This window comes from Buteo buteo, chromosome 3 (genome assembly GCF_964188355.1).
Source record: "Buteo buteo chromosome 3, bButBut1.hap1.1, whole genome shotgun sequence".
Classification (NCBI taxonomy): Eukaryota; Metazoa; Chordata; class Aves; order Accipitriformes; family Accipitridae; genus Buteo; species Buteo buteo.
The window spans coordinates 37,321,678-37,382,947 of record NC_134173.1 but is presented as its reverse complement, the minus strand read 5'-3'; the positions used below and the strand labels follow the sequence as shown (position 1 = coordinate 37,382,947).

General features: G+C 42.8%; 2 protein-coding genes across 3 annotated transcripts; one reads left to right on the top strand and one right to left on the bottom strand.

Moving 5' to 3' along the window:
- Positions 1-3,031: 3,031 nt before the first annotated feature.
- Positions 3,032-22,343, bottom strand: SDCBP (syndecan binding protein). 2 transcript variants are annotated; one of them, XM_075023336.1, is made up of 9 exons: positions 22,326-22,343; positions 17,425-17,490; positions 14,223-14,301; positions 11,615-11,724; positions 11,136-11,294; positions 6,676-6,851; positions 5,283-5,454; positions 4,627-4,718; positions 3,032-3,751 (listed from the first exon to the last, which is right to left on the bottom strand). In XM_075023336.1, exons 2-9 carry the CDS (start codon positions 17,473-17,475, stop codon positions 3,697-3,699), a joined length of 894 nt encoding a protein of 297 aa, XP_074879437.1. In that variant the 5' UTR covers positions 17,476-17,490; positions 22,326-22,343; the 3' UTR covers positions 3,032-3,696. The 2 variants fall into 2 exon arrangements, with proteins under 2 accessions (XP_074879437.1, XP_074879436.1); XM_075023335.1 differs by lacking the exon at positions 22,326-22,343 and adding an exon at positions 21,569-21,712.
- Positions 22,344-35,781: 13,438 nt separating this feature from the next.
- Positions 35,782-42,980, top strand: CYP7A1 (cytochrome P450 family 7 subfamily A member 1). The gene is given in 7 exon segments (XM_075024333.1): positions 35,782-35,812; positions 35,815-35,992; positions 37,302-37,542; positions 38,219-38,832; positions 40,149-40,279; positions 41,235-41,410; positions 42,037-42,980. Coding segments are annotated over 7 exon segments (1,671 nt in total). The 3' UTR covers positions 42,337-42,980.
- Positions 42,981-61,270: the final 18,290 nt, after the last annotated feature.

The following is a 61,270-nucleotide window of genomic DNA, read 5'->3' as shown; positions in this document are numbered from 1 at the left end:
CATGCCTGCTGTTACTAGTCTTAATCTTGCAGCACAATGTTTGGTGTCTGCCCTGTTTCTTCATCTTTCATTATATTTATTTCCCAAATATAGAAAATCACATTCTACACTTGCCTAGAAATGTCTTAGGTGATTTCTGGATTGTGTTAAAAACTTTTTCTGTGTTGTTCAAGTATGCCTATCACTGCTTGTTTACCTTCACTGTGTGATATTTTGTCCCTGGCCCACAAAGCTTAGGTTTTCTGTATTACAGTACCAGCCTGAGTTTAAAAGTTGCACTGTAACTTGTTTTACCTCTTAGCACATACTATTTTTGTATTCTGTTCCTGCTAATGTGCAATTCTGCAACTCAAGTTATACTCTAATGTGCTTGAAAATCACAAAGGAACTACATGAGCAATAGTAAACTACACACCTTCACACCTGTTTTCTTGATGCCGTCTTAGCCAAATTTTGGGCACAGCTGTGTTCCTTTGTCACTAGGCAGCCTCCTGCTGATGTAAACCAGAGGACAAGGACCCTGAAGTCTGTGACCCCCTGAATTTTGACTTGAACTACCTCAGAGAGAAAATACCCTTAACTTTCTTTTGGTTAAATATGGATGCATACAATGCATAGCTCTTAAGTGCATCTGAGGTTTGCTTTCTGCTATAAAGCATGCTCATAAAACAGAGCCCCGAGCCAGCTGGTTCAGTACCTAAAGCAGCCTTAGCTTTTTAAGGGGGGTGGGAAATCAAGTTAATCCTGTTACTAAGTTATATCATCAGTATGTTTTTTTTGTTTTAAATCAGATGTGTGCAAGGAACTACATATAGGCCAATTTTTTTTGCAGCTTCACTCAAAGTTTATCTGCGTACATACATTTAACCATAGCCTACTCTTCAATGCAAGCTAGTTTCTGCATGAAAAGAAGAGGTTTTTTGATTAGTTCTTTCACTTCTGGTTGCTACAGCTGGAAGGAAAACACTAAGTACTTGTACTGAAGTTCTACATCTCTATTATTTCTAATAGATCTCCCCTGTAGTTACAGCTGTTTAATATAAAAAAAAGTGTATTCTTCCTCTGTGGGTATATTCCTCCAACCTGTTTTTGTCAGTTTACTTTTTTTAAAGTTTTAGCCAGATGGTTTAGGTGGCCAAAACCCATTGGTCAAGCTGTAATATGGTAATAGATTTACTTAAATAGGAGTTTTAAAGCTTGAATAGGTATAGAACTGGTCCCTGCTGAATCATCTGCTGCTAAGTAACAACCAGTTAGATGCAGAGATCAGCATTTCAATAACACTTTGTTTTGGGCTCCAGGAATTTCATAGCTAAGCAGACTAGCTTGCCAAGGAACTCAAGAGATGACTGCTCCAGGCCACAGGTCCTGTGCCCATAAGACTCTAAATCATACCAACTCTACATGAAGTCACCAATTACTGCCAGTAAGCGCTTGCCACAGTGGTTTCAGGGACATATCATTTAGTAACCAAATAATCCAATTAAAATGGCTCAGGATGAATTTGATCACCACTACAGCCTGAAGTAGTGTAATGGTTTTTTCTTGGTTACTGTATTTGAGAAACAAGAAGCTACAAGACAGACTCTTCTGGACAGGCACAGCTGAGCTTATGCTGCTAAACTTAAGAGTACTCCCAGGAAGAAAAGCAGGGCTGCAGCTCAGATCCACAACTAAAGTTCCCAACCCTACCCCCATTGCTACTTTTCCTACAACTTGGAAAAGCTGCAACTAGCTACACATGCCAATAAGGGACTGGCATGTGAGACTATTGCAGAGTGCTAAGCTAAGAACTGTGTTTGCTTTTCTTTTTTCTGTGAGCTCTTATAATCATCTTTTGAAGTATTATTTACTTAAACGGACAAACAACAAAATTAAGATACCACCATCCCCAGACCAATTCTAGATCCAAGTTAGTTCTGAAAGAATAGCTGAACTGATTCTCCACAGCCATCTTAGAACAAATAATACCTATACTAAACTTAAGTTAACTTGCTTTGACTTTGGCCTACCACCCAGTATGATGACAACTGAAGTTTAGTAATCCTAGATTTCACAGCAGAAATCTGGAACAGAGCTTTAAAAAAAAAAAAAAAAAAATCACTCACCAAAACCAGTATTTAACTTCAGGTTACTTTACTTTACTTACGAAGTCTCAGCTGAACATGCCCATGACCTACCGCGGTGGGTTAATCCCAACCATCAGCTGAGCCCCCACTGAGTTTCTTAGTTACCTACCCCACAGCAGGATAGGTACAAGAAACAGAAGGACAAAAGCTAGAAAAATTTGTCGGTTGCAATAAAGGTAGTTTACTAAGTGAAAGGAAGGAGAGAGGAAGAAAAAAAAAAAAAAAACCAAAAAACCCCTGTGATGCAAAGGCAATCACTCACCACATCCCATCAGCACACTGATGCCCAGCCAGTCTCCAAGCAACAACTACTTTGGAAAGACACCCCCCAAATTATTGCTGAGCATGATGTCAAACGACGTGGATTTTTTCTTTGGTCAAGTTGGGTCAGCAGACCCAGTTGTGTTCCCTCTTGGCCACCCCCAGCCTACTCACTGGGGACAGGGGACAGAGTGAGAAGCAGAAAAGGCCTTGACACTGGGCAAGCACCACTCAGCAATAGCAAAAATGTTGGTGTGTTATCAACACTGTTTAGTCACAAGTCTCAAACACAGCACCATACCAGCTGCTGTAAAGAAAGTTAACTCCAGCCAGCCAGACCCAGTGCACCCTGCATATTGCAAACAGTTTTAAAATGAAATTGCAGCTATACAATTAATATGTCTTACTGAACAGCTAGGCTGCTATTCCACATGTTAAGCTGAAGGTATGAAAAGAGTCAAATATATCTTGTCTGAAGTATCCCAGATCTACCCTTTTAAAACATTTCAACATTGTAGGCAGTGAACTTATTTAGAAAGCTATTTTAAACTGTATTTCCTATCTTGTCTTTGTTTTCGCTTGAAACCAACCTCAACAACACAAGAGTGTCTTAACTTATAAGTATGCATGCACACAGTATCTAAAGTTTCAGTCATTTATTTGGTTATTTCTGAATCCTTAAGAACATGGTTAAGGCGAGAGATAAGCATATTAGTTACAATTTGTATAACAAGTAATAAAAAGATTTGAGTATCTGTACACTACTTTTATTTAATACGCTTACTTACTGAATGATGCCTTTAGCTATATTCAGCTTAGCTGGCGTTTTTGTGTAAACAGTATTTACTAGAACAAAAACTTAACTAGTACTAGCCATACTTTTAATATGCTACTTCAAATCTACTCTTGCAAACAGAAAGCAGTAAAAATACTCATTTGTGTTAGACATACAAAGCACAGCATTGTCCTAGGTAACAACACGTAACTTTGCAAGTGATATCTGGTTCCTTTAGTTGCAATGGCTTATAGTAGTAGTAAACTAAATAAAAGACCTACGAAAAGAAGTCATAACACAATTGGAATTTCACATTTTTCAAGCATATAAGGCTACAAGTTTTACAGTTTGTGAATTAACGAGATATGTTGAACTGTAACATTCCCAGCCATTATAGATGCAAGTGCTTGATGCAGCATATCTTCTCTTAGCCTCCAGAAAGGCTCATGTGCAGAAGAAAGAAATCACTGAGTATAATAGCCCAAGTTTAGTGGAATCATCATTATGTACACACACATACATGATGCAAGTTTAGACTTCAGGAACAGAGTGATCCATCAGGCTTTTCATAATGCTGGTTGCCATCCTAAAGGAAAGGAAAAGGCATTCAGTTTTGTAAAGTAATTGTGGAAGACCACTAAAGCTTCTGACCACTGTATCTTTGTCATTGCTAGTCTTTTAATACAATTTAAAAGTTGGCCTTTTACTTCACTATTTTTGACAACTATGTCGCCACAGAAAGCTGCATCAAACTGCACACACAGAAGAGAAGCCCATGATACTCAATGGTTTTATTAGTAACTGAGCTGTGTTATCAACATCTTTCAGGCTGCAGGCATGAGTGCAAGCCAAGTATTATCACAAGTGTGAGGGAAGGAGGGCAGGGGGAAAGGTGGCTGTTAACCAAACACCTGTTTTGTAGAAAGAGCATACCACGTGGAGAAAAAAACCACTCAGTTATACCTGAAACATGATTAATTTCTAGCAACTTCAAAAACATATTTTTGCAGGAGAGATTTAGCTGTAGAAAGCCACTGCTGCCAAAGGATTAGCAAAAAACAACTGTATCCTGCCAAAAATCATATTTACATCACCAGAATTAGTTGCACTAGAAACAACATTTTAGTTACAAGGTAACAAATACTTGTGTTATCCACCTACTCGAAAGTTCTTGGAAAATCAAGTTTAGACAATTCGCATTTAGAAAAGGGTTTTTCAAGAGAAGGAAAGGCAAAGGAACATCACTAACATATGAATAGTTTAAAAACAGAACCAAAACACACCGGTTTGACTAAAACATCAGATTAAACAAATTTTCAGACTCCCCACACACCCTTTCCAGCCTTCACGTTAAGATTGTAATTAGGTCTTATCATTGAGTACATTTTATTTAACCTATTAAAAACAGTCACTGTCAACTTGATTATAATTAACACCATGGCTGCTTTGCTTATTACCTACCTCTTTATTATATACTCATAAATACTGGAAGGCATGACGGTAATGGTCACTACATTTCCAGCTGTTGCCAAGATGTCTGCAATCTGGGGGTCCTGTTATTAAACAAGAAGTTACACAAGCAACATTACTCAAGCTGACTAATAAAGCAGCAGTTCAAGAGTTTTTTCTAGACACATTTCATGCAGCTTAAGAGACCCACAACTCCTTGCTTGGAGCATTTTATCTTCAGGGCAAATCACTGAACCTGCAATACCACTTCATAGATGTTTGGTTATCAGTATCTTGCACGAACTGACTAGAGAAGGGATACAGACATTATATACAGAATTCCTGCTAGAATTTGACACAAGCTGGCAGGAGGAAGCTTATTCTTTGTTTTGCCAGCAAAGTTAAACTCCAGATTAAAAACTGAGGGTCAGCCTAGCCAGGTAGAGGCAGAGAGGAAGAGAATGAGTTGCCTTACCTATAGATACAAAACTGCCAAGAAGCCTTAAAACATTCATGTCTCTCCAGTCAAGTTAAGTTACCTCTCATGACTTACTTTCTTATTTTATGAACATTAAACAATATATTAAAATCCTTTTCCCTCTCCAAAACACTATACACACACAAAAAGCTCATAGCTATCCACACCCACCCCATACTACTTATTTTACCTTCAATCCAATTACATTCTGGCCATTAATTTCACAGATGTTGTGCTCTGTAAGAAGTCCATTTCTCGCAGCAGAACTGTCTTTCACTATTGAGGTTATTTTTCCATTCTTGAATATGAAACCAACATGCCCTGTGCTGTCCTTGTGCATAGTAATAATTCGTTCAAAAGGCCTATAAGATATTTAAAATGCAAAACCGTGTTTTCAGGCTACTAAACCACAGAAAGAGCCACACACTATTTCAGCATCTTTGACTTACAAAAAGTAGTTCTACTCTAAAAGACTCATACATCAACTACAATGAAAAGTAGTTGGGTTTAACTTCATTTTGTTAATATTTTTATAATAATATATAATTGTTTATAAACCTTACACATTTTCCCTGTTCTACAGACATTTCACCATCTGGATTAATAATAATACAAAAATCCCATACAACATCCACCCACCCACCCCAACCACCAACAAAACACAAATATCCATTAAAAATTATTTTTTCTCTACAAACGTTACAAGATAGATAAAATAGCACAGGCAGTTTTAACAACTGTAGGTAGACCACAGGACTCTGGAGTACAAGGCTTCCCCAACATTTCTACTGCTTTACAGAAAATAAACCTTCAATTGTGTCTTAAAAAGCTAGTAAATCCAGGAACGGGGTGGGGAGTTGGGCACTGAAGTAGTAGACAGAGCTGGGAATCTACTACCCCATGATAGAAGTAGCATGTCCTCCACTGGGTCAAACTTGGTTCTTAAACAAGAATGAACATTGAAAAAAGCTTTGAGACATGTACCTAGTCATATCATGTATCATCCATCTCCTTGTAGCCTACAGACCTTATGTTGAACCTGAGCTATTATTACTCCATTCAACTACCTACAAGCTCATTATTTAATACAATTAAAAATCTGTATTGGTTCATGAAGAATATTTTTAGCGAAACTGGCATTAATTCGTATGTAAGCAACAGAGTTCACAAGAAAACTTACCATGCTCAATAAAAATGCAAATGTATTCATTAATACAGCAAATATTTTGGTACCATCTTTTATTGCTTTTTCAAGCAGTACAAGCAAAAGTTATGTCCAAAAAAAAGCACAGAACTCTTGAATTCAGAGTTTAAATTTGACTTGTGCTATCACTCACTAGTTTACCTTGAAAAATGTTATGGCTTATCATGCCCAGGCAAGTGTGCACTGGAAGTTCACAAGTCAACAACTGTGTTGACTGTTCCCCACAAAAAGGAACATTTCTGAGGATCTTTACTATTGAAGTACACATACACAGACAGATTTTGTTGTGCCTGCAGTCCTGTTCAAGCAAGGGGAGACCCAACCCCACAGAATTAACCCAAGATGGATAATGACAATCTGTATCTGCAGTTGGCTTTACCTGTCCCGAATGATCATTGAAATCCTTTCTCCAGAAGCCTGTTTCAGAACTTTATGTGCTTTATCAGAGCTCCATCCTGCACAGTTTTCACCATTGATCTGCAGAACTTGGTCCCCAAACCGCAGACCAGCAAGGGATGCTGGAGAGTTTGCCTGAACTAACTGGACAAATATACCCTACAAAAGAGAAAATAGGGGAAAGAAAAAAAAAAAAGAGAAAAAAAAAAGATAAAACTCTTCCTTAAAGATGAAGACCAGTGACAGAACACATAACCCTTTGAAGTTTCCCACTCTCTATGTAACACCAACCACACGGCCAGGACTTGCTAATTATCTCTCCTTAAGAGGCATTTTTGAAATTTCAGTCTGTTTCTAGATGTCTTTACCAGACTGACAGATAATTAATGCTAGAATAAAGTTAGGAAATGGGCAAATCTGTTTTGTCTACATCTTTAGACATTAAAAAAACCGACATGAGCATAACATTAAAGCCTTACTCAAAGGGGTAAATACTATTCTGTTTTAACAAGGAATATGAACAACTGGATCAGGACAGACTAATGGTAAATTTGCATATCTCCTTGTGCATTTAACTAATAATTCCATTGCCTGACATCAGAGTCTATATATAGCTGGAGAAATAGATCAGCAATGCTAGGAACTCTATGGCAGATTTTTCCTTCTTTCACAACCCCATTAGTGTCCAACTTTCTATTAATTATGACTTGCTAGCACCTCAGGTAAAAAACCAAGGTGTTAAAAAACTATTTCTAGTCAAAGTACCTCCAAAAACCAAGTAAAGCATATCAAGGTAAACTGTAGATAATACCTTGGGGGGGGGGTGGGGGGGGTGGTGGTGGTAAACAAAAGAAAAAAAAAAAACAACAAAAAAAAACCAAAAATAACCAAAAAAACCCCCCAAAAAACCAACAAAACAAACCACCAAAACAAAAAAAACATGCTACTCTAGGAAAACCCCAGCATTTCCTGGGTTAGGAGAACTTCAAAAAGCACTTTAACCCTATATAAAACCTTGAGTACAAATTTTTTTTAAACATTCAGATTAAATGGCCCTGGGGGGGAGGGGCAAAGAAAGGGGGGGGGGCCAAAGAAAGGGGGGGGGGGCCAAAGAAAGGGGGGGGGGGCCAAAGAAAGGGGGGGGGGGCCAAAGAAAGGGGGGGGGGGCCAAAGAAAGGGGGGGGGGGCCAAAGAAAGGGGGGGGGGGCCAAAGAAAGGGGGGGGGGGCCAAAGAAAGGGGGGGGGGGCCAAAGAAAGGGGGGGGGGGCCAAAGAAAGGGGGGGGGGGCCAAAGAAAGGGGGGGGGGCCAAAGAAAGGGGGGGGGGCCAAAGAAAGGGGGGGGGGGCCAAAGAAAGGGGGGGGGGGCCAAAGAAGGGGGGGGGGGGCCAAAGAAGGGGGGGGGGGGCCAAAGAAGGGGGGGGGGGGCCAAAGAAGGGGGGGGGGGGCCAAAGAAGGGGGGGGGGGCCAAAGAAGGGGGGGGGGGGCCAAAGAAGGGGGGGGGGGCCAAAGAAGGGGGGGGGGGGCCAAAGAAGGGGGGGGGGGGGCCAAAGAAGAGGGGGGGGGGCCAAAGAAGGGGGGGGGGGGCCAAAGAAGGGGGGGGGGGGCCAAAGAAAGGGGGGGGGGGCCAAAGAAAGGGGGGGGGGGCCAAAGAAAGGGGGGGGGGGCCAAAGAAAGGGGGGGGGGGCCAAAGAAAGGGGGGGGGGGCCAAAGAAAGGGGGGGGGGGCCAAAGAAAGGGGGGGGGGGCCAAAGAAAGGGGGGGGGGGCCAAAGAAAGGGGGGGGGGGCCAAAGAAAGGGGGGGGGGGCCAAAGAAAGGGGGGGGGGGCCAAAGAAAGGGGGGGGGGGCCAAAGAAAGGGGGGGGGGGCCAAAGAAAGGGGGGGGGGGCCAAAGAAAGGGGGGGGGGGCCAAAGAAAGGGGGGGGGGCCAAAGAAAGGGGGGGGGGGCCAAAGAAAGGGGGGGGGGGCCAAAGAAAGGGGGGGGGGCCAAAGAAAGGGGGGGGGGCCAAAGAAAGGGGGGGGGGGCCAAAGAAAGGGGGGGGGGGCCAAAGAAAGGGGGGGGGGGGCCAAAGAAAGGGGGGGGGGGCCAAAGAAAGGGGGGGGGGGGCCAAAGAAAGGGGGGGGGGGCCAAAGAAAGGGGGGGGGGGCAAAGAAAGGGGGGGGGGGCCAAAGAAAGGGGGGGGGGCCAAAGAAGGGGGGGGGGGCCAAAGAAAGGGGGGGGGGCCAAAGAAAGGGGGGGGGGGGCCAAAGAAAGGGGGGGGGGGGCCAAAGAAAGGGGGGGGGGGGCCAAAGAAAGGGGGGGGGCCAAAGAAAGGGGGGGGGGCCAAAGAAAGGGGGGGGAGCCAAAGAAAGGGGGGGGGGCCAAAGAAAGGGGGGGGGGCCAAAGAAAGGGGGGGGGGCCAAAGAAAGGGGGGGGGGCCAAAGAAAGGGGGGGGGGGCCAAAGAAAGGGGGGGGGGCCAAAGAAAGGGGGGGGGGCCAAAGAAAGGGGGGGGGGGCCAAAGAAAGGGGGGGGGCCAAAGAAAGGGGGGGGGCCAAAGAAAGGGGGGGGGGCCAAAGAAAGGGGGGGGGGGCCAAAGAAAGGGGGGGGGGGCCAAAGAAAGGGGGGGGGGGCCAAAGAAAGGGGGGGGGGGCCAAAGAAAGGGGGGGGGGGCCAAAGAAAGGGGGGGGGCCAAAGAAGGGGGGGGGGCCAAAGAAGGGGGGGGGGCCAAAGAAAGGGGGGGGGGCCAAAGAAAGGGGGGGGGGCCAAAGAAGGGGGGGGGGCCAAAGAAGGGGGGGGGGGCAAAGAAGGGGGGGGGGCAAAGAAGGGGGGGGGGCCAAAGAAAGGGGGGGGGGGCCAAAGAAAGGGGGGGGGGGCCAAAGAAAGGGGGGGGGGGGCCAAAGAAAGGGGGGGGGGCCAAAGAAAGGGGGGGGGGCCAAAGAAGGGGGGGGGGGCCAAAGAAGGGGGGGGGGGCCAAAGAAAGGGGGGGGGGGCCAAGAAGAGGGGGGGGGGCCAAGAAGAGGGGGGGGGGCCAAGAAGAGGGGGGGGGCCAAGAAGGGGGGGGGGGCCAAGAAGGGGGGGGGGGCCAAGAAGAGGGGGGGGGGCCAAGAAGAGGGGGGGGGGGCCAAGAAGGGGGGGGGGGCCAAGAAGGGGGGGGGGGGGCCAAGAAGGGGGGGGGGGGCCAAGAAGGGGGGGGGGGGGCAAAGAAGGGGGGGGGGGGCAAAGAAGGGGGGGGGGGCAAAGAAGGGGGGGGGGGCAAAGAAGGGGGGGGGGCAAAGAAGGGGGGGGGGGCAAAGAAGGGGGGGGGGCAAAGAAGGGGGGGGGGCAAAGAAGGGGGGGGGGCAAAGAAGGGGGGGGGCAAAGAAGGGGGGGCAAAGAAGGGGGGGGCAAAGAAGGGGGGGGCAAAGAAGGGGGGGGCAAAGAAGGGGGGGCAAAGAAGGGGGGGCAAAGAAGGGGGGGCAAAGAAGGGGGGGGCAAAGAAGGGGGGGGCAAAGAAGGGGGGGGCAAAGAAGGGGGGGCAAAGAAGGGGGGGCAAAGAAGGGGGGGCAAAGAAGGGGGGGCAAAGAAGGGGGGGGCAAAGAAGGGGGGGGCAAAGAAGGGGGGGGCAAAGAAGGGGGGGGCAAAGAAGGGGGGGCAAAGAAGGGGGGGGCAAAGAAGGGGGGGGGCAAAGAAGGGGGGGGCAAAGAAGGGGGGGGCAAAGAAGGGGGGGGGCAAAGAAGGGGGGGGGGCAAAGAAGGGGGGGGGGCAAAGAAGGGGGGGGGGCAAAGAAGGGGGGGGCAAAGAAGGGGGGGGGGCAAAGAAGGGGGGGGGGGCAAAGAAGGGGGGGGGGCAAAGAAGGGGGGGGGGGCAAAGAAGGGGGGGGGGGCAAAGAAGTGTTTTCCATACTGAGAATGAAAAGATACTGAAACAGAGAAGCTCCAGAGCAGGTTTAAGGATCTTCTTGCAGCTATGTTCATGTTAAGGGAAACTCGAAAAAGCCCATTCCAAAATTACTCTTTACATATCGGTAAGATGACACTATCCTTACTTTTCTCACTGGCAACACCCTGCAAGAATCTGTAAAAGAGGAGCTACTTCTAAGCCATGGGCAGTTCTCTGCATACTGCTGAACTTAAGTACTGCCCAGTGTGTCCACAAAGATAGAGGCAAGAAGTCTTGAACTGCTAACAAGTATCACAGCAGCTCTGCAAGGACAATTCATGCTCTCAAGTGAAAAAAAATAAAATAAAAAAATTACAAGTATTTTTCAGGTGTTATAAAACACATGGAAGTAAATTGCTGCTGTAAATTTAGATCCTAGTCCAGACAGCTGGAAATCTACTTACTGATCTAATGAAGGATTTTAAAATTCTGATAATGGATAAGCAAGCATTATACAGAAGACAATTTTGTGACCATACACTAACTTCATTACTAATTTAATCCGTCAGTTAATATCTCTATAGGCAAAAGCAAGCTTCTCTACTTACATTGTCAACAGACTTAAGGCGAAGTCCAATTTTGCCATCTTGATCTTTACATAAAATTGCTTCGCGGATGCCTTGCTTAATTTCTGCTCTGCGAATTCCAATATCATTTCCAGTCACTGGAGCTACCATGTAATTACCAGACGGTCGTGTGACCAGTTGCTGATTAAAACAAAATAGCCAGACAACTTAGTTTCAACTTTTTAAAATAGATATATGTCAATTTATATGAAGTGATATTTTAAAAAAAAACAACATACAAATTAAGTTACAACACCAGCTCTTCCCCGCCCCACCCCCAACACTGGAAATACACTGCTCAGTTTAAGACCAGATTAAAATAGGCACTGTTACTTAAAACAATTCATTTATCAGTCAGGGATGGTACTTAGACAAATAGTAGTCTACTTTCTAGAATGCCAGATATACATTTATTTAGTCTTTACACTTTTCTTTCTAAAACATGCTTGACTGGTACCTACACCCTGTGGCTGAGCAGCTGCTGCCACTGGTAAGTTTCTCTGCACCTCTTCATCATTTAGGCTCAGGCCCATATACTGAGAAAGTTCTGGATACAATCTGGGGTATAAGCCTATAGGAGAAAAACAAAACAAACCCATCAATACAATTGTTGGTTTAATAGAACAAGCCATTACTGCTTTCACATGTACAATTACTTAAACAGATCTTGTGCTATTGTAATGTATTTAATTTGAAAATTACAACAGAAGACCCACTTCAATAAGGACTGTTATTCTAGCCCATCTTAGAAAAGTAACCAGACAAGAAGCACTTCTGAGATAAAGAGCTTAGAGAACTTTTAGTTTCCATTACTCCATTCATCCTTTACAGCACAAACAACATCAGACACATGGTGATAAGGTCCAAAACCAACATTTTGCTGCAGTCCATGAAGACATGCCCTTGCTCCAAAGCTTTTGGGCAATTATCAGGGAACTAGTCTCCCACCCCCAAACCAGGTATGCTAGAGAACACACGTGTGCCAAGGACATTCCAGATCCCAGGCATGATAAAGTTTCTGCAGAAGACAGCCTCCTGGCTGTAAGGTCCACAGTGCAGTCTGCTTTAAGTGTCTTCATAAGAAAGTAGCTGTCATTTTCTCATAGCTTCAAAATGAAGTGGTTTTAGACATGCTTCTCAAGAATACAAAGCAAACACAGCCCTTAAAATATCCAGCAGGAGATTCCTCTACACCCGAGAGGAGCGGGCTGCAAGGAGTGGGAGGAAAGGAAGTTAAACTGACAGACTTGTCAGACCTCGAGTCAAACCACTCTGGAAATAAGCTTGATATTGCTCTTGACATTCCACAGATAACTAACTGGTGCCATTTAACAAGTGGCAGTTACAAGAACTCTTAAGAGTCCACCCGCCGTTCTCACCAAATTGGTGGGGATAGAAAAAGCTGCTTGGAAAGCAGTGTGGTGCAAGGGACAGCCTTGGAAGCAAGAAGGCTCCCCTGTTCACAAAGCTTAGGTTTCTAGTGTTCTTTTATGGGTATATGTATAAAACCAGCTACTACAAGAATCCACATTTGACCAGAAATGGAAAGTAACTTTTCTGGGAAGGAAAAAAGGTCAGTGCAAGGTGAACTCCAGTATAAACGGGACTTTTTTCCTCCTTAATACTTTCAGGGGTCATGTTTGCATGCTGCTTCACAAGAGCTGTCTGATCTTATTTCCAGATTGATTTATCAGCTTGTAGTTTCACCAATATTGATTAATAACCTTTTCCTGAATGTTTCTTGTATTTTTGCTTGCATTTTCAAGCCCCTAGGATTATACAAAATTAACACTGCACAAGACTTCTGCAGCTACTCAATTTTTCTCTTGTTCTTCATCAAAGACCACAACACAGGATGCATCTTGCTGGCTGTATTAGATTCTCATTCAAAACAGAGACCTCCAAACAGCAGAACACATCCAAAAGCTCTCGATGTTGTATATTCTCCTGCCTCTGCCAGGACTGAGGGATTCGCAGCGGGTTTGGCACATCCTATAGATGGTGTAGGCCTCCCTTTTTTAGGATATATTGAGTGATCAATCACTCTTCAGCCACACACAGCTCCTGAGCAATTCACACAAAAGCTGATGTCGAAATTATGTCATTCAGCCAGCAGGCACAAAAACTGCAAAAGAATTCAAACTCTGGACAGCAAAAAGAATGCTGCCAAGAAGGGACTGCTGAAGCAAACTCAAATCTGGTCTGGTGAGGGTAGGCCAGGTACGTACCTATTCCGCAAAGGATCTATGAGAGGCAGCTCTCTGGTGAGCTATACGAACTCCTGCCTTAAAGTCATCTTAGACAGACCAGCACCAAGAGGAGAGCTAGAGACAAGTTACATCCACCAAGCTTTAATATCTAATCCACCAGCATTCCTGACAGCTGTTCCAGCACTGCTGCTGGTCATACTGGTGAGAGGCTTTAGGCCTTTTAGACCAAGCATAACTTACTAACCCAGAGCTCTGATCTCAAACATACCTTTGTGCATGTACATATGAGAAAAGGAGAAGAAATGGGTACAAGTCATTCAGCTTTAGGTCTGATGGATTTCCCACCAGACATTTGATCCCAAAATCTACTGGAAGCTTTATGTTGATAGCATGGCAAGATTAAGTTCCACCTTCCCAGACACTTCTCTGTTGACAGGGATTCGTGTTCGTCTTTTCCTAAGCAAGCTCATATGGAGAGGAAAGACACTTAAGACTCATGCTGCCCTCTAAAGCTTACAAATATACATGTGATAAATAAGGACAACTAAGTGTTTGAGGTAAGAGTTAAAAAGAGCTCAAATGGTACCAACAGCAGATCTTGTTATGTTAGGCTCACTTGAAAAGTTTCAAAAAGTTAAGAGAAGGGTTAGTGTTTGCCACAACTTCCTTTTATAAGCAAACATTGTTTTTTTGACTCTAGCACCTTATCGAGGTGGGTGTTGGCATTTCCAAAAAGGCGTGGTCTCGCCCTTTGTACATAGGGTTACATATTTATAGGTATTTTTGACTGTACTATTAACTTTAGGATTTCATAACTGCTTTCCACAACATGAGGATACTATACAGTACATGAGCTTACCTCCATCATGAGGAATAGGAGCAGAAGCTTCAGACAAGACTGCTGGATTAGCTGGATTTGAAGAAAAGGCAGTCTGAGCCTAAAAGCAAAGAAACTCACGTATGTTATCTTATACAAGGAAAAAAATAATCTATGAAATCTTTACTATCCAGGCAGAAGACTAAATGTTTTCTTTTTTTCTTGTACATGCTAGTTCCAATTCATTTTGAAGTTCTGAAGTCAATCTTTTTCTTTGAAATAAATAACTTCAATACAATATGCTGTAGTAGTATCAAACTACATTGGTAGATCAATTTGTATCTTCCTCAGAGCCAAGGCTACAGTTATAATGCAGAAAGGCTTTACTGTCAACCTGTTCTGTTTTTGTCATCAAGCAACTTAAAGAGCCTTAAAAGACACAGCAAACTTAGCTGACAAAGCTTTGTAAATTTAAGGTATGACCTTTGGCAGAGTGTTTTGTAATTACTTTTTCAGCTGGATAGCAGCAGTTTTACCTCTTCACCAATTACAGACGTTATTCATGAGTTCTACCGTAGTGCCTTACAAGTTGCAAGTTCCACATGATCCAATGCTACTAGCTTAATACCTTCTGAAAGAAATGAACCTTCTAAGATTTTTCTACAGAACTTGCCACTACAGCTAACACACTAAGCTTAATTTCTGTATTGCTTAGTGACTCACAAACATAAGAGGCTATATTAAAGTAAGCCAGTTTCGTTCCTTCTCAATACCTCAGCTACTACTTTTTTGGCCTTGTGTAATCAAGACCAGTGAAAAACACTGCCTTACAGAGGCCTGTTAAGTGTGATGGAAATAGCTATTCCAATAGCTTTCCTGAGGTTGAACATCAAAGGTGTGTGTGGGGGAATTACTAAATGCATAGTGAAACGTTATGCCAAACAGGACACATAAATCATCTAACACAACATGATGGTTAAATTACTTAATGTTTTTAAGGAAATCATGCTTAAAAATAGAAGACTTCATAGTCCTGTACTCTCCAGGAAGTTGTTTTTAGAAAAAAAGTTTCAGAGCAAGAATAACTCATTCTTTATCAATATCAGATGTATTAAGAAGAACAGCCTCCAACCCAAATGCTGGACAAAATAATAGGTTAGAATATTTAATGTAACAAGACCATTTGTTTTAACCAGCAGTTATTTTAATCTCACTCATTTGTTGTGGACACAGACTTTGTTTTCCAGTACGCTGCCCCCTTTGCTCCTAAGAGTGCTGTCAGATGTATTTAAAAAGACAGTATTTTTATAATGCAGTTTTTGGGAGAGGCAAATAATTTAGCCTTTGCTACCAAAAATATCAGTGAAAATGGAATAGCTTACTCTTGAAATAATTGTATTTAGCAACAACAGTATTTACTTCCCCTCTCTCACAACTATACTCAGTAGACAGCCCATTACCCCCCTAGTTCCTACTACAGTCAGTAGGAGTGAGATGCTGTCACGTAACTGCTGAAGGGCAATCTTCGCCATTGACAATGGCAACAAGAACACTGAAACCTCTCCACTAAGGATCTATAACTGAATGCTCTTGGCTCTATCTCTGCTCTCTCCCACCCCCACATGAATTTGCTCATAGGCTGTCCTGCTTGACATCCCACTCATCAAGTGGTAGAACTTGGTGAAATCCTAATTTAAACTTCAAGTGGACAGTCATCTTTAAGCATGACAGCAAGCATCTGTCCCACATGAACTGATTTCTGGAAAACTGACCTTTGAGATTACAGTGTTACCAAGGATTACACTATCTTAACAGAACAATTTGTTATGGTCCCTACAGAAACCTCTGTTTTACTCTTATTTGTCTGTGAAACACAACAGACTACAGGCATAGTCACACAAACAAGGCACTTCTGCCCAAGTTCATAAACCCTGCTGAGTGCATGGGCAAGATCATGTACAAGAAAAGTCCCTACTCTATAAAATGACAGAACATATATCTATGGTTCAAGGTTTAGAGGACTCGGCATATAGATACCCTACTTCCATTTCCTCACCACTTCATTATGTGGTCACAAAAGTTAAGCAGTAGAAAGACAACATTTAGTATTTTTAATTGCAATACATAAACTCTAGCAGTTGGTTGTTAAAAGGCTGAAGGAGCACATTCTTGGCTGCAGGCTAGGGTTTTGTTTTTGTTTGTTTTTTTTCCAGCATTATCTGACTGTAGATAAAGGACTTTGGTAAGATAAGACGAATGGGGCGGGGTGGGCGGACACAACAAGAAGAAATCCCAACACAGTGCCAACAACTTCAAGAGCTCCACCCCACACATACAAACGCAGGTGAGACTGAGGCATTCCACTTCGGGACAGCACAGGAGAGTTAATAAGCTGTTCTGTGCTGTTTGCTTGATTGCTTCCCAATGAGAAGGACAAGGACAGAAGCAGCAGCCACCTTAAAATGCAGTATAACTCATTGCTGTTGTTTAAACTGGGAGGGAATCCAGTTTAAGTTTAGGAAAGAAAAATGGAAGCTAGGTAAAATGCTGAAGAAAGCAAGGAAACTCCTCATAAAATACACTCATGAAATTTCTCATGGAGTTTTATCCATTAAAGTGTTTTTCATTATTTCATTTCACAGATATTTTTTTTCATCCTCGTCCTGTCTCATAATAAAGGCACAAATATTCTTACACATAAAGGGGTTTACACAAATGTGATAATCTTGTAAGCATTGAGAGAACTGGTCACTACCACGAAACAGCCAGAGGACCAGTCTGTGATTCCAGATGACGTTAAGAGAGTCAGTGCTCTTTTTTTTTGTGCCCAGCTGGCCACGAGAGCTTTCTGCCACAGGTTTGGACACCAAGAATGAGACACAAAACGTTGATTAGTTCAGTCAATACCTATTCATCATGTCAGAGCTGAAGTATGAGAACAGATTGACTATGTTTGTCTACTTAAGACCAAGTATCTATATTTCAAAAAAAACAAACATATCAACACATTAAAGACAAATGACTATAAATGAATACATGAAAAAAATAAACATACCCAACAGTGGTAAAGTAAGCATTAATCATATTATAACAAGCTACAAAGTAAACAGTTTGTCTTTCCCCTTTCAGAGTATGATGGTATAACACCAACTCACACCTGCAATAAAAGTCTCCCCGCCTCTAGATTAAAAATCATCACATCCATTATTATCATCAAAACTCATCTTATTAAAACCCACCATACCTGAATAACTTTGTCCACCTTCAGATCTTCCAGGGAAGGATAGAGAGACATTTTGATTCAGTCTCACTGGGTAGAGGGAAGACCAAGAAAAAAAAGTGGGAAAGCAAACAAACGACAGGGTTAGTTGTCAGAGGTACTTACTTAAAATTACAACTTAAAAAAGCAAAAAAGAAAAAGAAAGCAGACAAAGTGTTAAATAAGTTATCTGTGACCTGCAAGTCTTAGCACTACAGATACCTGGGACCGCAAATAAATTCCATTAAGACTACCCACTTAATCTGTTATTGATAATAGCCTTTATGTAATAGGCTTTATTTAATATACTTAGCATTGCCAAAGTTCAGGTCTCAACAATGAGAAAGCCAATACAGAGAAAACCATTCCACATGAAGTATTGCAAAGACAGACCTTAGGCCAGGATGCAATGATGATGAGGGTTAAGGAGAAAAATCTAATCACCCTCCTCCTACTCCTCCTCCCGACTGGGACAGTTTTTTATATAAAACCGCAGAAGCTTTCACTCTGTTATCCAAAGTATCTGAACACTTTTGTCAGTTCTGATATTCCAGTAAGAAGCCGCTAAAGAGAACTGGCTTCCCATGTCCATTTGCAACACATTAATTGCAGCAAGAGAGCATAAACCAGCAAGATTCAGCCAGTGGCAAGTTTCAAAACACACAGAGGCTTCAAGCTGGTTCTCACGTGATGTTGGGAGAGCCCTATGACAACTTATCAGGAAGTAATACAACAAAAGAAAACCAAGGCAAAAAAACAAGCAAAACCAAAAAACCCACTTCACACGATCCTCTAAGGCACCACACTGACATCCAGCTCTGCTAGAGCCAGGCACCTGAGGCTTCAGGAAACCCCATTTTCCCAGAGCTCCTTCACTCACATTCTCACTGAGGTCAGCTGAAATTTTCAAAACCGTAATAAAACATTTCAGATCAATGTATGGGAATGTTTTAATGAGGGGGGGAGACGGACAGAAATAGAAGACAACAAAATGCAATATAGTTTTGCAAGTTACAGAAGGCACTGAGAAGACATTGCAGCTCTGTTAAAAGCTTTGGGGATTCATTTTTTCATCCAAAGAACAGAGGTCCTTATTTGTGTGCAATTTAGCAAAAATTCCAGACTAAAAGTGACCACTGCACACATCCTTGAGCTACTGCTTCTCTAAGTGCAGATATTAAGTTGATTTAAAATAAAAGAACACCACACACACTGATGCCTAATGTGATACTGCAGCAACACAATAGACATCTCTTCATGTTACGCTAAGCTCATCGACAGCTTTTCTACTTGCTCAGCAGAGTGCCCAACAGCTCCAGTAGCATATCAAACTACAATTAAAACTTAAAAAAAACATGCCCTAAATGTGACAGAGATCTAAATTGCGAACGCGTGGCCAATTACGTTGTAATATTAATTGCCACTGACATTTTGACTAATTGTTGCAACTAAACCAAATATAGTTGAAGTCTGGAAGCTTTATAAATTAAACATACGCACTTAAAACGAGTTTAAAGTTCTGTTTTAATCCAGCATTGACCTGAAACAATTGAGTGCTTTTGCTCACCCAAAATGGGTAAGAGCAAACGCAAGCCCAAGCCCGGAAAAGCCGTCACTCAGGTAAGCAGTGCTCGGATGCTGCATTCTGCTGCTAACACCAGTCAAGTCACACAGAGCATCAGACTCGCCATCTACGTCTACGCTACAGCTGCCCTAGTACATTCAGGTGCCGGTCCAACCACTGGCACACATTCAAAGTCAGCACACCACCGGCAGCGCGCAGGCGGGAAAAGAGGACGGGCCAAGGACGGTGCATTCCCAAAGGAATGTTTCAGGGTGATAAGGGGCACAGGAGGAGCATTTTGTGGATGGCAAGCTCTGACATCCACACAGCAGCAGAGCACAGCACAGGGTCTGCTGGGTCCCTCGTCCCAGTGACTGACTTTCATGCCACAAACCCCAGCATGTTTACACCTCAGCCACCTTTAGTTCTCCTCTACAGACCAGTCTCACTCTGCACACAATTACCGGTGACATTTGTCAGACGGGCAACCTCAACTTTCCTCTAGTTTACAAAGAGGAGTATGGTGCTTTCTGTAGAAAAGTATTAGCAAATCTAAACATATATTAGTCCTCAGATCACATAAGATGACACTCCAGCAGCTTATCCTGCTACTTTACAATCCCCCCTGGCCACCTCCCCTCGCCAGCCAAGGGCTCACAAACCCAGGTGTTTGTCACCACTGCCAAGGAGCTGCCTGGCTACCTCCCTTGTCATAATCCCACCAGTTACCATTTTTGGTTTTCCAACTAAATAGCCAGAATAACTGTCACCACTGTAATTGCATTCAGTGAGCTTGTATGAGCTTTGCATACAGCATTTTCAATTTCTGCACAGGCAGTTGTAGCAAATAATCCTCATTAGGTAAAGCAAGATCTGCAAAAATACTGTATTAGTTTAAAATATGACCTTTTAATAACAATTGCCACTGTCAGGGACCACCAGTAATTGCAGGAAGAACTTGTCCGCAAGTTCCGTGCAACATTATTCACAGTATAAACAAGAGTTTCAGCAGGCACCGTAACGGCTTTAGGCACTGGGGAGTGGCTACCATAAAATGTGAGTCACTATAACCTCCTTTTCTCTCTTAAAAATCTACACTGACACCAGAATCATTTTTCTTGATCATTTCCGTATTCCCACATTCCCACATCTTGAGGGGAATGCAAGTGTTTAGGAAAACAAAAGTGAAAACCAAAGGAAGAGCGTGGGGCTGGAGGGACAGCCATAACTCAGCCAGTGACCCACAAAACTCAGCAGTGAAGACCTCTCCCCATTTCTTAGTATCCTTGGCTGGGAAGTCTGACCGCCAGCACCCGTCAGCAGATCCTGTCTGGCAAAGGGAAGTTCCGAGCCACTGGCTAGAGACCCGTGGAAAGGCAGCACTCGTGACTCCTTGGGGCTGCCAGCAGGAAGTCTTGCGGGTGGGAGCGATCCCGAACGGCTCTCGGTGGCACGGCTGGGAGGAGATGGGCTTCCCAACACACTCTCCAGGTCGGAAAGCGCGGAGCTGAAGGCAGTGCGGGAAGCAGCTGAACCCCAGCTCTGGCCAGCCTGTAGCGACTGCTGTCTCTGAAAGCACCAGCAGGCAATACTGGGGGAGGGGGGAAAAACAAACCAAAACAAAAAACACTACCCACAAGTGTTTTCTGCCTGTGGCCCGTGGAGAGATTACAGCTGGCCACAAAGCTAGCACCTATACTGAAACACTGGTTTCCACTTCCAGAAGTTAGAAGCTTATGAACACAAAAATTCATCTTTAAAGCAGATCCGGAACAAAACCTCCTGGAGGTCAGGCTGAGACATCAGGAACCGAGCAACCATTTCGCAAGACGCGTTCTCCACTAATAACTCCGTGTTTCCCTTCTGATACGTATCTAATTAGCCTCTGAGCAACTGCTCTCATTATGCATTTAGCTCTGAAATCTGCTGCCTCCATTCCAGACCCGAAGCAGGGCTCGCTTGCCCAAAAGGGCAGGTCGCATCCACTCTACCCCTGCAGCAATATTTAGCCCGTCTAAAAGGAAGTTATTACGAACGTCCGAGACTCCTTACAGGAACCGGCCGAGAGGTGCGGTCCTTAGGCAATGACCCCGGAGCCTGAACGGGAGGTCAGAGGACACCCCCAAGCCCACGACCTCGGGAGAATGTGGACACAGACAGACGCACGGGCGCTTATTTACTCGCTGTTTTCTCTGGCCGCGGACGGAGAAGCCCCTCGGGGAGGCAGCGCCCCTCGCCCGGCAGCGGCCGCCCCCCCCCAGACACACACTCCCCCGGCCGGCACCGGCGAGCGGTCGCCCCACAGGAGCACGACACGGCTCCCCGGCGGGAGCGGGGACAAACACCGCCCTCGCTAAGCCGCACAACGAAGCCGGCTCGGCACCGGCCTCCCCGCCACACCTCCTCCCCGCTCCGCCATGCCCGGCCGCCGCGATCGCAGCACCACCACCCCCCCCCCCCCACTCCCTCCCCTCACGCCGCCGAGGACGGGCCGCCGCCCCGGGCCCGCGCACAACGGGCCGCAGGGGAGGGTGCCCCGCCAGCCGGCCCCAGCCCCTCCTTCACCTCTGGCGCAGGCGGCGGTTGCCGTTCAGTCGGGGCCCTCAGCGCGGAGAGGGGAAGCGGCGGCAGCGGCTCCCGTAAGTCCCGGCAACGCCGCTGTGAGGGGAGCGGGGGCGGCGGCGGAACTGGCCCAGCCCCGCGCATGCTCCGGCGGCGGCGGCGGGAGTGGGCCGGGCCCGGCGGGCGGGGAAGGGGGCGCCGCGGGGGGGGGCCGGGGCCGGGGCCGGGGGCTGTGGGGCGGAGGTGGCCCAGCTCCGTTAGCAACGGCCCCGCTCGCCACCACGGCCGGCAACGCTCCCCTCTGGTCGGTTTTACTTATCCGATGGCTCACCCCTGGCATTCCGCGGTTTTGTACGGCCTTTGCATCGTTCCTTTGCCAGTATTGGCTCACAGCTGTCATCTTCACGGATAAAAAAAAGTGTCGTTTTATATTCATTTTCCAGCCGGTTTTCCCCCAGTAAAGCACGTTCTGCTAACTGCCTTCTGTCGGCTTTGGTTTGCGTGTTTGCCGGCCAGGCGTTGGTGAGTCGCCACACGCCAGAGCCGGGGTGACCGGGGTGGCCACCATGTCGCCTGGCCCACGGCCCAGCGCCCGCCTGGGCCTTCTCCCACCCGTGCCCGTCTGTAGCAGAGCACGTCTCCTGGAGGAGCTCCCCTGGAGAAACCGTGTATACCACCGACAGGGAAAAATGCTGCAACAAGCTCGGAAAGAGGCTTTCATACTCAATTGCGGTAGTTACTCCGCATTTGCCTTACTTACAGTGCGAACTTCTCTAGCATCGATTTTCAGTCTTTAAAATCCTTCTGTGCTAGACTGCCTGTTGTCAAATCTTGTTCATCAGATAGATTGTTAAATGTGCTGAGTGCCCTAAAGCTCCTCTTCAGGTCAGAAACCAGAGTGCTCAGTAAGAGAATTTGACAGCTTGCCAGCACGGAGGAAGGAGGTCTGCTCTCACCTCCCGCCTCTTTCTCCTGTCCTCAGCCAGTCCCAGGAGTTGTCAGGCTCTTCTGTGGGACAGCTTAACTCGCTGCTCCAGCAGAAATCAAATCCACCAAAAAACATGAATGTTTTTCTGCTGGGTTAGTGAGCCAAACCAGCAATGAAAGGATCTCGCAAGCACCAGCACCATCCGGAGCAAGGGAAGGGAGGGTGCGGCTGGAAACAGGAGGAAGGAGAAACAGGAATGAGAGGAAAGGGTGATTCCCTTCCTTCTGGCACTAACAGGCTGTTTCATTACGTGAGCTGCCTGCGCAATTATAACCTTAGTTAAGCTAAACAGAGATTTTGTTGCAATGTATATTTTCCAGTCCTAAGTTTCTTGATCCTCTCCAGTTGCCAGCATCTTTGGTGAGCACCACAGGGATGCGTAGGATTGGGGTAGCAGCCACAGCAGTGCTGAATGCAGAGAAACAGCCTCTCTCCGGCTGTTCGGAAGGCTCCTGTTTCTATATCCAATGATCAGCCAGGCCTGGCACCTTCCTGTGTGCCAGCGCCTGCACCATCGGCTACCAAGTCATGCAACTACAGATCATTAAGTACATATGAAGTGCAATTTTGGGCTTAGGGTATGAGTTCACAAAAATCCTGTGTTAGGTGCCTTCTGGGCCAGGAGAGAGGGAGAGAATCCAGCTCAGGTTTAATAATGACAGATAATTACTGCTTTTGAAGTGCTAAATCTTCTGTGTAGCCAAAAGTGATTTTTAACATAAGTACAGTGAAAGGTTTAAAACTTTATACGCTCAGACCAAGTGTGAAACTCATCATCCTGCAGTGAGCTCAGTGCAGTGAAGCCCTGGACCTGCCCTGGGGAATCAAGAGCATGGTAGTGTCCATACAGCATGGGAATTGCAGGTGTGTGATTGACAGTTGTCGAGGTGGTGCAATTCTGCTGCGTGCTGGTGCTGACAACTGAAGGGCAGCGGGTATGTTTGGTTTGACGTTGAATGCCCCTCTCATTGCAAAGACCTTTCCTTTCTCCAGAAAGCTAGGTTGTTACTTGCTATTTCCTACCTTATCTCTTGTCATGGTCTTTTGAGACAGCCTGCTATCAAGGTAGCAGCCTTTGTCAGTGGATGTCAGACCTGCACTGTCAATGCATACATCTGATTTTACCCACAAGACTGTAATGGACGTTCATTTTCTTTATGATGATGTCCTAGCCCAAACACTTGGCTCCATATAGTCTATTACTTGTTGGGCATACTGTGTGTGTGCTATTACCGATACGCAATCTAAGAACAAGCAAAGTCCAGGTTACAGGCAGTAGCTTTGGCACCATGTCCAGTTGGGGGACATACACCTTGGTAACAAAAGTGAATCTTAACATCCTCATCTCCAAATGTATCATGAAACACAATTTCAGTAAAGATTTTGAAGAACAGTATGAGGCTGCTGTTTCTTTCTTAAGAACAGGTCTTGGCCAGGGAAAGATTAACCTTGTTGTACTGAAAATCTTTCCCCAGATTACTGTTCATTTAAATAAAGGAACAAAAAATAGTAAAACAGAAAGATAAATGCTGGAAAATGGCTATCTCTAATCTGTCCAACCAGTGCAGTTTGGCATGTCTCAGGGTCCTCATCCTTCAAACACACAGACCAAAGGCAATTTCAGCTACTGTTTTAGTCTTGTTTCCTTCCTGTGAAAACCAAAGCTTGGAAGGGGATGGCACACGTCTCAGTTGCTCTGTGACGTGAACTGAGGTCCTGGGACAAGGGAGATACTTTTGTGCCCCAGAGTTTGGAGGGGGGCAGCAGAAGGGCCTGGCCCTATCTTTCTAAGAATTCCACCGAGATTGGGAAGCTCTAAGGAGTCAGAGGTGAATTGCCCAAACAAATGGCTCTTGATTAGTTCCTGAGGTATTTGTAAAAAAGATTATCTATTGTTTGAGGGAGGTGGAACAAATGGCCAAGTTATCAGATTTTGCTTGTTGAAATTAGAATACCCATGGGCAATAGTGTGGTAATTTCCCATTGTCAATATGCTGTTTGTATTAGTTTTACTAGTCTTGTGCCAACTTTTAAAGAATAATAGAAACCACCTACTGATTGGTATCAGTCTCAGCTGTTGCAAAATTCTTAATAAAATAATACATGGTTGTTACCCAAAACCTCACATTTCTCCTTTGAAGCTGGAAACAAGTTATGCTTTTATTTGTTAGGAAACTCTCCACCCATTCAACAATGAGACATTATCAATGGTCACTTAAAACGTACAAACTGTGCAAGATAGCACCCTGTCAGCACTGGAAACAGAATAATTGTATTAAAGTGGTTCTGTACCTGCGGTAGTTATGAGGGAGTTAATGGATCCTGCTCTAAGCCAGGTGCAAGGAGTGTCCTGACGTATTGTTTGTATTTCTAGAACAAACCTGCCCCAAACCAGCTTAAGTAACTGCTCTGCATTGCGCTGAGCTGTGCCGATACACCTCTAGACTTTGTAAACAAGAATTTTTGGAGTTTGCATATAAAAACAAGAATGTCAGCTTAAAAGCCTGTTATACAGAAGAAATTACATTACAGGAGCTTTACTCCAGTAAGGTACTTAACCTTAGAAACTGCTGGAATTAAAATTGCCTGGGCCACTTTGTTTCTGACTCCCTGGTCATATATTTTTGATGCTGTCTTTTAAGGGCAATGTAACATATTACTTTCATTGTCCCCTCTTCAGCCCACTGGGTGGATGGTGCTCAGTGAGTGTATAATTTTCGACTGTTCAGTTGGCAGTTTCATGCCTGATTTCCTGCCTGCTATCCAAACTCCACTCTGAAGATGGAAATACTAATGTTGTCACCGTCTTTTCTAAGTAACACTCTAGTGTCCGAGTGCTGAGCAAACAATCACTCATTTATTTTCTGTCATGATTCTCAGGATACAGACAGGGAATTCAGGCACTTAAGTTGAATGTGCTCTTAATGCATTATTCTGAGCTCTTATGTCTCATGTTTGTGAGAATACAGAAGATTTTTTGTTAAATCACCACCTTCCTGACTTCACTTACGGTTGCGTGCGCCCAACACTTCTGCAAATTAGACTCTAGGGCCTCTGTGGGGCAACTGGAAAATGAGGAAAACACAGGAACGGCTGGTGGAGAGCCTGGCGAGAGGACTTGTTTGTTGCCACAGGAGAGCTCTGTGGCAGAGGTGGGAACAGCATCCAACTCCACAGCCTGCCAGCCCAGGGCGTGAGCAGCAAGATGTTCCTCTCTCCTCCTCATTCATTAGACACCTTCCAACTTTTAGAACAGATGAAGCAGAGGCCCTGCAGACAACAGGCGCCTTCATGCACGACCCTGAGTCAGTGCTAGGAGAGAGGAGACAGGAAAGAGAGCTGGGGGAGGGCTGGATTTGAGCTCCACTCCGGCAGGTGGGAAGGGTGACTGTGCTCTTCCTGTGCCTAATCCACAAGTGGGACTTTGCTGGAAAAGACTTAATTAGACTGAAGAGCTCTTTCCTACCTCTGATGTACATGTTTCAATGTTTACAAATCTGTATTCTTTGTTTTCATGTTGTAAAGACTAGAAACAGAAGTTAGGCATAGTAGAAATAAGGCGTATATTTCACAGTAACAGTAATTTTTACTCTTTAACTGCTTCCCGAGGGATTCAATGTTTTTTCCTTTCTCCCAGTGTCTCTAAATCAACATTTTATACATTCATGTTAGATACAGTCTGGTTCAGGCCAAGGTTACAGGCTCCAATTTAAATGAAATTCTGTGGTCTAGACAAAGCATGAAGCCAGACTAGAGGACTACAGACAGATCCCTCTGCCCTCAAAATATGTAAATAAAATAGCCTGGTCAAGCATACCTCTGTGTTCTGCCTTTCCTGGGTCGCAGTGATACACTGGAGTCAGCTGAAAGTTAAAATGCAGCAGGAATTTAGATGGGTTTGAGTGCCACTGCCCGAGAAGCACCACAGAGATCATTAGGCCAAGAGGACGCTCGAGGAGGACACCCCACCCACCTCTCCTCCGCACTTTGCGAACACAGGGCATAAGTGCTTGTGGCAAGCGTGGCATGAGCTCTGATGCCTCAGTGGGAGTCTGGCACTTTGTCTTAAAACACTGCCGAGGATGAATTTGAGCAGACACTGGCCTCTGGGCTGGCGTGGTGGGACGGAGGTGGGTGCTACTCTTGCGCTGCTCTGGCTACTCGGTCTCTAACCTCTGGCAGAAGAGGCGAAGGAGTGCTGGGGCCAACAGCAACGTCAACCGCTTCAGCAAGGCTCACCGGTGGCATCTGTTGGAGAATATTTATGGTACCCCTCAAGACAAATGAAACACACATTTGCCCTTAAATATAAAAGAAAATTTTAATGAACAATGCATTGGGCAGAGTCCCACTGCAAAACGCAGTTCTACACGGAATCTGAAAAGATGCATCACAGGTAGATTCCTTATATACACTTGCACCAGCACCAATCCCGAGAGCAGTTGCATGGAGCACCTCGGCCCCACCATGGGTCCATCCCCCAGCCCAGCTCTGCTGCTCAGTGGTGGTCCCTGAGCTTGGGCCCCTGAGTGCTCCCATTCCAGGATGGCTACAAGACAATGCTGGGGCTGTTTCTTATCTCATCAGCAAGGGAAACTTCACTCCCTTGCATGGAGTCTGTTCTGTCTCTGGCATTCCTGCTTCCAGCCAGTTTAACCCCTTCTCGCAGCTCAGCCTCCTTGCCCTCCATGCCAGATCATTCCTCGATCACAAATTACCACAGCTTAGCAGTTATAATTAGAATTTCCCTTTCATGTCTGTCACCACTGGAAGTCTTTAGACCAACCTGAAAATTTTGGGGGAGACTGTTGTGGGAACTTGCATTGCCATGAGCGATCAGAAGGCGACTCATCCAAAGGCATGTGTTGGCATTGGCACAGCGCCCTTGCTTTTCTGGGGAGCTGTCTCTGCACTGACTCAGCAAGTCAAATGCTTTCCATAGCTCAGGAGTGGTTTTTTTTGGAAGTCTGCCACCGCATTTCTGACTACACCAAACCTGTTTAACTTATGAGATCAGTCTTCAACCATATGGCTACTGGGGCACCAATGTTTGTCAATTTGTTAAGAAAAGCAATAATTTGTTCCCATTTGTAAACTTTCCAGCTGCTCCAATGCTTCTGTCTCTTACCTTGTGTTTTGTTTTTATATTCCTCAGCTCCTGTTCTCTGCAACACCTACCTGTCATTCCTCATCCATCAGTTTTTTTCTTCCTACTTTACCATGTTCTTTTTGTGTATTTCTTTTTTTCATTTTTGTCTTTCTACTTGTCGTTTAAGTCTTTTCATCTGCCAAACTGAGACATAAGAGGTAGATCTCTGGTCTTTGCGTATTTAAGTTAAAAAATAATTTGAAAACATCGAAAGAGATGGGTAAAATGCAATATTACAGCAATACTGGTAGAGGAAAATCAGAATTACTTGTTAAACGTCATCACAGATAGTTTTTCAAATTAGCCATCTGCATTCAGTTGCAATTCAATTTTCTCAGGCCAGAAGGCTGATTCACATGTAAAGCTAGCAGGCTGTGCTTTGGACAGCTTGTTTATGTAGTCCCATATTCATCTCTTTTTAATCTAATCTGGACAGTTGAGCAGCCTCACACTTTCAAGTTGTTTATTTTTCCTTTCTTCTGCACAATGAAGACATTGTTCACTGCCACAGTTCCCTTTAGCCAAAAAAACCCCAAAGTTCTGGCTGCATAGAAATATGATCATGAATAGGAATATATCACAGAAAAGGATTGAAGCGATGACTGGCAGATTTCTGCTGCAATATAGAAAGGCACTCACTCTTCAATTCTGTACTTGTATCCTCCAATAAATACTGTAATATAAAAGGCAGCACACAGAGATGGGGAAAATATAATATTCAAATAATTCTAGTAGTAGAAGTACACATGTATTTTCCCTTGGAAGGGTAAAATGTGGCTCAGCACACAGCTGTGTGCCCCACACTTCGTCTAGTTCTTTGCATTTTGCACAGTTCAATGAAGCTCAGATCTACATTAAAAGACACATTTATGTACAATTCTTCTAGGCAAAATTTCCCATACCTAGGCAACAGGCTAGCAGCAATCCACCAAGGACGGTCTGAGAGAATGAGCCCTGTGTTCCTATGTAGATCCAAAGGAAAACTGATAGAGGGTCCTGAAACAAGAGAGCAACTGTCAGAGGAAAGCTGTGATGATAACTTCTCTCTGCCTACCAGGCAGCCCCCAGCGTTTCCAGGCTGAGGATCCTTTCCAGCTGGCATTGTTAATCCAGCTTCTCCTTTTCCGCCAAACCTCTGGAATTCTTCTCCAATCCCAAAGTGGCCACAATCACCACTGAAATCACCATCAAGGGGAACTCACTGATGGTTTCCAACTACTGGTTCCCTGTTGGCCTCTGTCTCCCCTTAGATCTGCAGTGGCCGTAGCCTGAAGGAAGAGTCCTCGCTTTGACTACAGGTCCCAAGCTGGCTCCCAGCCAAAATGGCATCCTGCCAGTAAGGTGGTGGACCTTTTGATTGCCTTCCATACTGCAGTGATGGAGGATCCCACCGCACAGGGTGGTTGTTTCAGGAGCAAAAGGAGCGCGTAGCCAACCTCTCAGCAACCTGATGCGAGGTTTGCTCAACTGGCACAAACCCAGGCTGCAGGACTGGAGGGATACCAGCACCTGCACAGAGAAGGTGGAAGTAGCTGTAAACAACAAAGTGGTTCTGAAGATGCCATCCTTCTCACAGGATAAGTACTGGTGTCACTGGTTATTTTTAATATTTTCTTACATGCCCGCCCAGTCCTTTACAAACTGGCCAGCCAGTCTCTGCCTTCTCTTATTATGTCACCAAAGCCTTGCAGCTATCTTCCAGTCTGTTAAAGCTAAAACGAGATTGATTTCATCTAGATGGCTGCCTTGGAGGGGAGAACAGCAAAACAATCCTTCCCTCTTATTGTCCTTTGGTCTCCATTTCAGGTGTCTGCTAAACCAACAGCCAAGGTATCTGTGAAAGGGTTTGGTTCTTTCTTGTTGGTGGTTGGTCTTTGCTGATTCAGAGCTTTTCTTTTGACTTGGTCAGCCATCTTTTTATCTTTTTCCTCACAATTGTGAGACTTAGATGTCCAGCAAGACACAAACAATAGTATCTTACTTGGATATGTAAGTAAAAGGGGGGAAGGTCTTAAGTATGTTTGTAGAAATAAAATTGGGCATACATATTTTAGCATTGTAGTTTGGATCAGGAGTGCAAAGCAAACCTTCCAGATGTCCCCCTCTTAACAACGCTTTGGTTTGCATTTGGTGAGGCAGGCTTGGACTTCACAAAGTCATTTTTTCATTCACTTCACTCCTTTTTTTATTTTAGGTGAAAGTGAACCTTTGCAATACAGGAGGACATCTAGTCTGTTCTGCTGGTGTGTATTCAGTCCATTGGGCCAGAGAGCTACTGTGAAGACAGAGGAAAAAAAAACCAAAAAATATGGATAGAGTGGACATCAGGTCTTCAGCACCATTTCACTCTACATATCCACTCCTATTGTCTCACACCACTTATGTCCTGCTGACATAAATTTGAATTTATAGGGACCTTCCAACATCTCAATCTCTGTGGCTTCTAAATGGAGATGTAAAGTGAGTTGTGAGTATGATGAAGTAGGGGACATGAATTAAGAGCTACACTTAATGGATGGCTAACTCAGGCAGATGAATCCATGCAATAATCTGCAAAAGAGCAACTAATAAGCTACAATGGTATGTGGGAGACAGGACGGTGCACTTTAAAAAAAAAAAAAAAAAAAAAAAAAGAAAGAAAAAGCAGCAGCATAAGGAAAGCAAAGCAAGGCAGAAGGTGCTGTTACATTCCCTGCTCCCTCTGCTGGGGCAGCCCAGAATAGCTTGTCATGTTCATCCAGACAATTGTACCGTAGTAATCTTCTACTGGCTTGTTACCTAACTTATTTTCTCCATATAATTATTTGGTAGTAGTGAGCTGCATAAGTTTTGTAATCACATCTCAGCTTTGATTTCTCCCTGTTCAGTGTTTTGAGTGCCTGCAATTAGGCTTTTAGGTGTAATAGGATAATATAGAAGCTGCTGGTTTGTTATCAAATGACATGGTTCAACTCCAGAATTAAAAAAAAAAAAAATTGCTTTAAGGAGATGCAGTTTGATGCACTGACTGAGTGGTAATAACTCCTCATGGTTTATTTTATATCCAATTCCTTTCCATCGCAGTTCTCTTTTGTCTCTGCTTTCATAATTGTTCCCTTTCTTTACAGTACCTAGAATAAAGTAACTTACTTAAATTTTAATATTCTCAATTGTTACCAGCAACCATAGGTTTAGTAGTTCCCTTTTCTACAGTTTTAAGGAAATCTGTCATGCCAGAATGCAACATATTATTAAAATAATCTCATTCCAATGAAAGAATGGTATTTGTTAATGAGATTTAGTGTATAATGCTTGATATTAAAGGGTAGATAGTGGCATTATAAGTTCCAGGTTTTGATGGAAAGGTTACTAAATTTTGAATGGGCATTCCAAAAGAACAAAGGAAATCCTGGAGAGAAAATGAACTGATATGGTGTAAGCAAGCAAAGGTCATTATTTGATATATGAGGACATTCAGAGGATATTCTGAGATTAATATGTAAATATTAACTTGGTCTTTAGAGGAAACATCTGTCCATACTATTATTTAAATGCTATGGGGCAATTGTTCTGAAGCAGGATGCAAATAAACCCAGTTCCCAAGCCTGTCCAACTTTATAACCCACCAATGTTGATTATCCAAATGCAAATACAAGGCATTGTATATGCAGAGTGCTTCATAATGAAAAAAAAATAAAAAATGACAGAGTCAAAGATAGGACAAAGTTATCAGATTACAAAAGAGTTGTATCTCTACCATACTACAATCAAGCAAGCTACAGAAAAATAAATAATAATTTAAAAAAAGCTTAAACCCCAGTTTTCTTGAGCCCCTCTTCCCTCCAAGGCTTTACCCCATGATATTCTACCAAGCAGATCCCTGAAGAGGCCAAAGTCTGGTCTCCTGAAGTCCAGGGTAGTGAGTTTGCTGTGCGCCCTCCTCACTGCCCTGAAGATCTTGAACTCCAGTATTTCATGGTCACTGCAGCCAAGGCAGCCCTTGAGCTTCACGTTCCCCACAAGCCCCTTCTTGTTGGTGAGAACAAGGACCAGCATAGCGCCTCTCCTCTTTGGCTTCTCCATCACTTGGAGAAGGAAATTGTCATCAACACTTTCCAGGAACCTGCTGGATTGCTTATGGCCTATTGTGTTGTCCCTCCAACAGTAGTAGTATGATAGCTTTCATAAAAGCCATACTTGTATGTAAATACAAAGAAAAATATGTAGGCATGTAGAATAAATACCATTTTTGTTTCATAGAAACAAGGAACAAATACTGACTAGCACAGTTCAATGACTGCTGTAGAATACACAAGTGCCACTCAAAGGGGTTTACCAGTAGGTGGTGACATATAATTATTTATTAGCAATTTTCTGGCTGCAAAAGGTTCTGAGCTACAAGCAGCTACGCTGTGCGACTTTTTGTTTTGGCTTTCCTTTAATATTGCTCCACGTTTCTGAGGTATCTTATACATGTTTCACAGCTACAGGAATGTTTCATAGCTGCAATTGTGTCTCCTGGCTGTAGCACATCAGACTGCTCCCTCTCTGTGAACTGCAGGGCTGCCTTTGCACTGCTGAGCTGGTTTTTTGTGCGGTTTCAGTGGTTTTCATCTGTTAATGAAAGATATTAACACAGTTCTTGCAACACATGCAAAAGAAAATAGTCAATCATTTCTTTATAGGGTGTACCTTTTATTTACTTCCAGAGAATAAACAGGTTTTATAGTTAGCTGTGTGCAAATTTGCTATTTACTGCCAAATGTAATCAGCAGCCTCTCGTAACTCCATCACACCCTTCTGTGCACCAGTGCTCCCGAGTTATGAAGCCATCAGTAATGCTGGAAAAAAATTATTCACCTCAGCTTGGCCTATCTGTTATTGTCTATTTAAATACCATGTGTGGGTCATGACTGATGAAAGCCATATAGCTATAACATATGAGATGGAGCTGGGGTTTGGATGGTCAGCGGGTTGTTTCCAAGCAGCTGTACGAAGCAAGCCAGAAGGCTTCTCTTAGGCTTCAGACATGGCTGCAGAAGTGAGCTGGGCCTGTTTGCTTTACGGGAACGGCTGGAGCAGAGGTGATAGATAAGAGCGCTGCTGGCAGCTGCTGCCCACAGCCAGTGGGCATATCGAGGTGACAAGTGTCTCGGTGCCCTTTTGGGTAAAGTGGTGCGATGTAACAACCATGCATCAGTCTCGACACAAGTCCTGGCCCTGAAGACACAAGCAGAGCCGCATCTCTGCTGACCCTGCAGCGGTGCGGGCAGCCAGCCTGAGGTGGAAGGGAGTGCTAAACACATCACACCGGGTAAAATGTCAGCATGCTGCTTCGTCTGCATCCACGTTCTCCTGAGTTGCTCTTTTTGGACTGGTTTTAGCTCAGTATGCACTAGGGCTTAACCAAAAGGTCAAATGACAATTGTTAAAAGGTTTTGCATTTTCTAACTACCATCCAATGCATTGCTGAGTTTCTCCAGTGTTCTTAAGGGATGAACACCCATATTCAAACCTGCAGTGACAAAGGCTTATACATTCAAAGATACATGGTGCTTTATTCCTGCTGGTGTCATTGGCCTGAGGTGAGTCTTGAGCCCAAGTCACGGCAGTTCTTTGCACTAATATTCTTACCATTTATGCCAGGAGTCTGCTTCAAAAAGCCAAGGCAAAATGAGTCAGTATGTTTTTTCTGACTGCATCCATAACTCCTATGGGTGTCTCTTTTGGGCTGGGGCAAGAGAGCCAACCACACACACAACACACAATGTGCTGCAGAAAATGTAGTATCTGTCAATCAGTGGGACAACACAGTGCCTTCAAGCCCTGCCGTACAGATTGGTGGCAACTGCCTGATCTTTGGCAGTGGGAAATGGGACCCAGTGTCCAGCCAGATGCCTTGCCTCTGTCTGAAACTGAAGAACGCTGAAATACCATATCCAGAATGTCAGGGCACTCTACTGGTGCTGCTGAAAAATCAGGAAAGCCTAATGCCCACTGATATGAATGAAAGAAGATTCACACTTCTCATCTGCTGAATTTGGGGGGGTATCTGTGTCAGACAGCGCTCCTGCTTACATTTATCACAAGGACATAAGTCAAAGGCTGCAGCCTACTATAGTACTGGCTGGCTTTGGGGCTGTAGATTGGCCTATTTAAGAAACCAGGTGGGAGATGATCCAGAACTAGGAAGCACCTCAAACTATGCAAGAGCAACTCTGTTCTATCATAATAGTTATTTGTCAAGGGTGCTGCCACTCAGGGGTCTCTTAAATGGAAAAGAGGGGGCACATTTGATTTTCCTGACAGAAAGGGCAATTATTTAAGGTAGGCTGCCAAGCAGCTCCTGTTCTCTGCCTACATCTGGTTACACTTTGACTACTATTATATATGTACAAATCAAAAAGAGAAAGAAGGTGGGCAGCTTTAGAGAAGTTACTCCTGTTGTGGCAGCAAGATGCCATTTGTAAATGATGTTATCATCACACTGCAGTACAACTACCCAAAGCATGTAAGAGAAAGACAAGTGTGGCTGACAGCTCTACCTGGTGCGACACATGATAGCATGAGGAGCCACAGGTATCCGTTGCTGGGTAAACATTATTCCTGTCTGTTAGACACAAAACTGACAGAAGCTTCCAACTTTCTTGTTCAGTGTTGTTTGGACATAAAAAGGCTGAGACCTACACATGCAGTAAGAAGTAGACACAAACATAATAAAATTATCATACTTGTTTAGGATGAGGAAGTGATAGGCTGTAGTCAAAGATGACACCCAGAACTGATATTTCCCATAATGGAAACAAGCAGGAAATGGGAAAGCATGGCTTTTATAAAGCAATTCTGTTAAAACAGGCTAAATTCAGCTCAGGAAAAGGAGATTTTCTAGGAAGATAAAAGAAATGCCTGTGCTTAAGTGGAAATGGTGTGGGGGACTGGATCTTAAGCTGACATGCAAAAGGAGTTGACTTTTAGATTAAGTGAGGTAAACCTCAATGCTGTAAAAAGAGTTTATTTCTTCAGTATAGCAACTTAAAAATTGCCTCAAATGTAATGGCATATGCACAGAGTTACCCCATGCCTCACTGCATTCCTTGGTTTAAAGCCAGGACAATATTCCCATCTGCCAGATTTGCAGCTCAGTGCCTTCAGTTTAGTGTTCGATTTGGACAGCCAAAGGTCCAGATCTTTACTGGTTTATCACACAGCTGTAGGGACACCAACAAAAACTGGTACAAAAGTGAGCCTGAAAAAGTGACTATAACCCATCAGTTTCTTAGAAATGTGTTAGGCCCTGAATGCCTATTGAGACATCACTATGTGCTACCTGAGCTACCTCCTCGATGGCTCGATGCCAGGTGTTCGGAGCAAGCCAAAGTTTGAACTCTCACTGGTCGGCAACAGAAAGAGAAAAAGGTTTAAGGGGAAAATAAAAGGTGATCCAAGGTGTCCTGGCTTCAGCTGGGATAGAGTTAATTGTCCTCCTCATAGCTGGTATAGTGTTGTGTTCTGGACACAAGGACAGTGAAGAACACTCAAACCAGTGTGGTTGTCTAATCCTGCTTTCTTCTCTCTCTTCTGCTGCATTATAGAAAGCCTATGTTTCCCTTTGTACCAGAGAAACGCTGTCAGAGGGAGTAGGTCCATCTCCGCAGCCGTCCCTTTACCCACAGCTGAACCCCTGCCGTTCCCTCTGGCAGCGGCACACCAGAGCCAGGGCAGTCCCCCAGAAGGAGAAGGGAAGGGGCGAGCAGGCTGGTTGCTGAAGGACAGCATGAACTGCAGCCACCATTTAGCCCAGTCTGAATCCTCTGGACACCTGTCAGTAGCCATTTCATGTATTGCTAAACTTGAACTATAAACTGCAATTGGTAAATCTGCAGGATAGATCAAAACACACCTGACAGACCTTCAAATTATCAACTATTACAGCTGTTTGATTACTTTGGAACCACTACTGATATGTGACATCAGCTCAAGGCCATGTCTGCAACTGTCTACATCAATCCAGCGAAGCTCTCTGCAGAAAGATGTCAGAACATAGACAAAAACCAGGCTCTCTCCAGAAATGGTTAATCAATAGCTTGCTAGGTTGACTGAATGCCATCAGATACAGTGGTGCACCTACAGTATATAATCGTGACCTGTCTTCTGTATCATTCTCAGTCACCTCTCCTGCCATACCAGTAGTTACCAGTTTTCTACTGGGAAGTTCTTGGGCATTACTAGAAATGTTCATAGCATCATGGATCTGGGTAACAGTGATAATACTCTGTTGTGGGTTATGGTTTCTTCTAGGGAGGAGGAGGAGGTAAGGAATCTATTTATAAATGCATCTCAGTGTACCTTGCCTTTACTTCTGTGAAATATACTGTGTATATAGCTAAAAGAGGCGTAATCTTAAGACTGGTAGATGGACAGATGCAGGATAGCATGGGCAATGCTGTAGTTTGGTCTTTTGAGAGATTTATGTTACAAGAGAATTTTTGTGTATAGGCTTTTCAATAATAGTGAGGTAATGCCTAGACATAACTGTAGATACAAATCTATGCATAAATGAGGTAATTAAAATATGAATATGCATGTTCTGATTTCCTAAAGTACTGGGCTATAGTTTTACCTGCATTGTAATCACAGCTAATACCTGCTTATATCTAATTATAGTTTAATACCTACTTACAAACATTTCCATATTATCAGTAATACAATTTAATACAGATAATATTTATGTACCTTACTATGTCACATACATATTTCTTAAAAGCATTTATCCCACTGGCACATTTACATAAACAGCAAGTAATTTGCTTACCTATTGTAATTTTGCATTTTTCAGCATTTTCTTGTTTTACTTTAAAAAAGTTTAGTAAAAAAGGTGAAAATAGTTAACTTCAGATAATAACCATTAGGAATTTACTAGAAAAGCTAAAGTATTATCTGAAAGTTATTTTAGCAGCTATGGTGTCCTTATGCAGGAAAGTAGTTTTCTGACTCAGAATAAAAAATATCATTTAAGCATATGCTTCACTTTAAGCATCTGCTTAATGACACTTTGCCTGAAAGACTAACTCTTATGCTTATTCAAGATCATGGCAAAATTCCTACTGTTTTCAGCAGGATCTGGTCCAAATGGGATATGCCAATAATAACAACCTTTCTACACTAAAAGGCTATTTCCCTTGGTATTCAAATAGAATTGTGGATACTGTTGCCCAAAAATGTATCAGACAATATTAGTGGGATGGATTATTCATTTATGGGACAATTACAAAACTGTGCATGTTAGCTAATGGCAACAATTCTGCATTTAAACAAGTGAAAAATATACTCCTGATCTAGGGAAAAGAAAGATGGCATAATCAAACTGTGGTTTATTATGTTCATTATAATACAGGCTGTTAAAATTATTCTTTCTTACATACCATAGACCTCACAATAGGCTTAGTCCTTAAAGGGGAGAAAATTATTTGTCAATATAGTATTTGTTTGTTTTTTTGGTTTTTTTTTTGCATTTTTTCACATTACAAAAAGCCCAGCATCAGTATTTTACTTACCTGGTAGTCCTGGAGAAAAGATCTTTATACGTACTTATAAATTCAGCTTTTGTTTGTGTTTTGTAGGCGACAAGGTGAGCCACCACTTGAAAATGGGTTCCTTCCATACCTAGGCTGTGCCTTGCAGTTTGGTGCCAACCCCCTTGAATTCCTCAGAGAAAAGCAGAAGAAGTATGGCCACATTTTCACTTGCCGAGTAGCGGGGAAATACATTCATTTCCTCACTGACCCTTTTTCATACCATGCATTGATACGCCAGGGAAAACACTTGGACTGGAAAAAGTTCCATTTTGCTACTTCTGCCAAGGTACAACTTTAAAAATAGTTTTAATATCTAACGTGCAAAGTATCTGCTGGCAGGACAGACGTACCCAGTTAATCCCTATAGCATAACTATGCCTTTGAAATAGAATTCGTTTCACATTTCTGCACTTTTATTGGTTTAAAACATTGGGGTCTTCTTTTCCCTTTCCTTAAGAGAAAGGAAATTTGCAGTGATTCGGATTGTTCAAGAATGACATTATTTAGCCATGTAGTATCCCAAACTGCTAAAGCAGAAATACAATTAACACAATCTGTAAAATGATAATACAGCTTGCTGAAGCTGAAACCTTCTTCAGGAGGTTCTCACTACTATGGAAGATTCAGTCCTAATGCCTTAAAAAATGATGCAACACAGTAGGAGCTCAGTCAAACTCTTACTGAAATAAGCAAAAAGGCTCCTGTTGATGTCAATGGGAGTTGAATGAAGGTCTAGGTAACCATGTCCATTTGTTTGTAAGGATCTATTTTAATCTTTTCATTTGCCTACTTAACTGCTGTGGTTCACTGAGAAACTATCATCAGTTCTAGTATTAATAGCCCTTATTATGCTTCCCTCTAGTAAGCTATGAAGTTATACTTTGGCTTTAATTTCTGTTAGACTTTATCATCAAGGTTATGATAAGCCTTATTTACCATGTGCACAATTTATTTTGTGACAGGCTTTTGGGCATGGTAGCATTGACCCAGCAGAGGGGAACACCACTGAAAATTTTCATCAGACTTTCATTAGAACCCTTCAAGGTAATGCCCTAGACGCCCTCATTGAAGCAATGATGGAAAACCTACAGTACGTCATGCTGCAGTCAAGAACGTCTAAACTTCAGTCTAATACCTGGGTAACAGAAGGACTTTATACGTTCTGTTGCCAGGTGATGTTCGAGTCTGGCTTTTTAACACTTTTTGGTAAAGAATTTAATTCAAATAATGACAAAAATATATCATCAAAGCAGGAAACTGAAAGAGCTCATATCCTAAATGCCCTTGAAAACTTCAAGGAGTTCGATAAGATCTTTCCAGCCCTCGTGGCGGGGCTGCCTATCCACCTCTTCAAGAGTGCCCACAGCGCACGTGAGAAGCTGGGGGAGGCACTCCTCCACAAGAACCTCCTGAAGAGGGACAACCTCTCTGAGCTTGTCACCCTCCGCATGTTCCTGAATGACACTCTGTCAACCTTCGATGACATGGAAAAAGCGAAGACCCACGTGGCGCTGCTCTGGGCCTCGCAAGCCAACACCATTCCTGCCACGTTCTGGAGCTTGTTCTATCTTCTTAAGTAAGTCCCAATTCTTCTTGTTTCCAAACAAGAAAAATGTTTGTTATCTTTCAGAAACCAGTTCCTTAATTCAGGCAAATTCCACTGCTTGATACCTCATCAGTGTCAAAAAGCTTACTGATTACAATAGAAGTGGCATGTTGTTCTGGACTTCCACAGAAACCCCCTTTATTCGTTTCCACAGAAACCCCCTTCACTCGTCTGAGACCAAGTAGTGGTACCACAGAGCGATTCTGTAGAAGTTTGTAAAAAAACCCCACCCCAGGGCAATGCTACACTTTGTCAAGAAAGCTTTGGAGTAAATCTATATGACATGACATTAAAAGTGCTGGCTGCAGTCAAAACATTAATTGTATTGAAAGCTCCCAATATAATCGGACATTTTTAGACCATCTCACTAGATCAGGCAAAATGAACTTTAACTTCATTATTGTTTTCACAGTTACTTAATAGAAAATAGTTTATGTTGATAGATCCTACTGAGGTTGCAGTGTACACTGCAGCTGCTGAGCTTGTTATTCATGAGAGGAGTGCACAGTTCAGATAATACTATTAAATGTCCATTTTAGAGTGGGCCTCTGTGGACTATAATCTACCTCAGCATGACTAAGTCCTAAGTATGTATCTAAATTTCTGGCAGTTTTATTTAGCCAGTGGCTTGCAGCCTCATATCTACCTGCCAGTATCTGAGGTTCTTTAGTACTTTTCACTCCAAGAATGCAATGGCTTTAGGTCTTCTGGCCTTGGAGTCTTAACACCCTGATTGATTGTGCCTTCATCAACACACTATTGCATCCTGTATTATCTCTACATATTTCACCATAGCTCATCTAGTCCATGTCTGTAAAAAAGTCTAGACAGTGAAGGATACTATGTGGATTTTTAGTATTGGGAAGATTCTTTTCATCTAGACAGAATATTGCCACATAATAGGACATCATCCAGGATAAGTGATGTTATAAAACTGATCTATAATTCTGTTCCTAAACTTTGTACCTGCAGTGGGGCTATTTCTTATTCTTGGCATTGCTTTTTAGTGACCTTACTGTTTATTACCTGAGTTCTGCACATCAGTCCTGTCCCACTTGTCATTGGAGATAGAATCAAATACTTGGGGTTCTTCTCCTTTTTTTCTGAAGCTATCGTACCTTTGCCAAGACATGAAAAAGTGTAATTGCAGCATTTTGCTGCAACATTTTCATTTTAGAAGGTTGTACTTGTCAGCTAACAAACTGAATTTTAGTCAGGAAGAAAGTTAATGGCAAAACCTTTTTAAAGTGTAAAAATATATTATACTTCTGCTCTTTTGGTCTTAGGAGTCCAGAAGCAATGAGAGCTGCTACCAAAGAAGTGCAAAGTATTTTGGAAAGTGCTGGAGAGAAGGTCAGCTTAGATGGCAAACATATTTCCTTGAACCGAAAACAGCTGGATAATATGCCAGTACTAGGTATGATCATTTTATGCAGGAGGACCAGAAATCACCCCACAATTTTCACAGTCTTCTATTTATTACCATATAAATGCCTGCTACGGAATTGCTAAGGAATTAGCCAACAAACACCAGAACAAAAACCTGTATGTTTCTTAGCAATAGCCAACACAATCAGTCTTCCCAATATCCCAGGTGGTACTGAGAGTATCAAAATTCACATGAGTAGCACTTTCCCGTGTGTAATGGCATGTGTCAATACTGCTACACAGCTACATAACATAATATTGGAGACCCACGGATAATTCAGGACAGTATTTTGTTTAGTAATGACTTTAGATCTAACAAAAGAGCGTTGCCAAATTTTATATCCCAATTCTTATGATGTGAAGCAATATTTTCTAATACCATTACTTTTATTTCTTCTCAATATTTTTCAAATTATAGACACATTTTTCAAAAGTGTCCAAGTTACAGAGAGTTTTGAAAATGCCACCCTTTCACTACTGTTGCTTTTTTAAAAAAAATAAATCAGCTTCTATTGAAACAAAAAAAACCCCAAGTTACTTTTTCTGAGTACTGGTTTCTATTCACTACCTCTTAAAGTTTCAGAAAATCCTGATCACTGCACCGTTTCTTTTTCTTGTTATGTTTCCAGTTTTGACTGGTTTGTTCTTTATCTCAGAGTGAAAATGTGTTTCACTTTCAAACATTCTGTTGCATCAACTCTAAGTATTTTTCTAGGGGAAAGCAGATTATGTTCTTAGAGTTACCTGCAGAAGGGATAATAATGCTAAAAAGAAATGAGAGAGATACTTTCTTAGGCATTTAGAAAGTTATTGTTAAAATATTTCTTCTAAGTAATAAAGGCAAGGTTTGATAATGGGTCTGAAATAGTTCAAAATGCATGACCTCCCCCAAGGACACACACATACTATTTCCATGCTAATAATTGCTTTTCCTCTCCTGATAGACAGCATCATCAAGGAGGCAATGAGGCTATCGAGTGCATCCATGACTTTCCGAGTTGCCAAGGAGGATTTCACTTTGCACTTAGAGAATGATTTTTACAATATTCGCAGCGATGATATTGTAGCTCTTTATCCTCAACTGTTGCATTTTGATCCAGAAATCTATGCTGATCCCTTGGTAAGTATTTATCAAAGTGCATTAAAGTCTGAGCTCTAGCAGAAACTAACATGCCTTTAAATAGAGCATTTATCAGGGGTGCTCCCACAGCTGGTTTTCTGTTGTACTCCAGACAGTCTGTTCTTACACCTGGAGATGCAATGATAGGCAAGAAAAAAGGATAAAGTCAGTGCAAGCACTATCTGCAAAACATGTTTTAGTGTAACCAAAAAGTGTGCTGCCAGCCCAAGACAGCATTCTACTTACTGCCTTCCTCAGTGAGGAAACATCACCATTATGGGGAGGGGTGAGGAGGACAAGAGTGAGGATAATATTTTCCCAAAGGCACAGAATGAGAAATCTGCCAGTTCTACTGCATGAACAAGGACGCAGGCTATAATCCTTATTTTAAGAGGTCAGAAAAGAAAAGGAGAGTTATCAGCAAAGAACCTGGGATCATGTCCCACATACCAGAACTTCTCAGGGGCTACCCTCTCCAAAACAGCACCATGGGACCTGGTGCTACTGTACAATGCTTAGTGCTAGAGGCTCTTCTTTGCCAGCCTGCACTATGTGTCTTAATGGCATTATCTAGTCTTTGGAGGTATTCAAATATCAAGTAACTCTTTTTTTGGGTTTAATTACAGACATTCAAATATGATCGCTTTCTCAATGAGAACGGAGAAGAAAAGACTGACTTCTACCGCAACGGTCGCAAGTTAAAGTATTACTATATGCCATTTGGGACAGGCATAGCAAAATGCCCTGGCAGGTTATTTGCTGTCCATGAAATTAAACAATTTTTAGCTTTGATTTTTTCATATTTTGAGATAGAGCTTGTGGACAATAATGTGCAATGTCCTTCTTTAGATCAATCCCGTGCAGGACTGGGTATTTTGCAACCAGCCAATGACATTGATTTCAGGTATAGACTGAAATGCCTATGAATATGTATTTCATATTATACATATAAACTATGTACTATATAAATACACTATATAACATATACTTTATATATATTTTATGTAAATATGCAAATTAAATGTTGCAAGTCTTGGGGGAAAATCTATATGAAGATGTTAATTCATCAGTCTAATGGAAAATGCATAATGTATACCATTATGGTACCAGCATGCAGTGGGTTTAATGTACTGTGTTGATGCAAATGTCTCCCCTTTTACCAATCATTTTGAAATGCAAGTTAAGATTTTGAATTGTGTGTGTACAGTAGTTGTTTTTTTTCTGTCAGCAAATACCTTCCCAGAGTTAGTTAGACTTTTGTCAGCTAATTCAAAATAATTGTCAAAATTCAACTGCAATTAAAACTTACTCTTTTTTTAATTGAAATGTTGCGGGTGGTGGTTCTCCCCACAGGTGAAATAAAATTTTTGTTGTATAAAGGCAGATCCGCAGTGGGGAGGGGAGAGTTTCCTGAGGAAGTACCTTTATGGTTTTATGAAAAACTAGAAAAAGGCTTGAAGAAAACCTACAAAAATGTTCACGTTCTAGTGAAACTGCAGAACTTGTATTATATTCATTGTAATATACTTCTTTTCAAAAAGTTGTAACTGTATTAAAATAAATGATAATGGCTGAAACAAATGCATCTGTAGACTGTTTGTCATTTTAATGTCTCAACATTATTAAAGATTTATGGACTCATCCAAAGCCATCTAAGCCAGCTTTAAACTAGCCAGCTCAAATGCCAATATGGACATAAATAAATAACCACCATATATTCACCAGTGCTTCCAGTTGGATTTTGCACCATTGTCTGAACTCCGTATTTCCATAAGCCTCCACTGGTCATACTCCTTAAGTCTTCTTAGTCTAATGCTGTTAAAGTTATCAGGGATAGTATGCCCGCACATTTCATTTTTAGTGGTGGCATGTCCGTAAGAACAATTGCTCCTAGGATAATATAGTTTGGTTCTCTGTAACATCCCTGTCCTTTTCCGCTGCAAATGATGGATGTCACAGAAGTCCATTTTTTAATGAAACATCTTCAGGCTGAAAGAGATACATTTTCTTATCATCTGCCAATGAAAAGAACAAATGGACTTAAAACACTGTTGTTATCCTGGTTTTGTACATTTCTAAAGACTTACGGTCTGACCTTTTGTCTTTGACTCAAAAGTAAGCCTCATCACAGAAGATGAGACACAGGACTATTAGGTGTTTTCAAATTTCACATTCTGGCAAGACATCAAATCTAGCTAGCTGATAGAGCTCTTCCTAAACATGGACTTTTGGACTGAGTCCTAGAACTGCTTTAAATTATGTATCTGTTTCTCTTCTCACTATCCACTGTGCTAAATATTCAAAGGTAAATAAAAAGATTCTGTAGTGTGTGATTATTTATTACCTGTGTGTTGTCTTTGTAATTTTATTTAATTTTTTTTTCATTTTTAAAGGAGAAAGAATACCAATTTGTTGCCATTTGCAATATGTATAATATTAAACTATTATGTATAATGCATCTGGTTTTGAATTATTACTTTGGTTCTTTGGATAGGGGAAGTATCCAGTCTTTAGGTACAGCTTGTTTTCATTCTTGTGTCAAATATATATTTGTATGATTTATATAAATTAAAGCACATTTAATGTAAGCTTGCACTGACTCAGAGAACACATGAAAGCCTGACATTATCATAATTACATATGCCCTGGCATATATTATTACTATTAGAGTATCTACTCCCCCTTTCTTAAACAAATCCTGCTTAAAACAACAGTTTTTGAGGGTAGCAAGTCTATGCAACGTTTTAAGCAAAAGGCCCTTCCTTGATGAAAAGGAATTCAACACAGAATTACAACAGCAGATAGCAAAAGATAAGATGACGCTAAACTAATTCTAGGTTCCCTGGGAAATTAACCCTTCTTTTACATCTTCTTGTCTCCTTCAAACTGACTGCTCCAGACTGCTCTGACTGTGGTTTAATGTTTTCTTGCAGCTCCCTTGGTCTATGAGAAATTGAAGTATTCAGTAGCTCCTAGAGCTGATCTGACTTTCAGCTACCCAAGTGTGGGAAAATAACGGAAGATTGGTGAGGAGGATTGTAAACTCACTCAAGTGACTTGCAGCTGGGATATCGAAAAACACATATATCATATAATTGTTGTTTAGCTTAGTGTGTTGGACAAGTAGAACGTCTGTGTTTAGATAACATAGGCCTGTGATAGGCTTAGAGGCACCCTGTCCAACACGCTTGAGATTCCTGCCCTGCTGTGGGAAAGACCAAAGCGCAGTGGTAAACTACACCTGCGCCAATCCCTGATATACAGGCGAAAGCAGCAGGTTCAGTGATCCTCTAGCATGGAGCGAGCTCTGCAGTGCCTACGTCCCTGCTTGTGTGCCTCTGCCTGGGTGCTGCTTTGGGGATCCCCTGGTTGGCGAGGTAACAGAAATAAATTTGCTCTTTGCATTTCATCCATGGTTTTGTGGTTGTTCCTGCATCCTGCCTGTGCCAGCTCACGCACCAAGGAACACCAACAACAGAGAACTGAGGGGAAGGTTAAAACACCACAGGATTCACCCCACAGATCAAAGTCAAGTTCTGAACATTGCGGGGAGGCTACTGACTTTATCGCCAAGTGTCGATGCTCTCAGAGACAGCACAGGAGATACAAAAGCCAGCATCTCATGTTTGCATTGTCTACTTGACACTTCTTCCTCCTTCCCCTGCTATGTGATAATCCCAGTCCGCTGGAATTACGTTCTCAGGGCTTTGCCTGACGGGCCTGATCTCACTACCCAGTCTCCCCCTTTATGCCAACAGTCTGTACATCAGGTCAGATGCCTGTTTTCTTTCCTGAGACTCTGAAGTCCACTTTTCCCTCAACTACTAATTCTTCCCCTTGTTATATTCCTTTTTCATTCCTTCTGGATACTTGCTACACAGGCAGATCTACAGAGGGTATAAGGAAAGATATCGGTGTGGTCTCTGTGGTCCTTCAATCCCTTCACAGGGACTACAGCATTTTAACTAGAAGTTCAGCTAGGGGGAACCATGCCGCATTTTTCATTGCAGCAGACATACAGGGGGAAGCTTCAGCTTCTGTTTGAGGTTTACTTTTTCATGTTGGTTTTTTCAGTGAGGATTAGATCAGTCTTTAATGTTAAGAATGTACCAGATAAATGCTACAAATACGTTAGGTTTTGTTTATAGCCAATTTTTCACCAAGAAGATGAAGAGCAGGCAAATAAAAATTGTGAAGTTCTGTCAGGCTGGACTGCTATTTACAAATTTACGTTTGGCTTTGAAGTCACTGCTAAATTGTTGACATACTAGAACAAAAAGAGCTTCATTGCAACTTGCATAAATCCCTATGAATTTCTAATAAAAATAATCTAAACTGATGGTCTTAAAAGTCTATTTGCAATTAAAATAGCTATATTTTTTTAAAAATTTGTAATACATATTGATGCACATGATGAACAACTTTGCTTTAAAAATTATTTACCTCAATGTGCAAAGTACAAAGCTTTTGTTTTCAAACAAATCTGACTAAATCCAAGTCCAATGGAAAAGAGATATACTCCTGCTAGGGCAGATACAACTAATGAATGGCCAGAACTCACAAGTGTTCATGCAATGCAACTGTCTTGTAATAATAACAATACGGATCTGCATACTTTAAAATGGCCAGCTTTAGTACACCTCACATTATTCTCCTGGAGAGCTAATTCAAAGATTTCCTAAGAGAGGCAGCAAGACCATTCCCAGGTAACAAACCTCAGCAGAGGAAGGGACAAGGGTCTCTATCCACGCCACCGAAGTCCAATGTCTTAACTGCAGAGTCATCATAAATTGGCAGAAGCCAGCACTGTTGCCAGACCATACACAGGGTCCCGCAGGGGCGGCTCAGGTGGTTCTGCCGAAACTCCTGCGGGAATGTGGCTCTTGCCACTCAGCCTCCTGTCACTCCTCTCTTGCTGGGGTAGCAATTCTCCATGGACGGCTGGACCTGTGACCTGTGGACTGATATTCAGTGTGTAAAACAACAGAGGCAACCAGCTCTTTCTGCCCAGTTCTGAATTCCTGTAACATGAGGAGTATATCAGCATGTCTTCAGGGGACTCTGTGGAATAATGCCACTTTTTAATGTTGACCTAGTGTTATGCAGCTGAAAAGATCCAGTATAACCCCTGAGTACGCTTCCACTTTGTGATAAAAGACATGCAGATGAACAGCTTGAACAGTTTTGGAGTGGGTTTGCTTTTTTTTTTCTATTGGGCTATATACAAGTATTTTGGTTTGCTGCCACGGCTGCTGATTTTCTAACCTCAGTTAAACCCCTGTTACCGGGGTCACACAGATCCAAGTGAGGGGAGAAAAGAGTACAAAGTCTGTGGCTGCTATGCCTCAGCTAATGTAATCAAATCCTTCAGCAATCGATAGTCATCTGCCTTGCCAGGGTCATGGACACTGCAAGGTTATAACAGGACAATTCTCTTTGCTGCCCCTCCTAACAGCAGTACTTTTCTTAAGACAGGAGCCCCCAAAAAGTAAGACTAAAGACCGTAAGAGTGATTAGAAAAATATTGGGCAGATCCGGGCTGGTGGGAAGGAGGCAGCCTCTGCCATGGGCTGTGTATTTCCCATTACATAGTTGCTAGGTAAAATGCATAAAGAGGCATGGGCAGGAGGGGGGCAAAGGCCTCACCTCCCAGGTGAGAACCCTAACCATTAGGTTAGGTCAGGCATTCACTCCTCTTCTCAGGGAATGTGTAGCCTGTTTTCTCTGAAAAACGGAAGAGACTCAACAGGACGATTTGCGTGACTCCCTGATGGCACCCTTATAGCTAAAGTGCTCTCTTAGCTGAGAAAAGATTCAATTTCGACATGGGATTGAAGTCCCTGAGGTAGAGGAGGGTACCAAGTCCAGTCTCTCCCACATCCCAGGGGACGACTCAAACCTTGTCATTGTCCTGTAAAGGGTGAGTAAGAGCGAGGGGCACCTCCCGAGGCACAAGCACATTATAGATTAGGCCCACCAAGGAGTTTAAGTGCTCAAGTTTTTTTGGACCCAGATGAGCTCTGCGCTGGGCTAGCCAGGTGCCTCTGCACAGGGATCTGGGGATTAGGAGCAAGACACAGGCAGCTGAGCGAGAGCAGGTGGCTCACAACCCAGCAGAAGGAGGCATTTGGCTGAGCAGATGGAATGTAGGCAGTGAAAATGTTTTACAGTTTTCAGGCTACAAGAAATCTTTACCTCATCATGCAGTTCTTGGAGGTGACATGACGCCCTTACTAATGAAACAAGACACCTTATGAGAAAACAAGACAGTTCTACATTTCTGAAACCATGCTGGCCATAGCTGTTGCTCACCAGCTGGGATTCATCCACAGATAAACTACCCCAGATAAGCTTTTGCTGGATGTTAAGGGCCATGTAAAACTACCCTGGGCAGCGTCATCTGCCTCCAGCAGGCTGAATCAGCGCCTTTCCAGCAACAAGAGCATGAAGCAGCAGCAGCCACACTGGGAGCAGCAGCGGCAGGCTTGGGAGCAGGACGATGCAGCGTGGAGGGGGATCTCGGTGGTTGGGAACTGGCCCTTGTGAGCTGCAGCACACTGGTGATTTTCTCAAGGTTAAGGTTCAGCCTGGAACTGCTTGATGGGATGAAGTCAAACCATCCTAGCCAAATTTTAGAAGGAAGAAGCTGCCACTGCATTGTGTGGGGACTTGATCTGCGAGGCTTGCTTTGAGGAGCTCCCCAATGGCAGAGGGAGAAGACCTTCTGGTCTATGGATCCTGATGGGGTGAGCGTCAAAGCTGCGTGCGAAGTGCTGCTCTTCACAGTCAAAACTACAGCACTTCTGGGCTCAAACAGAAGCAGAACTGCACGCACCTAGTAACAGAGCTGCCACTAAGTTCAGGCAACTTTTCAACAGTGGTTTTGGTGACTGCGGTTTTGAGCAAAGATTTTCAAGCCCTACTTACAGTTCTCAAATTATTTTTGTATTTTACTGTAGAAATATCAGGATAAACTGGTGTTTATATTCTAAGAACTTTCATGCAATTTTCTGAAGGAAAAAAAAAGAGGAAGCAAAAAGAGGAAAAGGCATGGGATATTTTTTCTGAAAGCATGAAATAAATTTTAGTGATAACCATAGCTTAGTTGTTAATAGGGTGCTTCAAAAGATATGTTCATGGTCTTGGTGTAAACGGATAGTAGGTATTTGCCATTTATGAACTGCACAGAGTGCTACAGTTGCATGTCAGCAGCCTGAAGATAGAGCCAAGATCTGCTCTCATCTACACCACTGTAAGGTCAACACAGTTAAACAGCATGCAGAGGGGGCTTGATCATCAGTCTGTTCCTCTTTAGCTAGTTGCATACAGGAGGTTTGGTGGTAAAAGCAGTCACTGCCTCATAATAACCTTAGAATTAAACAATAAAAAGGTTACATACTATTAAATGGACTGCCATCAGTGTAAATACCCAGCTTGCTAACTGTTGTTGACTTTAATTTGTTTTCTGCCAAGACAGACAACTCTGTGGGACACACTTCAAATCAAATGATCTTCAGTGGTCCATGTGTCATGAAAGGAGAGGTCACCTCAGAGCAATTCACTAAAGAGCCACAGATTTTTAAAATGAAAAGTTCATTTTACATAATTCACTGGTAAATAAGATCCTGCAGACCCTCTGATCTTTTTAAAGATAACAGTAATTTCTAAAATTCATCTCCTCAGATAGCAGGATCCCATAAAGATTTTGAAAGATGAAAACACCTTGGCTGGCTGAATCACTCTTGTTTTGAGAGCTCTTCAGTGTGAGGAGGAGCCATGTAATTATTTCTCAGCAACATTTGTGTAATAGTTGATTGGAAGGGGATTAGATGTCTCTCAGTTTCCAGGAACTGCAGACTTGAGACATATAAACATCCACAAGAACATCATTAAGACCATAGGCTGGAAAAGCTCAGGCTAGAGGTCCACTTCACCCCAGGTATGGCAAGAGGTCCACTTTACCCAGGAGTATGGCAAGCACAAGTGCAGCTTCCTCAGGATCTGTATAAGGATCCTAAGTAATGGACTTGCTCTCAGAGGTGCTGCAAGAGCTCAGCGCTTTTCAAGAAAACAACTGGTTTTCTGTCAAGTTGTGGAGGGCTTTGGGAGGCCCCGTCCCTGCATCAGCTGCTGGCGAACACCCTGCGCGAAGTGCTTGCTGGCGGGAGCGCGGGGCCGAGTCCCCGCCACCCCTGGGATGTGCCTGTGCCAGCTGCCCCATGGCCGGCCTTGCCTTTCGCTCCGTGTATAGAGAGATCAGTGCCAGCTCCCCCGCCTCTTCTCAGCCCATGCTCTGTACAGACATCTGACCTATATCGCACGGAGTGCCTCGAAACGTAAATCAGAGCCTGCAAGAGAACTGTGGATAGAGACGAACATTTCGCGCCTGTGAAAGCTTTATCACTCACCATCATGAGCTTGCATGGCTGGTTTGAAGCACCGGGTAAGAAATACTGCCCCAAGAGTTGCACCACCAGGCGAGAGGAGATCTGGGCCTTGCTGACCTACCATGACCGCAGCTCTGCCCATTTCTTCATTGATAATTGCTCCTTACACTGAGGGAAATACTTCCTCTCTGCTTTTTGCGACACTTCAGTTTGACTGCTCTGCCCAAGTAAGGGAAGCCTCAGGAAAGGCAAACAGTCAAGTGGGGGCTTTCTAAAAATTCATCCTCCACGTTGAACTGACTCATTTCACAGCTATTTTATTTCCTGGGTGAACTTGGAACAAGGAATAATATCCTTATGAGGATTAAAAGCTGATGTTAAAAATGACAGGGGAAAACATTAATGATGAAGCAACAGCCAATTATATGAATTCTGTTAACTGTGCCTCATAATCTTCTTATGCCTCATTAGCTTCTTACAGGTATTATTTAGACACATCAAACCTGTGTAAACAGACCAAAGCAACTGTTGTTCATTGAAGTTGCGTGTCTGGAGTTAGAAGAGTTTCTCCTATGTCTGTAAAGAGACTACAGTCAAAGGACTTTCCCCAAAATCTGGAGATATGATAAAGCATTACGAATTCTGCAGAATCTGCAGCAACCACAGCCAGATGCTACAGGTGCCGGACACAGATATACAGAGATATCCTACACTGCAGAGCTATCTGCAGATGGCTGACACTAGGTTCCTAGTGGAGGCATTGCAATGCCAGAAGGTAGATGCCTGCTTGCAGTTCAGAGGACCCAAGCTAACTGCTGAGGCTCCTGGCACAGGCAGAGCAGAGACGAGGGCTGAAGGGCCAGCCCCATCTCGCCCCACGAGTAGTTTCTAAAGCTAAATGATGGCACAAGTTACATGCTTATTTCTTGGCCTTCCTGCTAAGAGCGTTTTTACTATTGTTATTGATATTATTTCCACATAGATCAGGACTTTGTTATAAGAATTTTACAAACACAGAACAAAACCACCATGCTTCTCCCAAGGATGTCACAATCTAAGGAAAAGACAAGGTGAAAATCACCCATCTAGAGGAGGGCAAGGAACCAACGAGGCAGCGTTGCCAGCAGGCCAGCTAGTGGTCTGAAGAGACAAACAGGTTGGGTGATGTCAAGTTATCACTGACACTAAAGCATCTTGATCTGGTCAGATCTAAAACATGAGAACTAGACAGTTAATACCAGATGACAGATAGGTAAGGATTAATCTACGAATCTCCTTCAAAGTGAAAAAAGAGCAGTTTATCTTTGGTGCTATAATGGATGCAGGAGAAGAAGGCAGGGGAGGAGAGATCATAGTATAGAAAAATGACCTTTGCAGCAAAAATACAAATGGATGTAGTAGGACAGGAGACCGCTAGAAAATTGCTACAGTGCAAGAAGGGAGCACTTGGATGAATGTTTTGTTAGGAGAATGGCTAGGAAAGTCTGTATCTTAACAGCAGTTATGCAGAAGCCAAGATATAACGTTTTAGGAAGAGCAGTACCACTGTGACAGAGATTGCTGACGGGTGACCAAGGGTGAGGATGAGGTACTGTTTTTGAGACTTGACCTGACTAAAGACACTCAAGTGTCACTTGAGTGAAGCAGGTATAAATGCAGCTGATGGGAAGCCAGAACAGCACTTAAAATCAGTACTCCAGAATGTGATTTTAAATGGTGCGTTCAGCAAGCTATGAAGCAAGAAAGGAACATGGCATGATCACCACTAAAGTAAGCTTGCATTAGGTAACAAAAGAGCGAGGGAAAACAAAAGGTTAAGAAAAGGAGTGACAGACAGGTTGACTCTCTGGAGATACCATAGCATGGAGTCAGAAGAGCAGGGGAGCCCAGTAAGAACACCAGTTTAGTGGAAACCCTGAACATCAATTTCCAGAGTAGACCTCAGACAGACCCTATTCCAAACAGCTACTGCTGTAAATAAAATACAGAAGACTGAATCCACATGCATGTACTTATGCAAATATTTGCTACTCCTCTGATCAAAGTTATTAGGTGATAATGTTCAGCCTTGGAAACTGGCCTTGAACAGCATTTATTAAGGTGTTTCACTACTACAGCTATTGCTAAAGATCAGTACACCAAACTGCACCATCAATCAGCCTTGAACCTTTGTGCAGAGGACTACCAGTAAAAACGTACAGAAAATAATTTATCTCGAGCCTGCCAAATAAAACACGCGTGCAACTACCACGAGCACCACAGAACCATTATTACAATTTATGTATTGTCAAAAACATGCTGGGCAACAAGAAGTAACTAAGGAAATAATAGAGAATTTTCACTGCTTGATAGGCTTATCTAGGGGATAATCATAATATTTTTGAGGCAGATGTTTTTCATAAGTTAACAGCCTTTACTTCAAATTCCTAGCTTCAGCGTAATATGGGGTTTTGTAATGAATATATGGTAAGCATATGAGAAAGCAAGGCAAAAACTGGGTGCCACATATATAGATGAAAATAATTTATGTTATAGTCCAAAAAACAAAATATTAAATTGTGCCACCAAAGACTATAGGAAAATAAAATAAAAAAAAGCTTAAAGTCCTATTTTGAGGGTGACAGAGCGCCAGAGTGAGAGTCAGCTCTCAGATTAAGAAACCTATCTGCAAGTGTCCATACATGAACTAGGTTTCAAAACTCCTCATATAGCCAATGGAGATCTGGTCAGCACATGCAGACAGCTGAACACCAGCAGCTGCCAAAGTATGTGTGAGCACTTTAGGGTAAACCAAATAAATCTCTAAACTGAAATTATGGCAATAACAAGGGGTTTGACTCATTTGTCCCCACACAGGTATCTAAAGACATTTGAAGTGCCCTGTGGTATCCCATGTAATCTCTAGACTCCCTCCAAACAGGCATGCGGATCCCATATGTCAAGTGTCAAATCTGTCAACTTCATGGTGTCTTCAGAGACTGAAAAGCTTCTGGGATCTGACTGTGAGATAGCAGCCTGATCAAGCCCTAAATCTCCACCGACTGGAATCAAAGCTGGGCACCTTGCTCATACATAAATGTGTACAGGTAAATACCTACATTTAAGTGTCCTAATCTTTGAACTGAATCCCATTCTCAGAGTTTCGAGGACTGTCAAAGAAGTGTAGGCTTGAATTCAGTTTTGGTCATCGACTTTTAAAACAAATTTTAATTTCTACAGGAACAATAGCTATTGATCATATAAAATAATAAACCTGCCCTGGAGACTTTTGCTCTCAATTACTCTCTGAAAGGAGATCCTGGAGAGACCATGTTCTTGGTTTAGGCATCGTATAATGTAATTTATGCATAAGCCAAGGGAGCCAAGACTGCACAGTGCTGGCAAAACACTTTGGTCAATAACTTTTGTGGAAAAAAATGTAAATTGTAGTCAATCAAAACAGTTATATAGGGTTTGTATTTCCTGAATTGCTTGGATTGGAAATAAGCAAATTAATTCTTTCCTTTCATTGCATACAAAATGACATTTCTGGTTTTCTTCCCATTTAAAAAGCTCTCTCATTTCAAAATTACTTCAAGTATGGAAAGCATAGCACTTCGTTTCATTTGACCTATGCTGGCTGTTGCAATGTTTTGGTTTGCTGAAGATTCTGATATATTTTACTTAGGTCAGATCTACTAAAAAGCTATCATTCAACTCTTTCTGAAATGAATTATTTTCATAGCTTCCCTAGTAACTAAAACTTATGCTTTTTCCATTTTAACCATAGAACTGTTAACTTTCTCCTACCATACATTCATGTACTGAAATCTATGTAGACTCATTGTCCTGGTTTCAGCTGGGAAGGTGTTAATTTTCTTCCTAGTAACTGGTACAGTGCTATGTTTTGGGTTCAGTATGAGAAGAATGTTGATAACACACTGATGTTTTCAGTTGTTGCTCAGTCGTGTTTAGTCTAAAGTCAAGGATTTTTCAGCTTCTCATGCCCAGCCAGCGAGAAGGCTGGAGGGGCACAAGAAGTTGGCACAGGACACAGCCAGGGCAGCTGACCCAAACTGGCCAACGGGGTATTCCATACCATGTGACGTCATGCCCAGTATATAAACTGGGGGGAGTTGGCCTGGGGGGGATCACTGCTTGGGAACTAACCGGGTATCGATCAGCAAGTTGTGAGCAATTGCATTGTGCATCACTTGGTTTGTATATTCCAATCCTTTTATTATTATTGTCATTTTATTATTGTTATTATCAGCTTCTTCCTTTCTGTTCTATTAAACTATTCTTATCTCAACCCACAAGTTTTACTTTTTTTTTCCCCGATTCTCTCCCCCATCCCACTGGGTGGGGGGAAGTGAGTGAGCAGCTGCATGGTGCTTAGTTACCGACTGGGGTTCAACCATGACACTTATATAGCATTTTCTTTTGAAAACATTTACCAGCCACTTCTTTGGAGTTCTTACACAGTAAAAGTTCCCCAAGACACTTGGCATTCGTTTGCTTCCAGTCTCGTCAACAGGAATTTAATCGAAAACTTCCACCATAGGAAGAGAAACCAATGTATGCTGCTCTTGAAAGTTTCCTCTATAACTTTTACTATAAGGGCAGAAAGTGGCTCACAGCCATACTGTTCAAATCAATTGGTGAGATGCATGTTGCACAAACCCTTTACAGTAAAAGTTCAGGTACAGATCTGCATCTTTTTTGTTTACTTTAAAATATAACAGAGAAGACCTATCCAAATTCCTAATCACAAATCAGTCACTGACTGTCATTTTATAATACTTTTTGTTTTGTTTACTGTTTATTCTAATAAGCTTCTACATATTTATGTTTGATGCTGCAGATTTTTCTTATAAATATAAGAATTTTATTAATTTGCTTGTTTTATGTAGAGCAATAGAGAACAATCTTTACTTACAGAAGGAAAAAAGAGCCTGTCTCACTAGGCTCATTGGTGCAAGTCAAATCTACTTCCATCATTATTTTCCTCCCCCAAACCTCAGAAAGAAACTACATTAATCATATCATTCAAAGGAAGAATTTTAAAGAAATGTGAAGACACCTGGAAAACTCTCCTGGGTAAGAACTACATTCTAGCCTAAATGACAACCTCACTAATATAAAATTGAAAACTGAGTCATACTCCAAAAACTTACAAAGTCATAATTCTGTGGGAAGATTATGTTTTAGTCTTTGGGGTCTTTCCCTTTCTCAACACCTATTCTCATCATTTGTGAAATAAGGTGTGTCAAATCCTTGTTCTAAGAGTTGTCACTGGTGGGAATGGTCCCAGCAGGTCCACAAACCACCATCTTTTCATTCGACATGTGCATCACATCAGTCTGTTTTTCCTCAGCCAGGGAATTCACAGAATCATAGAATAGTTTGGGTTGGAAGGGACCTTTCAAGGTCAACTAGTCCAATGCCCCTGCAACGAGCAGGGACATCTTCAACTAGAACAAGTTGCTCAGGACCCTGTACAACCTGACCTTGAAGGTTTCCAAGGATGGGGCATCTACCACCTCTCCGGGCAACCCATTCCACTGTTTCACCACCCTCATCATAAAAAATGTCTTCCTTATATCTAGTCTGAATCTACCCTCTTTTACTTTAAACCCATCACCCCTTGCCCCATCACTACAGGCCCTGCTTAAAAGTTTGTCCCCATCTTCCTTACGAGCCACCTTTAAGTATTGAGAGGCTGCAATAAGGTCTCCCCGGAGCCTCCTCTTCAGGCTGAACAACCCCAACTCTCTCAGCCTGCCCTCACAGGAGAGGTGTTCCATTCCTCTGATCATTTTTGAGGACCTCCTCTAGACTCGCTCCAACAGGTCCATGTCTTTCCTGTGCTGAGGACTCCAGAGAGCTGGACACAGCACTCCAGGTGGGGTCTCACCAGAGCAGAGGAGAGGGGCAGAATCACCTCCCTCGATCTGCTGGCCACGTTTCTTTTGATACAGCCCAGGATACGGTTGGCTTGCTGGGCTGTGAGCGCACCTTGTTGGCTCATGTCCAGTTCTGCATCCATCATTCCCCCCAAGTCCCTCTCCACAGGGCCGCTCTCAATCCCTGCATCCCCCAGCCTGTATTGATACCGGGGTTTGCCCCGACCCATGTGCAGGACCTTGCACTTGGCCTTGCTGAACCTCATGAGATTCACACGGGCCCAATTCCTCAGCTTGTCCACGTCCCTCTGGATGGCATCCCGACCATCAGGCATGTCAACTGTACCACTCAGCTTGGTGTCATCTGCAAACTTGCTGAGGGTGCACTCGATCCCACTGTCTATGTCATTGATGAAGATATTAAACAGTACTGGTCCCAGTATGGACCCCTGAGAGACAGCACTTGTCACAGATCTACACCTGTACATTGAGCCATTGTCTAGTACTCTCTGGATACGACCATCCAGCCAATTCCTTATCCATTGAACAGTCCATCCATCAAATCTATCTCTCTCCAATTTAGACAGAAGGACCTTGTGAGGGACCATGTCAAGGCCTTACAGAAGTCCAGGTAGATGACATCCATCGCTCTTCCTTTGTCCTGTGATGTAGTCACTCCATCATAGAAAGCAACTAGGCTGTGTCAGGCAAGACTTGCCCTTGATGAAGCCTAATTCATTACCTTATACTCCATGTTTCTCACCTGCAACTCCGCAGATTTCCTGTACTACCATGAGTTTAAATGCAATCTGATTTTTTTGTCCCTTACTAAGTCTAGAGAGTAGGGTGAAAGAAGCCTAGGGTACAGATGAACAAGAGGTAGCTTTCAACCTGAATTATTCCATGGTTCACCCCTTCTCTTTTATCCCAGTCTTGGTACTGGAGCAGGGAAAGGAAATCTTCAAGGGACTGATGCAGTGGTTATAGAAGAGGTTCATAAGCAGAGTCACTTTTTGCTGGTGGAGCTTTCGTTTGTTTGTTTTAACTTTCTTGTCTAGAAAACCTCATCAGCTCACAGAACGAGAACAAACTCCTGCCTACTTCTGCAGCAATCCAGTCTGGCTGTTCTGCTCTAGGAAACAGAGAAACAAGAGAAAAATAAAAGAGAAGAAACAACAGAAAGGGGAATTTCTCCCACAGCTAGGTTGCAATATCTGCAGTCTTCAGCATGTCATGGGTTGACAGATCAGCTGCAACAACAGCTAAAATCCCATTACTGGGATGAAACTATGAGAGTTGGCAATACTGCCAAAGTGCTCTGAACTTAGGTTAAAGGTGATAACTGTCCACTTAGTCAAAAATGGTGAGGAAAGAGAGAGGCATACTCCAGCCTGCAAAAGACAGAAAAGACATGGGGAAAAAAGAAGTCCATAATAATGCATTGCCATGAGAATCAGCCACCCCCACCTCTCATGCTAACAAAGGTCCTTTGTTGTTACCATTCACTTCTTATGTCTACTATGGTATTTCACTAGAAAGATCCCCTATGTTCACAGTATTTTAGCTCACTGAGTAAGGGAGTAGGCTCATGCTTCCAAAGCAAATCTTGCCTTTTACCCATATCTACGGATTAAAGGACTTCATTCTGACCAGAGTACGGCTGAGAAACATCCAGATACCAATACCTTCAAAGTAGTGGCAACTGAGAAGCAACACAAAAGAGATTCAAGGTCTTTAATATGAAAAATTTAGCTTAGCTATGCCAAAAAATGGAATTGCAAGGAGTGCAGAAAGCAGAATCCAATAGCGATGTTTGCATCAAACGTGACAATCTTCCATGACTGAGTTGAGGAAGAGTTGTTTTCCTTTCTTCTGCTATAAAACATGTCTTCTAATTGACTTCTTAAATATGCACAAAAATCTGGCTCTTAGAAAGAAGATGAATCCTTGGAATACAAACTACTATGATCTATCCTCAAGAAAGTAATTTTTCAGCAGAAAAGAGACTGCTACATGATCAGCCTAATTAGCCACCCAAGCAACTCATTACTCAAGCGGAAGCATTAGCTGCAGAAGACCAAATAAAATAGATGAGGTCCAACATAATAGATGAGGTCCTGAGAGTACAGAATGAAAATATGTTTTCAGAAGACTCCCTCAGTATCAGTGACAGATGCTCAAGTAGGCAATAATACAAAAAAAAAAAGCATGTCATTTATGAAAAGGGCAGCCACCTGCATAGGAAGTGTAGAATGCAAGCTCTGTGGGTGCCGACAGCTGGAGTAAGAAGGCAGTGCCTTTTACTGTCACATCTGTTGAAGCTTTTCTAGCAGAAATACCTGATACAGATTACAATCTGTTCCTCCCTCAGAATGAGAATATAAAGGAGAAAAAAATCTCCCCCTAATCATTTTCTATGACCAACTTGCATCGTGTTTGTAATCAACTGCTCTGTGTAAGGGCAAACCAGAAAGGAAAACTGGGCTCTACTGATATTAGCAGCTGCTTCTTAATTGCTTACTAACATTCAGTTCTGGCCTTCAAATCTCCAGTATACTCAGGCTTCTTTTGAAAGCCTAACACTTTCCTTTTGTTATAAAGCAGAAGTTATTGGCAGAATCTACATCCATATTTCATTGAGGGAATTTAGACAAAATACTTACCACATCCTGAACAAAAAATAATATAGTTCATTCTTGAGGATTAGTCTGATTTCATCAGACCAGCAGCTTTGGCAACCACTGCTTGTTTCATCTATAAAATCCTAATCCAGATAAATTTTTCCTATCTGATAGTATAGTTACAGATTTTTTTATCCTGCCTTGCAGGAATTAAAATACCCTTATAACTGTAGACAAGCTCTCTATAACAATGCTACTGCTACTACACAAAATTTCAAGTTCTTCTGAATATATTACAGAAATCTATACAATTGGCTATCACGTTGTTACTCTATGGAAAAGAGATTTATTTGTTCATCTAAGAGTAGACTTAAACAAGTCTATTAGCAAAATGCAGTTTTCTCCATAATAGAGATACCTCACTATTGTAACAGCATTTAACAAATACTTAGTTACTGTGCTTGTACAAAGACAGCAGCACTATCTGAGCTTGCCTATGCTACTATTTGAAGAAAATTCATAAAATTAAATGTGTGTTTGTTGGTGGCCTTGGCCATGAGTAAAGGCTATTTGGAAATCACTAACTCCAGGTCACCTCTACCTTCTCTGCTTGCGCAGTCAATTGGGTAATAAAGCCTATACAGACAACTAAGGCAAACAGACCTTGCCAGGTTGACATGTTCTGACTTTTTATGGGTTCAGCTAAACTGCCACTTCGAAAGAGAAAGAAAGAGAAAACAAATAGTCTTCTCTTCCATATATTTTCCCTACACCAAAGCTACAGATTATATCCATCAATGCATCAACTTGGAGATCCATGGGACTGATACTGCAGTATCTGTCAAGGCCCTAGGAGCTAGAATTGGAGAAAGCAATAACATAGTCATTAAACTGATTTTTTTATTGTTTCAAAGTTTTACTGCAATGGGGCCTGAAGATTGCAACTAGAACTAGCCAGCCACTATTTTTAGGAATTGCAGACACACTGAGAGACACGGCATCAGCCACAAAAAGCTTAGGATTCGAGCATTAAACCTGAAGTTAATTATTCTTACATGTGCCTACAGGCAGGCCAACAGTCTCCAGGGAGTTGCTTAGGAAGACAGGCATTAAGCGTTGCAGGCTCAAGCCTTTGATACAGATAAAAGAGACTTCCTGTACACGAGATGTTTAGCTGAGCAAATAGTTAAGAACTGCTGTGTGAAAGAGGTCAGTACAGGCTAGAGGAGAAACATGGAGAATCAAAGTTCTTCCAAAATCTTTTCAAGGTTCTAGTTTTCTCACATTTATTTGCTGACATGGTGAGCTACTCCACATCTTTATCCTATGTGCAACCTAAGCTTTATTCGTCGTTTGGGCCATGAGATACTACAACCCCCCAAAAAAAAACCCCAGGCAGTACTGTATTCCAAGGCTGAGCCCTGCAACATAAGAATACAAAAAGCACTAGCTAAGTAAACCCATATATTGTTAAGACTCCTCTGGGGGGAGTGTCAAAGAATAGTCAGATTTAAATGTGAAACATCAAAACACTGGAGAACTCTGTGCAGCCTAGAATACACAATGACTAACCAAACTTTATTTGTTAATAAGCCAAGCAAAAAGAAATAATAATGATAAAAAAAAAATTCTTGCCATAGTGAAGCGTAGACCTCAGGAAGGAGAGCTGCCCTCATGAGAACTCCACAGGGCTGGAGTCCTTGGGCAGAAATTATCTGCCAGCACCATACGCTTACTAGAAGGGATGCAGGGAAGACACCAAAACTTTGATTGTATAATTTGTTTTGTTTGGGGCACATGCATTAAAACCAATTAAATAGAAGTAGGGCAAGTGCAATATTTGTAAGTGACATGGTGAGAAGATAAGACAATCTAAACTTGCTCAATGTACCCAGGTTAAGTGTTAGTTTAGTGTATCTTGGGGTCTTATGCTGAAGAAACTGGATGAAGAAAGGTATTGAGGGAAAGGGGAAAACTTCAAGTCTGCCTTTTGTAACAGACTCTTGCAAACCACTACAATTGTAAGAACTGACATACTGCAGGCACTATGCTACTGAACAGGAACAACCAGTAGAGACAACAACTTGTAGATAGTCAGGAATGAAGGAAAGCAGGTGTCAGAAGCTCAGCAGCCTGGAGTACCAACTTTGATCCAGCTAACAGCCTCCCACAGGACAGTGACTATTTCAGCTGGGATGTGTTACAGGTCCCCACTAAACAAGCATCCTCTCCTGCCTACATTTACTGAGTGGGGTTGTTCTGCCTCCTAGGCCCAAATTGCCTCCAGCCTTGCCAGACTGACACATCCATCTGTCCCCTCTCCTCTGTTTATTTAGCTCCATTCATTTAAGTAATTGCTTTAGAGAGGAGTAATTATGGATCATGGAGACCCAGACAGAAACCTGGAAGCTGAACTGCACTACATTAAAAAAAAAAAAACACCAAAAAACCAACAAAAACCCCCTTTGAAATTAAATCCTTTTGTCAGCAAGTAAAAATGACTTTGCTAATATCAACACCTTAAATCATCACATTGCAAAGAATCTTTCATTTCCAATTTTCCCTCGTACATTAACCGCACCTGTCATATGGACAATGGGCAAGACAGAAACGTTCAGGGAATCTCCCTTAAGGCATATCCCTAATAATAGGGCTTAGTCCTCCATTAAGGGTTGTGACTGATGCCAGACCTATCTTTTAAGCCTAGCTGAAACCTAGAATATTTCCAGGCCTTTGAGTTTTACTTTTTATTCTGCCAAGGCAGATTTTTAGCCTCTATCTTAACACCAGCTTGCAGTACAGTCAGGGCAGGAAGAGTTAGCTCTCTCCTTGCAAGCCAGTTGCACAAAGTTTATTTTTACCATTTTCACAAAGAGCAGAGGGAAGCGCACCTTCAAAACAACTAAAATCAAGTTAGAGCAGCTACTCTCCCTTTTTGGGGATGAAAAGCTAAATGTTAAATATGCA

Bases quoted from the DNA above. Each gene is read 5' to 3' on its own strand.
- SDCBP (XM_075023336.1), bottom strand. From the start codon at position 17,475: ATGTCTCTCTATCCTTCCCTGGAAGATCTGAAGGTGGACAAAGTTATT. The intron at 14,302-17,424 runs GTATGGTGGGTT...CTTTGCTTTTAG, and splicing joins AGGTGGACAAAGTTATTCAG to GCTCAGACTGCCTTTTCTTC. The intron at 6,852-11,135 runs GTAAGTAGAGAA...TCTCTTTTGTAG, and splicing joins GCCTTAAGTCTGTTGACAAT to GGTATATTTGTCCAGTTAGT.